This window comes from Carex rostrata, chromosome 21, assembly GCF_964058835.1.
Source record: "Carex rostrata chromosome 21, lpCarRost1.2, whole genome shotgun sequence".
Lineage (NCBI taxonomy): Eukaryota > Viridiplantae > Streptophyta > Magnoliopsida > Poales > Cyperaceae > Carex > Carex rostrata.
Genome location: NC_135938.1, coordinates 7,419,804 through 7,491,892, shown reverse-complemented (window position 1 = coordinate 7,491,892; position 72,089 = coordinate 7,419,804). Strand labels below are relative to the sequence as shown.

The 72,089-nt window shown below is 34.2% G+C and overlaps 3 protein-coding genes, 1 long non-coding RNA gene and 1 other non-coding gene across 5 annotated transcripts; 4 read left to right on the top strand and 1 right to left on the bottom strand.

The window, feature by feature from the left end:
- Positions 1 to 34,253: 34,253 nt before the first annotated feature.
- LOC144573395 (BTB/POZ domain and ankyrin repeat-containing protein NPR5-like) lies at positions 34,254 to 36,772 on the top strand. The gene is made up of 2 exons (XM_078323176.1): positions 34,254 to 34,980; positions 35,684 to 36,772. Exons 1-2 carry the CDS (start codon positions 34,492 to 34,494, stop codon positions 36,686 to 36,688), a joined length of 1,494 nt encoding a protein of 497 aa, XP_078179302.1. The 5' UTR covers positions 34,254 to 34,491; the 3' UTR covers positions 36,689 to 36,772.
- A 12,747-nt stretch (positions 36,773 to 49,519) lies between these two features.
- On the top strand, positions 49,520 to 50,700 carry LOC144573278 (uncharacterized). The gene is made up of 3 exons (XR_013517922.1): positions 49,520 to 49,673; positions 49,789 to 49,879; positions 50,366 to 50,700. It is a non-coding gene; the product is annotated as an uncharacterized LOC144573278 (long non-coding RNA).
- A 2,266-nt stretch (positions 50,701 to 52,966) lies between these two features.
- Positions 52,967 to 56,968, top strand: LOC144572979 (U-box domain-containing protein 44-like). The gene is made up of 3 exons (XM_078322623.1): positions 52,967 to 53,946; positions 54,238 to 54,538; positions 55,285 to 56,968. Exons 1-3 carry the CDS (start codon positions 53,290 to 53,292, stop codon positions 56,739 to 56,741), a joined length of 2,415 nt encoding a protein of 804 aa, XP_078178749.1. The 5' UTR covers positions 52,967 to 53,289; the 3' UTR covers positions 56,742 to 56,968.
- An 8,410-nt stretch (positions 56,969 to 65,378) lies between these two features.
- LOC144573691 (small nucleolar RNA R71) lies at positions 65,379 to 65,485 on the bottom strand. The gene has a single exon (XR_013518063.1). It is a non-coding gene; the product is annotated as a small nucleolar RNA R71 (small nucleolar RNA).
- Positions 65,486 to 68,411: 2,926 nt separating this feature from the next.
- On the top strand, positions 68,412 to 71,829 carry P5CR (pyrroline-5- carboxylate (P5C) reductase). Its single transcript, XM_078322624.1, has 7 exons — positions 68,412 to 68,684; positions 69,063 to 69,111; positions 69,298 to 69,389; positions 69,763 to 69,835; positions 70,694 to 70,814; positions 70,912 to 71,017; positions 71,451 to 71,829. Exons 1-7 carry the CDS (start codon positions 68,493 to 68,495, stop codon positions 71,637 to 71,639), a joined length of 822 nt encoding a protein of 273 aa, XP_078178750.1. The 5' UTR covers positions 68,412 to 68,492; the 3' UTR covers positions 71,640 to 71,829.
- Positions 71,830 to 72,089: the final 260 nt, after the last annotated feature.

Below are 72,089 nucleotides of genomic sequence, written 5' to 3'. Positions count from 1 at the left end.
TTGTCTCATTTAGGTTGTGCCACATGTTAGTCGTGTTTTAGCATTTAAGAAAATTTCGGCAGCATTTCTTCTTATTAGTTCTCTGAATATTCAGGGAACTAAGGGAAAATGCTGCCAAAATTTTCTTAATTGGTAAAACACGACTAACATGTGGCCACTACTGAGACAAAGTATTCAAAGAGTGGGATAGAATGATAACTCGGCCCAATGTAAGCCCTATTGTGAACAGAATTGAGTATCCCAACCTTGTTCTTCATTAATTGTGTTTTATTATAATTGCAGATGGACTGCAGTTGGAAGTACGAAACATCATGTCTATCTGATGAATATATGATAGGTGTCGAGGAATTTATCAAAGTTGCTATGGAAGATATGGCGAATAAGGGGAGTGCACTGATGTCGTGTCCTTGTCGTGATTGTAACAATGGTCCAAAATTTTCCAACTCGAACCAAGTGAGGAACCATTTAATCCGTCGTGGATTCAAGCAAGGATATAAGTGTTGGATATGACATGGTGAGAGTTTGTCAACCGACATAGGTACTGGTTCTGAGCATCAGGAATACCATACCTGTGGAAATGAGGGAATGATCTACGGGGATTGGAAACCGACATAGGTACTCGTACTGAGCATCAGGAATACCATACTGAAGAAAATAATGATATGGTGATAGATAAATGTGATAATTTTGATCAAATGTTACGTGATTTAGAAGAGGATTTTGATAATGATAAGCATTATTGTTTATTTGAGAATTTGTACGAAGATTCTAATAAAGAATTGTATCCTGGTTGTTCTAAATTTTCAAAATTGAAAGGTGTATTAAAATTGTATAACCTTTAAGCATCTAACAGTTGGAGTGATAGAAGTTTTACTGAATTACTACAAACTTGAAAAAATTTGCTTCCAGATGGAAACGAGATACCACATAATGTTTATGAAGCGAAGAAAATATTGTGCCAAGTGGATTTGGAAGTTCAAAGAATACATGCGTGTCCAAATGATTGTATATTATATCGAAATCAGTATAAAGAATTTCACGAGTGTCCAAAATATGGTGCATCACGTTACAAACCAAAGCAATTAACCAGCAATAAAAGTGATGATTACAAACCGAATAAAGGACCTCCGGCAAAACATTGTGGTACCTCCCTGTGAAACTGAGATTCAAACGTTTGTTCTCAAATGCTAAAGATGCAAAATTAGTGCGTTGGCATGCCCATAACCGGAAAAAAGACAGAAAATTACGGTACCTGTTGATTCTCCTCAGTGGAGAAATATTGATAGAGAGTTTCCTGAAGTCGGACATAACCCTAGAAATCTTAAGCTTGGGCTGAGTGCAGATGGAATAAATCCGCACAATAGCATGAGCAATAAGCATAGCAGTTGGCCGGTTGTATTGTACATTTATAATCTTCCGCCTTGGTTATGTATGAAACACAAATACATCATGATGACCTTGCTCATATCAGGACCCAAACAGCCCGGGAACGATATAGATGTGTATCTAGCGTCATTGATCGAGGATTTAAAAGAATTATGGCAACCCAGAGTGCAGATATTTGATGCAGATAACAAGGATAAATTCACTTTACAGGCCATGATTTTCCGGCTTATGTAAATTTGTCGAGTTATAGTGTCAAAGGAGAGAAAGCGTGCCCTATTTGCCTGGACGATACAGTCGATGTGTGGCTACCTAATTCCTCTAAAAATGCGTACATAGGTCATCGTAGATTTCTTCCTGCCAACCACGCACACCGAAAGATAAAGAAAGAATTCAATGGAAAGACAGAGAATACCAGAGTAAATTAGCCGTTGACCGGTAAAGCTGTTTATTCGCGAGTGAAGGATATCAAAGTTCAATTTGGGAAATTAAAAAAAAAAGGTGTTGAGAAAGAAAGGGGCACCAAAAATTAGTTGGAAGAAGAGGTCAATATTTTGGGATTTACCATACTGGGTGCACTTAGATGTTTGACACTGTCTCGATGTGATGCATGTGGTTAAAAATATGTGTGAATGCCTTCATGGTGTCAAAGTTCCATCTGGATATTCTTCAAATATTAAAAATCTAGCTTCACTGGAAGATTTAAAATTGACAGGAATGAAGACCATCACTAAGCTTTATTTTTTCTTTAACGCCATTTGTTGCAAAGTAAATGATCCTGATACATTTGATGCTCTGCAGAAAGATGTTGTTGTCACTCTTTGTCATTTTGAAATGTATTTTCCGCTGTCTTTTTTTGATATTACGGTTCATTTAATCATTCACCTAATTAGAGAAATTAAGATGTGTGGACCTATTTTCTTGCGGTACATGTATCTGTTTGAGAGATTCATGGGATTGTTAAAGGGATATGTCAGGAATCAATATCGTCCTGAGGGCAGCATTGTAAGAGCTTATGCTGCCGAAGAGGTTATTGAGTTTTGTACTAATTATCTGGATGATGTTAAAGCTATCGGCATTCCTAAATCTTAGCACGAGGGTAGACTTCACGGGGTAGGCACAATCGGTGCAAAATTATTTATGCCCGACAGTAAAACGATGTCACTAGCACATTTCCATGTTTTGCAACACCTCACTGACGTGCATCCTTTCTGGGACGAGCATATGACTCTCTTGCGGCAACAGAATCCTAAAAAATCCGACAAGTGGTTGATCGGTGAACACAATAAAAAGTTTGAAGGTTGGTTTACACGTAGAGTCATGCAAACTCTAGAGTTAGAAAACATTAAATAAATTGTCAAATTGTTGGCTCTTGGTCCAGTCCATGTCGTGAGGACCTTTCAAGGATATGACATCAACGGATATACATTTTACACAAGAAATCAAGATTCAAAGAGTACCGTGCAAAATAGTGGGGTGACGTTGGTAGCTGTTTCGAGTGATTTTTCAGATCCTAAAGGTGCCGGACCATCGCATGCATCTGTTGTACCCTAAAAAATTACCAATTAAATAAATGGAAATTGGTAACTATTTTAAAATGCTTGAACAATGCTAAATGTGCATAAAATATTCCCAAGATGAAAGGAAATGGCATATTAGAATTCATGACAAAATTCTATATGCAAAACCATGAATTTTGACATTTTATACAAGTTCTAACTCAAAATGGTTGAAGAGTTATGAATTTTCAAAGAAATTGCTGACATGGCATGCCCTGATTGGTGCCACATGGCACAGGGTACCCCTAGCAATAAGCATGGCTTCTCTGGGTGCAAACTGGGAGTTCCCAAGCCTAAACCCGACCCCTGGGACCCATTGTCAGCCTCACATGGCTATTTTCGCTAAAATTCAAATATGGGTGAACTCAGTGCATGGAAAATAAACCCCATGCACCAAGCTGACAGTGCAATTGTGCATCATACACCCAGCCCAGCTACATTGAACAAAGGGAGCACTGAGTTTAAACTCAGCGCTTTTGACCCCTTCACTTTGCATGCTCTCGGAGCATCATGTGCAATGACACTGCATCCTTGTGTGGCCCACGATGTACCAAGCTCAGGCGTGTTTGAATGAAAAGAATCGCTGGGTTTAAGCCACTGACAGGCGGGCCCTTGATCCCCGACATCTTCTTCTCCCTCCAGCCGTCGCCTAAGCTCGATTTTGAGCTTTAAATTTGATGGAATTAAAGAGAAATTGAAGGAAAGCTTATAGAAGATGGGAAGAACTACCTTTCCTCTCCTCTCTGCCTAAATCTCGAAGACTACCTCTCTCTCTCAATCTCTAATTCTAACCGAGAAGAGAAGAAGAAGAGATTTGTGAACTTGAGCTTGTAATACAATTGAGCTCTGGGGCTTCACAGGAGTGCTAGATACATTCAGGCGATGTTACTTGCACTCTCAATTTGAAGTTTAATGGACTTAATAAGAAGAATTGCACAAAGAACACCGGCTCAGTTCCTGCCATGGCTGAGAGCATCAAATTGATTGTGCAAAGGGTAAATTGAACCTTAGAACATTATAAGGGAGTTAAAACGATATTATCTGTCAATGCAGCATGCCTTGAAGCGCAATAATCAAGAAGGGCACATGTTAATGTTAGTTTGTAATAATCTAGAAGTCAATAATACGATAAATTATCATAAAACTTTGTTCATGAATTGAATGTTTATTTATATATCATTTTGTTGCCTTGAGTATTATTGCATTTATGGATCATTTCGAGTTCATGACTGAAATTGTGAAACTCCATAATATAGATAATATATACTCTTAAAAGGTCACTGACCAAGGTAATTAGCAGGAACACTAATTACCGCTATAAGGTTAGTATGTGGATTAAAAGATGGTTAAGTTTTACAAACCACCTGACACGAGATGTCATTTTAATCACATAGATACATGTTCTAGGAAGATGGTATTTGACAGACCCCGAATGAGACATTAAATAGAATTGTGTTCGTGTCATTTATGTTTTCATTCAGTGTCACGTTCTAAAGTATGAGGTGTTTATCGTTCCCACTGAGAAATATGTATGTGTGATTGCTATCTACCGCTGTCCGTAAAAAGCAGTCATAACGGTAGCATTCCCATATGTATAGCTTAGCTGAGGAAGTGATAGTCTACCAAAAGTACTATTGTCCCTCGTATCTCTATACGAGCTATAGCATCACTGGGCCCCTTGGTAGAGTTAGATTATCTGCATGCGGTATAATTACAAGAGTAATTATATTTGATAATCTGCTCAAGATCAAGAAAAGATTAAGTTTGCAAGGATGACACACATCTACCTTGAAACTAATCTGATAGCTATGAGACAAAAGAATTGACACAAGTAAATAGTTTACTGGATCGTGATATTGTACAGTACAGCATCATCTGTGTAATTGGATGGTCATGATGTGTTGCCAGATACCACTCATGATTATAGAAGTTAAAACAATTTTAACTCTGTTTACCAACATAACACAGATCCTATTGGGTCACACCATATAGGAGCTACTCGGAGAATCTTACTGATTAATTATAAATTGATTATAATTAATATTAAGATGGTTATAATTAATTATACGTGATATAATTAAATTATAAATGTCATTTAGAATGACAAGCAGAAACAACGGTTAATTTATAAACGTACACGTTACGTTGTATAAAAGTTACCGAACAACAACCGAAAAGAAATATAATTGTATATGACAATTATATATATTTGATTTGGATTTTAATTTGTTAATTATGGATTTGAATTATGGGTTTAAAAGCCCAAAATAATCAAAGCCTTAATTGAAATTAAAAGCCCAAAGTCAAAGCCCAAAATCAAAGCCTTTTACTATTCATGCCTTAATGGGCCAAGGGCAAAATGGTCATTTCACACCTATGCCACCTTGCATGACACCTTAGGGTGTAGAAGCATGGAGAAGAGTGTGGAAGGGTGTGGAAGGGGTATTTTGGTCATTTCACATATTAAAGCATGAGGTGTCAAAATATTTTGGTAAATAGATTTGTTTTGAGGGGTATTTCGGTCTTTTGCGAACCTCCTCAAAACACTATAAATAGAGGGGTGAGGGTAGAGAGAAAACTTACTAACTCACATGTTAATCTGATTACTTCGTTAATCGGTTTTTTCTCTCTTCCCTGATTTCGGTTATTACGAGATTCGGAAAAATATATTTTTGTAAACTCTGCGGTATTTCTTGTTTTTCTTTTTAAGTGAAACGGAATAACTTGAAGTCTTAAATATATTTAATCTGTCCCTTTTTTGGTGAATAGTATTTCTGCAGAATTCCGCGATTTACGGTATTTCTGGCAGAAGAAATAAACCGCTCTCCGGTTAGTCCTGGTGGATAACCGATAGAGATATCACACGTGTGATACTCCGAGTCGATTCCATCCCTGGTGTAGCTCTTCTCGCTCGGTCTGCATTCCAACTGTGATTTGGAAACAAGGTATAAATTGTTATATTAATATATTTAATTGGTAAATAGATTTAAAGCTTTAGAAAATCAATTATGGAGTAGATCTGTAAATAGGATTAAATGGATCTTCTTGCTTCATTTAATCCGTAGCTTAAGGTAGATGTAAAAATTTTTGTTTTACTCTTTCCGCACCTTAAGCTAAATCAATGGGTTTGAACCATCGAAAACCCAACAGTTAAGCCCTGTGTGAGCTCGGGTCCAATGTAACTCGGCTTGTTAGCTGCTAACAGCTCACCCTGGTCCCCGGGACACGTGCCCAGAGCACCTGAGGTCAGTCGAAAATAGGGGAATCTTCCCCTGCACAATGGAAACATGCAATTCATCACACTCCTTTGAGATGGCAGTAAATCAAGGGCTACAATGCTACCCACTAATCTAAAGACTGATCCAAGAGCCAGGATTGATCCAGCAGCTTTAAATGACATGTCAAATGATGATTGGGTGATCCCCTGCCTTGATGGCACTACAAATGACATGAAATAGCTTCAAGCATTTGATCAAGCATGTCTGGTCAAGATGAGACCACCTCAGCCAAAGCAAAACCCTAGCCAGGCTCATAGCCTATAAAAAGGCACCCATAGATGAAGCTCAACAGACACAGATAGAGAAAAGCATATGCAGAAAGCAAATAGATAGAATATACACTTGAGATCTTTGTTAGGTTAAATACAAAGCTCAAATTAGCTCAAAGCTCCCTCTTCTCTTATTCTCTACTAAAAACTAGGTAATCAAAGGAACCTAGATGCAATGTAAGGCCCTGGAGGCCAGTTCATGTAATCTTATTTGGTGAATATAGTTCTTTTCATCTAATTTTGTTCTTTGATCTCTTTTCTTGCATTTTCTTGTTTTCTTTGATTCTGATCTAGTTCTATACTTTCAAAACATTCAAATATATATAAAAGTGTATATAAAATCTTAAAAAAAAAACAACAGAAACTTTGCTATTTGTTTTCTTCCTTTTCTTCTTTTCTTTCTTCTTTTCTTTATTTCTTTCTTTCTTTCCTTTCTCCCTGATCCTTGATCTTCTTGAATAATGGAAACAAGGAGAGTATAAGGAGTCAAGCCAGCTAGCTTCTCTTTATACTTGATTTATAAGAAGTTATTTAAAGAGATTAAGTGATCTATGTATAATAGAAGTAACAAGGTCAAGCCAGCTGGCTTCCTTGCTATTTTCTTTTCAAATGGACCTGAGATGTACATTGAAAAGCTTCAACCCTAAGGCAAAGTTCCATGTGAGCCATAGACACCAAATCATGTAAAGCTAAGGGGTTAAAAATTGATTCAATGTATATCCAGTGAAGGAAAGAGCTCAAAGATGTGAATAGACATAAGTGCATACTGAATCAGGTCATTCATACTCTCAAAGCTATGATCTCATAATGATCTTGTCCATATCTTGATAAAGGAAAGCTAAAACAAAGGATTTTTGAAAGCCAGGGACTTCCTTGTCAATTTCTAAACCATAATATGTTAGAATGTTGATTTGATCAGTTTTAAGTACTTTGATTCCCTCTTTTTGATTTCTGGTACTATCATAGTGGCATTAAGCCCTTGAAAACCTGTTATGGACCCAAACCAGAATCCATGCCATGAGCAAAATACCTTGTACCAGTCTCTGGTACCATACCAAGCATGAGCTCAGTGGTTAATCACATAAATAATCCAACTGGTACAATGCAAGGTGCTAAAAACAGTGAAAGTTTGCATCATTTGGACTTTCCTACAGAAAGTTATGGATCTCCAAAGTTCAGCCTTTAAAAATGAAAATCCTGTAATTAAATTGACAAAATTACCATGAATACCCCTGTACCTTGATTAAGTCATTTGAATGAGTTACACAGCTCTGAATAATCTCAAATTTGGAATAAAAATCCTTGATATATGCATCTTTGAATCTGTGAAATAAAAATTACACATCTTGTACAAAATTCAAGAGAAATTAATTTAAAAATATTGAAAATACATGCCTTTCATGCCAATTTGACCCAGAACCTGATCTAAGACAAATCAAAGTTCCTCAACTCCTCTAAATCCATTGAAGTGACATGAATAACTTCTTTGAATGACTAATTTAGCTTGGAACCCTCTGAATTGAGCTCTGGTACCAACTTGGCCCTGAAACCGAAACCATAAAACTCAAATCCTGCTCAAAACTTCCCTAAATGTAAAATTGATATTTTCAATGTCTCTTATAGTTTTATACAACTCCAAATAACCAAACAATTGAATGAAATCTCAAAGATATCGACTAAAATCAATCTAGAACTCAATCGGTACCGACAGGTACTGTAGATGCCTATTCAGCCGCTTCCGATGGCCGCCGACGGCTGACAATAGTACCAATAAACTCCTGACATCAAGGCGATCACAACCATACCCTTGGCCGGCGTCGCCGTGGCCTAGATCTGCCGGACTCAGTTCATCGGGGATGAACCCTAAGCCGATAACCCTTGAGCACGATTCTCAAAGCCAAAAACACGGATCTCAAAGCAATCTGCTTAATCCAATGAACCAAATTCAAAAATCAAATCCAACGGCTCTCTGACAGTATGAGACCCATCTGCCAATTCGAATAAACTCTCTTGCACTAATCTCAAAGCCCAAATGAGTGGTATCTGTACTCTGTGCACTAATTAATAGCCCAATGCACATCTCAAAGGCCCAGAAGCCCAAATCTCAAAGCCCACTTAATTAAATCATCTCTGCACCAATCCTGAAGCCCAATGATTTCAATCCAATGGCTTGTGCACATCTCAAAGGCCCAAAAGCCCAAATCTCAAAGCTCTGCACCAATCTTAAAGTCCACATGTGACCAGAAGATCCCTTTTTACACATAAACCCCTCTGTTTATTTAAAATATGCAGAGAAGTCCCTGTAAATTTACAAAAAGGCCCCTGTCAGCATAAAACCTTCTCAAACAAGCCCTTAAAGGCCCATTTTACAATACAGACCTTGTCAAAAGCCCAAATCACAGCCTCAAGTCCTCCAGAAATCATAAGCAAGTCCCTGGAAACATAAAATCTTTACAAATAAGTCCTTTCAAGTCCTTTTTGACGATAACTTTTTCATACTAAGTCCAAATCAACTCAAATCAGTCCCAAATGAACCCAAATTCAATCCTCTATAATTCCAAATAATATTTAAACATATCCATGTCACAGCCATAATCTGAAATGCCCAAAATGCCCCTCTCATGACATACTTTTATACATAAAAAAATATAAAAATGATATCTAAATGCTCCTTTCAAATTAAAAACATATACATGACCTTCCTCATGCATGCTCTCATATTTTGAAAGTGAAATCCATATTTTCATGCATACATCAAGGTAATTGACCGAAAAGAAATCCAAAGTTAAATGAGAACCAACCGCATGACCAAATAATCATATGTGAGCCCCTTTTTAGTCCTATTATTCGGTTCAACCCAAATAGGCACAAATCTCGGAATGCATGAGGTGTTCAGTCTGACCCGAAAGGTCTTTCTGATGTAATTAACGTCGGGAGTTTAAACGTCCCCACAATCGAAAATAATAAAACCTCCGACAACTAATCATGAATGTAGGTTGTCATAAGGGGTGAACCAGAAGGAATGCAGAAAGAAATTCCCAGTGGATGCCTTCCCCTGAATTCGGTGACCTGCTCACGAACCAGAGCACTGAACCCAGCTGGGAGCATGTCCACTCACCCACATATAAAACCCGCACCGTTAGCTAACTTGATGCCGTGCAACTTTCTGCGCCCTACAGCATCGATGTCATATTACGGGTATATTGAAGAAATTTGGAAGCTAGATTACAGAAGATTTAAGATCCCGTTATTTATGTGTAAATGGGTCGATAACCGTTGGGGAGTTTGTTGTACCCTAGAAAGTTGCCAATTTAAATAAATGGAAATTGGCACCAATTTAAATGCTTGAACAATGCTAAATGTGCATAAAATCTTCCCAAGATGAAGGGAAATGACATATTAAAGTTCATGGTAATATTATACATTGAAAACCATGAATTTTGATATTTTATACAGATTCTAACCCCAAATGGTTAAAGAGTTATGAATTTTCAAAGGAAATGCTGACATGGCAGCTCCTGATTGGTGCCACATGGCACAGGGTACCCCTAGCATTAAACCTGGCTTCTCTGGGTGCAATATGGGGTATACCAAGCCTAAACCTAACCCCTGGGACCCATTGTCAGCCTCACATGGCTATTTTCGCTGAAACTCGGATATGGGTGAACTCAGTGCATGAAGAATGAACTCCATACACCAAGCTGACAGCGGAATGGTGCACCATGCGCCCAGACCAGCCAAAATGAGCAAGGGAGCGCTGAGTTTAAACTCAGCGCCTTTGAACCCTTCATTTTGAGTGCGCTAAGAGCACCATACACCATAACACTGCCCCCTTGTGCGGCCTACAATGCGTCGAGCTTATACAGAGGGAAAAGGAAATGAAAGAGAGAGAAGGCACAGGCCAGTGAGGCCGACATGCGGGCCCCTTTCTCTGACATCTTCTCCTTCCCTCCTCTCGCGGCCTGAGCCGATTTTTGAGCTCTAAATTCGCCTAAATTAAGAAGGGATTGAAGCAAAGCTTATATAAGATTGAAAGAGCTACCTTCCCTCTTCTCTCTGCCCAAACCTCAAGGATTGTCTCTCTCTCACAAGCTTCAATTTGAACCGAGAAGAGAAGAAGGGTGAAGTTGTGAACTTGAGCCAGAGATGCAATCAAGCTTTGAAACTCAACAGGGATGCCAACTAAGCATAGACGACACTACCTGTGTGCTCAATTTGAGGTTCAATGGACTTAGAAAGGTGAATTGAACAAAGAATGCCAGCTCAGTTTCTGCCATGGCTGAGAGCATCAAATTGGTTATGCAGATGATAAATTGGACCTTAGTACATGATAAGGGAGGCAACACGATGCTCTCTGTCACTCTTACATACTATAAAGCTCAATAATCGAGAAAGGACCATGTTAAGCATTGAAATGGCTCGGGTCCAACACAACATAGCTGATGCAGCTGTTAACACCTTTCCTGGTCCCCTGGACACATGGCAAATAGGCCTAAGGTCATGACAAAATAGGAGAATATACTTCTGGAGGCTGAGAGCACGCATTCCCTCATACCTCATCCATATGGCAGTAAATCAAGGGCTATTGATGCCCAGAGCTGTTGTTAATGCAATCTAAGGGCTCAAATGCATCCAACACACTCAAATGACATGGCAAAGTATAATTGGGTGATCCCCTGCCTTGATGGCATTCAAATAAACATAAATCAATCAGAGGCATTTGATCAAGCACCTCTGGCCAAGATGAGACCACCTCAGCCCTACCAAATCCTGAGCTGAGCTCTTAGCCTATAAAAGGGCACCCCCAAATGAAGTTCAAGACCCCACAGCTAGAGAGAAAACACACACATTGAGCTCTGAGCATACAACTACACATTACACACACATTTACACACATACAAGTGGTGCACACACACACCATAAGCTTCCTCTGTGAGTACAAGTCTAATTCATAGGTAATTAGGGCTTGGATGCAATATAAAGTCCCTAGGGACCTTGTTTGTACATTATTTTCATTAATAAAGCTTTATTTCTAGCCATTTGATCTTCTTTTCTTATAGCACTTACTTCTTTTTTGTTCTGATGCAATGATCTTCTTTAAAAACACTTAAATAATGTATTTAAACATTAAAAACATAAAATGTATTGTTTTGACACAAACCTTTCATAAAAAGTTACATTTTTGTACACTTTTCTCTATTTTCTTTCATTTTCTTCTTCTCTGCCTCCCTTGATTCTTTTTGTAAATTAATTAGAGGTAAAGATGAGTGTAGTGAGCCACAGGCATCCTTGCTCATCTGACCCTTTGATCTCTTTACAAAAATAATCAAAATAAGGGAATAAAGTGACTTTGAATAAAAGATAAATACACAAGGGTTGTTTAAAGTGAGCCACAGACATCCTTTGCAACTCTCAACCTAATGATCACTTGAGAAGGCCTAATTGCAAATAAAACTAGAGAAATAGTGAGGTTATGCTACCAAAAATGGCTAATTTCATTATTTCCAAGGGTTTATTTGCAAATAGTGAGAAACTGAGGTTCAAAGTGTAAAAAGACAGCAATTGTATTGCCATATGCCATTTACATCTATGAATCCATGAAGTTTTGGTGATAATGCCTCTTGAAATCAAGTGAGAAGGTATAAAAACATGGTTTTAAAACAATCAGGGACTTCCCTGCAAAATTACAAGTTCTGACATGTTAAAAGTACATTAAAATGATGATTTTATAAACTTTGAACCCTTTGATCTCTATTTTTCACTTTTCTGGTATGAAAACAGTGGGCTAAATGCCCTTGAAAACTTGTATTGGACCAAACCAGACCTTGAATGAACTTGTACCAGTCCCTGGTACCATGGCAAACCTAGCTTCAGCACTTAATTGTATTAGAAGTACAACTGGTACAGCATAAGCATCCAAAAAAACAGTAAAATGACCCCTGCTGATAAATCTGACAGCTCAGATCAGTACAAAAGTCAAAATGAAAATTGGACTTCACAGCTAGATAGAACACATAAAAACACACAAAATTGATATAAACTTCATCTCATTTGGACATTCCTATGAAAAGTTATGAGGTTTCAAAGTTCATCTTTTTAAAATGGAAATTCTGTATTTAAAATGGTAAAATTACCATGAATACCACTGAACTTGATCAAGCCATTTGACTGAGTAAGTGAGCTCAGAAAAATCCCAAATTTGGAACAAAAATCCCTAACATGTATATCTTTGAATCTGTGAAATAAAAACCACACGTCCGGTACAAGATTCAAGAGAAAATGATTTAGAAATATCAAAATATATATGTTCTTTATGCCAACTTGATCCAGATTCTGATCTAATGCAAACCAAAGCTCCCAAATTCTTCCAATACAATCTAAATGACATAAAAGGCATCTCTGAATGTCCAATTTGACTTGAAATCCATTGTACCTGCTATTGGTACCAATTCGGTACTGGAACCGAAGTGACAAAACCTAAATCATACCCAAAACCTATTTAAATGGGAAATTGATGCCTCTAGAGCCTTCTATAGTCTCATACGATCTTAAACAACCAATTGATTGAAAGGAATCGCAAAGAAATCGATAGAAATCGATCTGGGACTCAATCAGTACCGATTGGTACTGTAGATGCCTATTCCGCCGCCTCCGATGGTCGTCGACGGCCGACAATGGTACCAATAGACTCCTGACAGCCTCACGATCACAACCATGTCTTTGGCCGGCACCGCCGTGGCCTAGATCGACCGGAAGGAGTTCATCGGGGAAGAACCCTAGCTGAGAAACCATTCTGCACGAATCTTGAAGCAATCTCTGTGATTAACGGCCCATGTTCAAATTGATAAATCAAACGGCTCTTGACAGCATGGGACCCCTCTGTCAGTGGCTCAAGTGAATTAAAATGACATGGCACTAATCTCAAAGCCCAAATGGATCAATCTAAAGCCCTGTACATTAATTGATAGCCTAGTGCACATCTCAAAGGCCCAAAGCCCGAATCTTGAAGGCCCAACACCAATCTCAAAGCCCAGAAATGATTAAACAAACTTCTTTTACATATAAACCCCTCTGTTTATTTAAAATATGCAGAGAAGCCCCTATAAATTTACAAAGAGGCCCCTGTCAGAATAAAAACTTCTCAAACAAGTCCTTGAAGGCCCAAATTTCATTCCAGATCCTGTTAAAAGCCCAAATCACAGCCTCAGGTCCCTGGAAATTTACAAACAAGTCCCTGGAAGTATAAAATCCTCACAAATAAGTCCTTTTTTACCATAACTTTTTCATACTAACTCCAAATCAACTCAAATCAGTCCCAAATGAACCCAAATTCAATTTTCTATAATCTTAAATGATATTTGAACATATTCATGTCCCACAAATAATCTGAAATGACCAAAATGCCCCTCTCTCGACATATCTTTATAAATAAAAATATAAAAATGACATCCAAATGCTCTTTTCATATTAAAAACACATAAATGATATTTCTCAATAACTTTCTCACATTTTAAACATATGAAATCCATGTCTTCATGCATACATCATGACAATCAATCAAAACATGCCTATAAATTAAATGAGAACCAACCACATGACCAAAACGAACTATACATGAGCCCTTTTAGCCCCGTTATTCAATTCAACCTAAATAGGCACAAATCCTGGAATGCATGAGGTCTTCAGATAGACCTGAAAGATCTTTCTGATGTAATTAACGGCGGGGGTTTGCGCCCATCGGGAGTAAAACGTCCCCACAATCGAAAATAATAAAACCTCCGACAACCGATCATGAACGTAAGTTCGTCACAAGGGGTGAACCAGGAGGAATGCAGGAAGCAAATTCCGAGTGAATCCCTTCCCCTGAGTTCGGTGACCTGTTCACATTCAAAGAAACAGAGCACTGAACCCAGCTGAGAATATTTCCACTCACCCACACTTAAGACATCCCGCACCGTTAGCTAACCTGACGCCGTGCAACTTTCTGCGCCCTACAGAGTTAAAGTCGACGACGATGGTTTTATTTTGGTGGATTTCAGTAAGGCTGGATACAAGGATGATCCATTTATACTTGCAAGACAAGCCACGCAAGTGTTCTACGTAACTGATCCGGCCGATGGTTCAAGACATGTTGTCCTCTCTGGTAAAATACATATCATCGGTATTGATAATGTGGACGACGAAGAAGCGTACGATTATTTTGATGAGATACCACCGTTTTCCATTGGCATGGTATCTTTACCAATCGGTGAGGATAATGAAACAAGTCACATGCGCAACGATCATAATGAAGGAGAATGGATTGAAAAAGTTCCCACTGGCAACAATCCCTAAATTTTTATTGGTATGTCAAAATATAAAAATAAATTTAATATTCTTCAATATTGTTGACTTAAGGAATTTATTTCTTTTCTCCAGGATGCATTGAAACACTTGACAATGGGAAGCATGCAAGTTATTCTTCAATATTCATGACTTTTGTAATTCATGTTAATAGGTTTTCTTGTAACTTCTTTTTTTTTCATGTTATATGTAATTTAATTAATAGCTTATTTTAAAAAAAAATAATGTTATTTTTTTTGGTTGTTTTAAACAAATTTTTGAGTAACTTATTTTGTCATGTTATATGTAATTTATTAGCTTATTTTTCAATTTTTAATGTTTAACTTATTTTATTTCAAATTATAAGTAGTTTTCAAGTTTTAATTTTCTTGTAACTTATTTTTTTTGGCTGTTTTAAACAAAATTTTCAGAAATATATTATTAAATAAGATAATATAATACTATAATAATTTATTAAGATAATTTATTACTACAATAATTTATAACCGATCCTTTATTAAGATAATTTATAAACTAATTTATAATATAATTTGGAAGATAATTTATAAGATAGTTTATTAAAATAATTTATAACATTTTGTCTAAGTATAATTTTTAAGAAATATACTATTAGGATCAGTTATTTACTAATAACCGATCCTAATACCCTTTTTTAAATTAATAAATCAAGATCGGTTATTTACTAATAACTGATCTGGATAATTATCTGGATCGGTTATTTACTAATAATCAATCCTGATAGTAATCTAGATCGGTTATTAGTAAACAACCGATCCTAATTTTTTATATTTTTATAAATTTTATAAATAAATCTTATAAATTTTTGTTAGTTTGAAAAATAAAAAAATAAACTTATTAAAATAATTTATAATTTATACCATGATTTATGAAATAATTTTTATAAAATGTTTAAGATAATTTATAATTTATTCAATAATTTATAAGATAATTTATAAAATTTATAAAATTTATTTATAATTTTTTTTAATTTATAAGAAATATAAAGGATTAGGATCGGTTATTTACTAATAATTGATCCATATAACTATCAAGATCGGTTATTAGTAAATAACCGATCTTGATTTATTAATTTAAAAAAAATTAAAAAGGGTATTAGGATTGGTTATTTACTAATAACCGATCCTGATAGTTATCGAGATCGATTATTAGTAAATAACCGATCCTAATACCCTTGGTGCAGGGTTTCGCGCCTATGTACTTAGCAAAATTTTTTGAAGTTTTAACTCATCTCTTTCTCTCCCAGACCCTCTATCTCCTCCGTATAATCTCTCTCCATGAACTCTCTTTCTCTCCCTCTCCTCCTCCGTGAACTCTGTCGGGATTCGCTCCCTTTCCTCCGTAGAGAAGAAAAGTCGTGCCGCCGCCGTGCCTATGCCCTAGCCGGGATTCTCTCCCTAGCCGCTTGCCTGTGCTTTGCCCCCCTGTCGGCTCTCCCTCCCTCCGCTCTCCCTCTACTGCCTGTGTCGTATCTGGTAAGTCCCCTTCTTTGAATTTCAAAAATTAAAACCGTAGTTGCTTAATGTTTGTGATGAAACCCTAGTTGCAGAAGTTAGTACTTTTAATTCAAATTTCACAAAATTGAGATCACTTGTATGTCTTTTTTTTGCAGGTATTGTCACAAATTCATCAAGGAGGAATTTCCCAATGAGCAGGTTGGTTTCATAGACCCCGCAAGAACATGTGCCGACCTGTTGATGAAAGACCGAGTAGGTGTTCTTGAATACATAAGGATAACAATCAAAGAAAATCGGGACAAGAGATTGATATTCATACCTTATTATCAGATGTTAGTGTTATATATATATATATATAGAGAGAGAGAGAGAGAGAGAGAGAGATTGGCTATGGTGCATTGCAATGCATGGAGGGGTTTGTGCATTGGACCATAAATCTAAAATTCAAAATCCAAATGACTGATCCAAACCGTCCATCTTGTTGTCCATATTAATATGTGCTTGGAGACCAAATTTTACATTTTTCTGAATTTTTTTACTATTTATTAAGTATTTTACAAAATTGTTGATCCAACGGTGGCATAACAAAGCAGTAAAATCAGCAGCCACCGTTGGATCAACAATTTTGTAAAATACTTAATAAATAGTAAACAAATTCAGAAAAATATAAAATTTGGTCTCCAAGCACATATTAATATGGAGAACAAGATGAACGGTTTGGATCGGCCATTTGGATTTTGAATTTTAGATTTATGGTCCAATGCACAAACCCCTCCATGCATTGCAATGCACCATAGCCCATCTCTCTCTCTCTCTCTCTCTCTATATATATATATATTCTAATTTTATTAAAAAAAATTCAATTCATAGAAATTATATAATATGACATGCTACAAACCTAACATGCAGAGATCATTGGGTATTGGTCGTGCTTATGCCAAGAGAAAGTGCATTGTACTTGTTCGATTCTGATAAGAAGCATAAAATAATGCTAATGGTCACTGCTGTGGTCGAGGAGTAAGTGTCTTCCTAAATTTTACGTTTGTTTAGAATGCTAATGATTTTTTTATTATTTTATCATTTTAAATATCCCTCGTAAGTATTGATTGTTCACTGTGTTCATATTTCAACAGTGCCTTCTGCATGGAAATGGGTACTTCTTTAAAGGTTCATAACAATTGCAAGGTAATAGTTTCTATTGAGATATGATTATAGGGACCTAGATGCAAAAAATTGTGAATATTTAGACATATAAGCCATTTGTATGCTGATTAATATACATTTAAATTTTTTCAAACTTGTTATATAGTGCCCACAACAATCAGCCAACTGGGAATGTGCATATTATGTCATGCTGTTCAAGCAAGACATAATAAAGGAATTCCTCAAGGATTTTCCGAAATTAAAGGTATATATGCATTTATATATTTTCCAAAAGTAAGCATTATTGCTTCAAATATAATAAAATACACAATTAATTCTGCATGCTCTTCTATCTTTTAAAAAATGTAGGATATTCCCACTAGATATTATGTACGTAGCTTGAGCGACTTTCGCCTAATGTGGGTTCAAGTTTTCTTAAATCAACTAAAGGTGAGAAGAAGTACAACTATTTAGGATGTGTAAACTTTGCATGAACATGATTTCTTTGTAATTATTTATGATGAAGATGATTTTTTTGTAATAATTTAGGATGTGTTTGATATTTAATTTAGAATGTGTATGTCATATTTAATTTAGGAGTGTATGTGTATGATATTTAATTTAGGATGTTGTATGTGATAATTTAGGATGTATATGTGATATTTGTATGCAAAAAATAATAATTTATCATGTTGGCCAGCAAAATATATATGGAAGCTGGCCAAATAAATAAAAATATATTTTTTAGATTCAATAAAACATCAGGATCGGTTACTTTGAAAAACTGATCTAGATACCAATTTGGTTTTTTTAAAAAAAAACCTCCAAATAACAATTAGGATCGGTTGTATAGAACAACCGATCCTAATTGTTATTTCCTAATGGGTATTTAAAAAAACAAAAAATAACTATTAGGATCGGTTGTGTAGAATAACCGATCCAAATTATCTCATATTAAGATCGGTTGTTTAATATTATAACCGATCCAGATTAATGCATATTAGGATCGGTTAAAGAACCGATCCAGATTAGTGTAGTATTAGTATTGCCTTGATCAGGATCGGTTAAAATCCGATACTAATGTGCGTAAATAACCGATCCTAATTCCAGTTTTTCCACTAGTGACAATATAATTTTTCATTGGTTGTCCATATAATTTTGCATATTTGTTTTTTTTAATTGGCCAATTAATTTATTCTATGATATTATTACAGTGCAAAAAGCAGTCAACTTTAAAAAAATCATACAAAAGAAATTTTCAGGACATGCAATTAAAAAAGATATTATGTTGCTAAAAAATTGGTTCTTAATTAAGTCAACATTAATGAAAAAAAGTTTCACAGTTTATTATTCAACGTGAGAGAACAAAAATAATAGAATAAGTGCTTTTAGCAATATACTCTTGTGAAGTAGTTACAACATAAAAAAAAAAATCATATATATTTTTGCTGATCCTCCAATTGAGAAAAAAAAGTACCATATATATATAGCTTGTAATTTATTGCTTTTATCACCCCCAAAATAAATAAATAAAAATGGGATGAAGAAGATATGATTAAATAAACAACATCGATCGTAGTCTGCCAAAAAAAAAAAACGTGATTTGTCAATCTCCAAGCCTTTTTTAATAGTAAAATGAAAATTAAGCTTCCCAAATTTAAATATTGATAAGTAACCTCTAATCTAATTCCAAACAACCAGTGTCAATTTTTTTTAATGATAGTGGCAATAATGTTATCCTAATATAAATATCTCTTATATTAATTTAATTTATTGCTTTAAATGAAAAAAAAAAAAATCTGCCTTCGCTGACACGTGTAACAAGCTATATAAAAGTTTGTCAGTACAATCTTATTGAAATTTAAGAATTGAACATAATTTAGTGCAACTTTTGTTGGCATGCAGCACTGAGGACTAGACAGATCAAAATCTTCCAATAAAATGGGCTGGTAACCCCACAACATGGGAAGTGTGAAGCCCAATCAAAATAGTACGACACGACTCCACGAGATAATAAAAAGACTAAACTAAACCAACAAAAACAAAAACAAAAACACAAACAACACACTTCTTTCCCAATGAACTCCTCCCCGCCATTTCATTTACATTTCCTCTACGATCATGTTCCCATGACTATAAGATCAAATTCGGTCCCATGTTCATTCAAAATTATTTATAGTTTTGTTGAAATTTACACGAACATGATTTGCATCAACTTTAAATTAGTACACACGAATTTAATTTAAAATGGATCAAACGATTCTGAGTATATATCAGACCGAATTTGATATAATATCCATCAAACCAGCAACGGATCTTCCCTGTCTATACAAATTTAATTAAAGTTTTATTTTTCTTAAAAAAATTATATACCTCAACCTTCTTATAAACTATTACATTTATGCTTATAGTCTAGTGATTAAAATTTTAATTTATTATTATGAAAATTTGAATTCAAACCCAACAGTATATTATGTATTTTAAATTTCAACTCCTTACCTAAATTTTTTAGTTTTGCCTCTTCATTGAGCACCCATCCTACACAAATATTGGCATACCCAAGGGGCATCAGGGGTAAGAACTTGTCTATCTCTGGATTCGAGTTTTTTTAGATTCATTAGTATTTTATACTTGTGCCTCCTCGATTTAATTTACGGCCAAGTAGAAGAAAATTACACGAAAAATAAAGTCAGTCCAGACTGATTTGCGTAAAAGAATTAAAGAAAAAAGACGCGGTTTGATTTGCTACTCCACTCAGAAGAATCATTGATTCGCCAGAAGAAAAAAGAGATCTGCTAATAAGGATCTAAATATATATCATGTCGTAACTAGTCATGCTAGCTGTGACTTATATCACATGACGTGTCGTGACAAAATTTGGATGGATGGTCATGGCACGTGAATGATCACAACACATTAGTCACATAATGACCAAGGCATGCCGTGACCACACATAACGTATCCAAATGTGACCGGTCATGTTTGATCTTGTTTAACTATTTTTTTCATAATTTAGGTTAGTTTATTCAAGATTCACTATTCGATCAAGATCTAACGGTCCTAATTACACGTAACCATGTATCGTGCCGTGACCAAATCTTTTGCGTGACGTGCTGTGTCGTGTCAAATTTTCAAAAGATAACAACGTCGCGTGAACGGTCACTGCACGGGACACACGAGTCACAACACGTGACTGGCACACGTGCAATGTCATGCTGTGATGGAACCGTGTTGTGTTGTGACTGAAACGAGTCATGTCGTGACATATCTAATCACGTTGTGAGTTTTTAGATCATTATCTCCTTTTCTGCTCTAATTCGTTAGGAGAAAAAAAATTATACTTTTGTTACCTACCTCCGACACAAATTCTGGATCCACACCTGTCCCTACATACATAATGCACTGGCATATATATATATATATATAGAGTCCGGCTAAATTGCTGCTGGTAGCAGTTCTGCCCAAGTGCTGCCGGGGCTATATTTAGTCGTGTGATGTCCAAACAACAAATCCAAGCCGTTAGATGTTTAATCTATATTATAATCTACTTGGAGACCAAATTTTACATTTTTTGGAATTTTTTTACTATTTATTAAGCTGGTTTGAAAACCGCTCTTTTCAATGTTGCAGAAATTTACTGAAAACAACGATTTTCAAACCAGCTTAATAAATAGTAAAAAAATTTCAAAAAATCTAAAATTTGGTCTCCAAGTAGATTATAATATAGATTAAACATCTAACGGCTTGGATTTGTTGTTTGGACATCACACAGCTAAATATAGTCCCGGCAGCACTTGGGCAGAACTGCTGCAAGCAGCAATTTAGCCGGACTATATATATATATATATATATATATATATATATAGAGAGAGAGAGAGAGAGAGAGTTGGGCTACGGTGAGTTGCGAAGTAAAACACGTTTTTACTTCACGTAATATCTTCATTTTCAAAGTTCAAATAGCCGATCCAAACCGTTAGATGTTTAATCTATATTAAAATATGCTTGGAAACTAAATTTTACATTTTTTGAAATTTTTGTACTATTTATTAAGCCACTTTGAAAATCTGAAAATCTGGGTGAACAGTAAAAACCGTAAAAAATTTCTGGACCACTAGATCGGCGATTTTCAAAGTGGCTTAATAAATAGTAAAAAAATTTCAAAAAATATAAAATTTGGTCTCCAAGAACATTTAAATATGGAGATCATGTTGAGCGGTTCAGATCAATGTTTTGAACTTTAAAATCGCAAAATATTTGCGTGATATAAAATAGTCGCTTTACTTCGCAACTCGCCGTAGTCTTACTCTCTCTCTCTATATATATATATATTCACACTTGACACTTTTATATATTTCTGTGAAAAATATTAATGTCTCAACCTCGATCTCATCATGATATATATAAACATAGTTTTCAGTTAGAAGTGTCAAGGTCATACAGTAATTGAACAGGATTCGTCCATTGACAGTATAAAGCGAGAGAAGGAAGGTGCTGAGCAGCTAGCAGTGCAACCAACACAATTCATGATATATCGGTAAACTAAAAGCTGACGCGATGGTATATATATCTCAGCAGTAGCAAGTAGCAACTCATAGCTGGTAGTATTAGTATTTAGTGGCATGGTGCGATGGTACGAACAACAAAAAAGAGGTCTAGTCACGAACCTATCTATACACACACTAACACGCACGTACGGTACGGCGTACAAAAGTCATTGTTCCTGCAAAACCAAGAGCTAGAACCATAAAGCAAAAGGTTAGTAAGCATGCATACATGATATGATACATATATATTATGCACCAGTAATTATAATACTAAAAAGAATTACCGAAGAGAGAGAGAGAGAGAGAGAGAGAGAGAGGAGAAGTTAGAACCAACCAAGCGAATAAGTGACATGGCAAAAGGAATGGCGTATCACGTATGTACTGAATCTTGCTTGGGTGAGAGATACGGAGAGGGTCAGAGAGAGATAGAGAGAGAGAGAGGTGAGATGGGATGGGATATGGGATGAGATGGGATGTGTGAGGCAGTCAGGCTGCTGCAGCTCAGATCAGATCTCTCTGTATTTTTTTCTTTTTCTTTTTTTTCTTCTCTTCCTTTTGAGAGAGAGAGAGAGAATTGATGAATGTATGACAAGTCAAATGTCAAATCTAACGCCGCAAATCATAAGACGGTCACTGATGCGTCAATCACTGGAACTCATTTCATTCATTCAGCCTTCTTCCTTTTCATTTCGTTTCTTTTCTTTTCTTATAACAAACTCTCTATTACCAAACAGCCAATGGAATGTAACGGAATGATCCTAGTCTCTCATCTCTAGCTTGTCATTCTCAAATTATTAATTTTATAATAGAAGAAAGGAAAACCAATTCATCCTTCCATTTTAATGTCTTAATTTTGAATATTTTCATTGCTTTTTTTTCAGAAAAAATATAGAAAAAATAATCACATTGAAAGTGACATAATTTATGAACTTTGAACACACACTATGGCACGTTCGTTGTCATTGTAACTGTGACTATATATGTGGGCTGGTAGTTTTGAAGATTTATGTATTTGAGCCAAGAAAATTCTTATGGAGTTATATTAAATTAATAAAATTCAAGCGGCTTCAGAAATAATCAGAAGTAAAATATTGCCATAATTATATATTTTCTTTCCGGTCTAATATTCAATTTTTTGAGAAGTTGCTAATAATTCTCGTAAAACTAAATTTATATATATACATGTTGAACGTTTCATTACTGAACTTATATAGAATAATTTTGCATAGTTAATGTATTTATCATCAAAATTGAATCCCCACAACAAAATCAACATGAGAGAAACCCGCAACACACAGAACACAAGAGCGACCACCACACGAGATCCGCCCTTGAATTCCACCGGCTGAACCGATCGGATTGGCTGGCCAGTCTGCTTAGACCGAGATATTATCATCTCCATTAATTTTAGCAATTGAGAGCGAGAAGCGTCCAAAATCTAACATGGAGCTTCTCCAATGTCCCCGAAGTACTACTGTTTCAGAGAGAGCAGATGAAAATTAGGCGGGTCCCAACTGGTCAGGCGTGCATGGCTCCAGTCGAGGCACGATTCCCCATAACTGGAGAAAAAGTGGTGCACATTTAATGCTTCTCGGCCCCCGGCACGAAGCACGATACCGAGCTCTCCTCTCCTCCAAGACCGCAACAAGCCCCAGTCTTTTCCCCTTTCTCTCTCTCTTCATCTCTCTAGACCAGTAGACAGTAAGATCGATAGATAACAGAGGAGAGAGAGAGAGAGAATGAACAGTACAAACTTTGCTGAATTACTACTAGTTGCACACATCACAGTTACACTGCTTCCCTTCTCAGTCTTAACTCCGACTCTCTGATACAAGAAACAAACAGCCAACACAAAAACCAGGCACCAGCGTACAGTTTTAGCCTCCCTCTCTGTAGCTTTTTACCAGTACAGTTTGGTAAAAGCTTTACGCTGCCTCATTTACTCTTCCAACACACAAACCCACACACACACACACACACTTGCTTGTCGTCCCCTCCTGGCGCAGGACCACGTCAACACTTATTATTTTATTATATACGGTGCAATTTGTTATCTGTTAATTGGGGTAATTAATCAAGTAAAAAAACAAGGAACATGAGGGATGGATGTAAAGCGGAGGAAAATGGGAGTTCTGACATGGGCCCCTCAGGTGTTCCCCTTTCACGGGTCCCACGCCCCCGTGTTTTGGAAATTTCAAAGCTCTGTATTTATGCTATCTGGATTGTTGTTAAATAACGGGTGTTGGGTTCAGTATCCAATAGTAAATTTTGAACTCCACAACAGTACTGTTTTCAGCTTGTTTTGGTTGTTTGAATTATTCTCTAATAAGTTTTTTTAATAAATGACTAACATAATCTTAATTACACATGGCACCGCATCTTATCGGGTATATGCGTGTGCATGTTCAATTCATCTCTAGTGTCGCCACAATAATAACAGCCTTCATCTGTCTCATTTTGAAAAATAAGATGCTCACTGTTAATAATCTTAGAAAAAGAGATTGGTTTATTCTTAATAGATGCTACCCGTGTAAGCAAACAACTATTTGTTTTGTAATATGGAAGTAGATACGAGAGGGTATTAAGAGAAGAAATAAAATTGTTGAATTCAATATAGATAGGGAAAGCACTTGAGATCACAAGAATTGGTTCACATCATAAGTTTCATTTTTCTTTTTTTTTTCTTTTGTAATACTGACACCGCAAGTGTCGTTATCAATGAAATTTAGAAATCTAACCTCCATTACTCTCTTATTAGAATTAGCGTAGCACCGCAAATCTCTCTTATGACCGGAGTTTACACCTCCGATTTGAAATCATGGTCCATGGATTTGATTAGAAAGCGACAAAGTAATCTTAATCCTGAGATGGATTCGGGTCAAGCTAATAGGAAGATTAGCGGGTCCCATGATATAAGAGCAATTAAATGGATCCGTCGCCATCAGATTTGGGCCCGGTATGAATGCTTCAATGCGCCCCCTCAAGTGCACCTATCTCTTCAGTGATAAACTACACTTTAGTTTCCAGTAAGTATATACAAGCACAATTGTTCGGAATGGACAAATCCAGTTAAAATAACCGGAGAGGAAAGAAGAACCGGCAATCGTACTGTTGGCGTAGTAGAATATATCTCTGGCTGTTAGGTCTGTGGGGTCCAGTTTGATGTGGACCGTTCGATCAAAAGGACCCAAGGTTTACATCACTTGATGGGGAAATCAAAGGAGTTCTCCCAAAAGCAGCTGTTGTTTTCCTCTCCAGTGAAAAAGAGAGGAGATTTTAATATCTTTCTGATGCCGCAATTCCATGCTTTTCATTGATTGTAACATTTAATACAAACAATGAATGGTCCAAAATTCCAGCTTAAGTATTGGTTAGAACTGCCGAGATAATTATTTATATTAAGTAAAAAAATCAAGTTATCTAACTGTTTTATTTTTACATTAAATATTTAATATGAATTTCGTACCTGCAACGTCCTATATAAATGATCGATATTGTTTTTAGTCTTTTCCTATATAAATGATATTATTTTTGTTATAAGACTAAAGACTAATTCTAAACTGTTGAGATAATTAATTTTTGAAAGAATATCAGATCATATTTTTCTTAAAATACAATGGCACAAACGGGTTATAGTTCTAAATTCTTTTTTCCTTTATTTTAGTCAAGCTTATTTTAGTCAAGCTTTAAAAAATTTGCCGACAAACATTTAGTGGATTTTGGGATCTAGACTCTAGTAGTGCGACAAGAGGAAAAAATAAATAAATAATTCAGATTGGGTTCTGAAAAATTAAGTATAATATTATTTTATTTTATAAGAAGATTGAAAAATATAAACGTATACAAAAATAATAAAATTTCATGGATAGAATTACAATTTTTCATTTTATAGGGACGTTAGTGATGAAAATAACAAAAGTTAACGGAAATCTAATGATATAGTAAATTCAGTGCCAATTCGTTGCTGACAAAGAGGATTTAACTATATGATAAATAATCGATATACCGGATTTTTCATGACATATATATTATGGAAACAAATATTTTCTTTGAAATCTTATTGCTGTTTTGGATTATACAAGTACTATTTAGTTTTTGACACCTTCAAGCGGAGAAGTAATATGCAGTCAAAATATAGTTAATGTATTATTAATTACAATGTCAGAATTTATAATGTTACTTAGAATTGATATTTTGTTATGTTATGATATGATATTATTTGTATGGAGATGTATAATTTATGATTATGATTTTGTATTGATTTTATATAAATTGCATTTATCAAATAAAATATAAATTATTAAATTATCACGTTGCCGCTAAATGTTAAGCGCATTTTAAAAGCATGTAAGCACATATTGGAAAGTAATATTCCAAAAATGTAATCATGTAATATTTTGTTTCATTTTGCGGGATTATCTGTTTATATGCATATTAATGTAAGTCAATGGGACTAGTAACACCTCGATCAAAAACCAAAGAAATTATAAGAAGTCGTTACATAACAATTCGCTCAAGAACAATTCAAAAGAGCTCTTAATTAACTCACTTGATTTTGGATCATAGTCATGAGAAAGTTCAACTTTATCTCAGCTCGTTGCAAGAAGAAAAGATGTAGCTATTTTTAAACTTTTTCATTATCTCTCGTTGTGCTTGTTATGAGAGAATGAAACTCGTTACAAGAAGCAGACAAAATTCTTTCTTAGCTCATAACCTATATATATATATGCACAACTCACACTATCAAATCAACAATTTTTTTTTATTTTTTATCTATTTATGGCTCATATATAGCACGGTCGAATGTACAGTTAATTAAGAAACATGCTCAACTCGTTGTGTCATGAGCCGATTTGAACCATGCATTACCTAACTTAATTGACTGAACTGCACTCGTTTATAATTGCAACACTAGTCATATTTGTCTAATTCACAAGTACAAATGTCTCTCTCCATTTATAGAATGGAAGAACAAATGTCTCTGCATGCCTAACAAGTTATGTAACGCGCGAGAATAAATTAACGGTGTTCCTTCTACAAACAAATTATATATATAATTCACAACTTAATATTTAGCTACTAGCTAGCTAGGCACCACTTGTTTGATTAAATGTTAGTTCTTTTTTTCGTTGAATTTAAAAAAAAAATATTAAATTCATCTTAAAAATAATATTATATTAAATGCACACTTATAACTAATTTAGTTACGATATAATTGTGAACAATTGTCATGTGATTATGCTCATTCAAAATAAATTTTGACAGCTATCTTGATCCTTCAAATTTATTTCCCAAATTCTTTAATGTACGCGCAATTGTTCAATGCATATTTAAATATCACATGCACCAAGATATAAATACTTGATCTCTTTCAAAAAATATCTTGACAAAAAAAATTGAGATTGTGTGTAGAATGAGGAATTAGGAAGTACGTCTAACACTTCTTGTCAAAGTTAGTTCCATTTTATGAAGAATTGACTTAATATCTAATTAATAAAGGACATTTTTTCTTTACATAAACACGCCAATAATTGTTTAATTTGTTATATGTCACTTCAATGATTGAAGACAAAAGAATTGGTCGCTCTTAATTTATGTTTATATATGTTTCATCCTCTGCTCCCGACACTAAATTTCCTTTCAATTTAATATATTTTGTTTCTTACCTCAAATTTTCGTTTAATTTTTCAGTGCAAATGTTTCAACTTGCAAATAACTATGATATATATTATAAATACATACAACCTTCAAGGGTTTGAATATTTTCATTTTTCTATCTTCAGTTCTTCACTATTTGATTATTTTTAAATTTTAATAATTGATTGTTTAAAACTCCATATAAGTATAAAGCCGTTACGCATAATTAATTTACATCACCTTTTTATACACATTTGTAATAAATAAATAATATATGAATGTTGACAATTGTTATATACGTCGAATTTTCAAATTCCTAATTCCTATCAAAATAAAATTGAAAAATCATAATTTTGTTATCTTTATATAAAGAAAGTAATATGTATAACATTGAAAATTATATATTTTTTCATTTAAATGATAGAATATGTGTTATTAAGAATTTAAAATAAAATATTGATACATTAAAAAAATTAACCCGTTCGTATATATTTAAATGTCGCACCTGGCCCCATGAAAAACAGGACTCTGAGATGAAAACAGAGGAAATGAATCTGCAAGAGCAAAGAGTTTATGAATCTAATTAAACATTAAAAGCAAGAACAGATAATAAAAGCAAAAATTTGAATTTTAAACTTCAATGTATTGCACTAGTTTGAAGGAGGAATAAACAATGTTATAATTAAGTTTGTGTATAATCATATATAACGGACAGTCTTTGGAAATTAAGCAAATAATTAAATATGTTTTTGATGGCTTACTTAGATGATTTGTGAGTTTATATAATTCTAAAATTTATTGAAATGGATTCAAACGGCGAATATGTTGAAATTGATTTCTTTCATGAGTAATTTATTTACATTTTGTATTTATAAATTTCAACAATATTTTATACAAGTCGAGCAATAGAAAAAAATAAAGGTTCATATGTTATGTATTTTATTGCACCCAATTTTCAGCATTTTCATACCACTTAACTTTACACAAAATAAATTAAAGATTAACAAATTATTTAGTATATAAACACATCACTCATTAAGATGATTGATTTCAATATTTTGGATATATATGAAGTTAATCAAAAATATTTTAGAATTAAATTCACTTAATAAGCTTAAGTATACGTAATAACTCAATATATAATAATAGTACCGCATGCACTCCGGTACCAGTAAGGTAATTAATAGTTCCAGTAGACTACTAATAAGTTTGCTAAAAGATCAACTGCCACTAATTTAGTCATTTTAGAAAATAGCCAAAGAATAATACATAATTAAGCATATATATATATATATATATATATATATATAGCAACAAAAAAATTGAACTAATCACCATAACTACCACCAAATTAGTAATTTGAAATAGGCTCTATGCCATTTGGCTTGGCTCCAATATTTTGTTAAATTGATTATGGCTCCTCCTAAACTCCTCACAATTTAATAATGAACCTCCTCTAGAATATCAATATATTTCTTTCTATCCAAATAATTTAATGAAATGCACCTCTAATTAACTAATTCTACAATCCCTTTGATTATATCTTAGAGCCATGCAACTATATGTCGAAATGTCATATATATATAAATCCTCAATTGTATTAGAAATAAAAGAAAAATATATACAAGCTAACCAACTTCAAAGGCAAACGGACATAGAACAATGCACAATATTTTGGACAATGGTTGTAATGGTTGACCGTTTCTTTAATGAAACGGGCATAAAGCCTTTTATCAAAAAAAAAAAAAAAAAATAGAACAATGCACAAAAAGGTGATCAATGGTTTTATTATCCTGAATTAACTCAAAGATTGTGACATTCTCAATAATTTTTAAATATATCGATCCAGAGAAGATTCGGTGAATTCCGTATCTTTTGTAGATAAATTAATGTGGAGCGTAGAATTATATCTACATCATGACGACAGTTAATTAATTATTGAAGAGATTTTTGTAAATTTATACCCAAATTCTGAGTCAATCTCTCAATTCTATTAAGATAGCTGGTCAATTGCTATTGCTGCATCATTAAGGAAATATAAATTAATCAAGGAGAAAAAGGAAAGGGTGCTATATGAACGAGAAAAATGTGAATTTAATTTGGAATATCAATATCCAAAATGGTTCATATCATTGACTAATAATTATATATATATATATATATATATAGGAGGGATCGGATGACACCGTTTTTTGGTGACATCGGATAACATCGTGCATTTTTAAAGTTTTCAAAGTCCAAACAGTCGATCCAAATGGTTCAACTTGATGGATATTTTAAAATGTGCTTGTAGATCAAATTTTACATTTTTTGGAATTTTTTTACTATTTATTAAGTATTTAACAAAATCGCTATATTCAGACCGTTGAATTTTTGTACCCATCTTAATAAATAGTAAAAAAATTCAGAAAAACATAAAATTTGATCTACAAGCACATTTTAAAATATCCATCAAGTTGAACCATTTTGGATATTGATATTCCAATATACACATTTTAGGTAGCTAAGAGGCCTCCCGTGCTACGGCTCAATATTCGACTTTTCGAAATTCTAACGGTCGATCCGAACCGTTCACCTTGTTCTCCATATTAATATGTGTTTGGAGACCAAATTTTATATTTTTTGGAATTTTTTTACTATTATTTTAGATTTATTGAATATCGCTGTTTTTTATGGTCCAGATTTGTCTGAAAAACAGTGATTTTCAATAAATCTAAAAAAATAGTAAAAACTTTCCAAAAAATGTAAAATTTGGTCTCCAAGCACATATTAATATGGAGAACAAGGTGAACGGTTCGGATCGACCGTTAGGATTTCAAAAAGTCGAATATTGAGCCGTAGCACAGGAGGCCTCTTAGCTACCCATAGCACCGTAGCCAAGTCCTATATATATATATATATATATAGCCTGATAATTGTACTCCAAACAAATTAAATCTCCGAGCGTGTCCCCCCAAGTAGTTTAACAGAAAAAACTTTCAATGTTATATAACTTCAATTTCCAGCGCTAATATCGAAACATTTAAAGCTCTGTTTATAACATTTTACAATGCTACTCGTAAACATTTAAACCTCTGTCTGCAAGCATTAAAATTCTAAATCTGTATAGTTTTAACTCCTAACTACTTTTGTTTTCAAGCCAAAAACGGAAAGATTCCTTTCACCCATTTTTTTTTTAATTTTTTCTCTGATCATTCTCATCCATTTTCTCGATGATCCGTGATGAATTTTGCGAATCTAAAAATATGAATGTTTTTTATCCGATTTTCTCTTTCAAATGAGATCCATGAATAATAATTTTCGAGTTATATTTGTGTCGTAATTTTTTTTACCACTTTAAATCTTTGTGACTTTCAGATTTTTTTTTAATTTTGATTCAAAATAATTTAAACCTCTGTTTACAAGCATATAAATCTCATTAATTAATAACATTTTAAATCTCTAGAATAAAATATATAAACCTCATGTACAAAGAATTAAAACCTCAACAAAAATATTTCAAAGCATATAAATCACAACAATAACACTACATTTACAAAACATATAAACCTCATGTACAAAGCCTTGAAAATTTTAATGGTTGTAGACTGAGATTTAAAAACTGAAAAATTTAAAGTGTTCATGAGTTTTACTTTAAAAAAAAAACAAATGACTTTAAAATTACTCAAAAATATTTCTCCATGGATCTTATTTGAAAGATAAAATCGAATATAAAATTTCGTATTTTTATATTCGTAAAATTCATCACGGATCATTGTAAATTATAATGATCAGAGAAAAAATAAAAAAGAGTGGGTGAAAATAATCTTTCCTTTTTTGGTTTGAAGACAAAAGTAGTTTGGAGTTAAAACTATGCAAATTTAGAATTTTAATGCTTTCAGATAGATGTTTACATGCTTAAGAGTAGCATTGTAAAATGTTATAATTAAACATAATTTTAAATGTTTTGATATTAGCGCTGAAAATGCAAGTTAGACAACATTGAAATTTTTTTTTGTTAAATTACTTGGGGGGACGCGCTCGAATATGATGGCTCGGGGAATCGGGGTACCAGAACATTTAATTTCTCTCTCTCTATATATATATATATATATAATCATATTTTTCACGCGGATCGCGTATAACACATCTTGATTAAGAGAGAGAGTTATATCACTTTCCAAAATTAATAATGATATGACCATCTGTACTTTTTAATGTTTCTCCTTGGTGCAGAGCAGCAAATCTTAATTAATAAATGCCGACACATTTAACTTAGATATTTATAGAAAATAATATGTTGGTTAACATTATATGAGTGGCATGTTCTAATTAATTGAGTCGGTTCATTAACCTCTGATTGTTCATAGGATCTAATGCAATCCTCCAAATTATATATACCCAATAATATATCTTAATTAACTTTTTAAGTGATAGTATTTGGAGAGTTCAAATGCCTTCATTTTTTGTTCCTCTATTTTTAAGAACTTTAATTAATAACACAAAATTTAGAACTTAACAGTCAAAATAAAACTATCAGATATGATCTATATCATTTTATCTATACACGTGTAAATAACTATGACATGTCAATTTTTTTTTGGTTGTCATCAAGAGCTTGTAAAAATGTACTGTTGTGGACAATTTCTCGACGTTGAATTTTCAACTTTTTAATTCACATAAAAACAAAATCAAAACAAGATAACTTTTTGTGAGCACAGAGAGAAAATAACATAGATCATATCTAACTGTTTTATTTTGATGTTTAGATTTAAATTTTGAGTTATTAACGTTTTAAAAATAGAAACATGGTAGAGGCACAAAATATGAAGACATTTGAACCCTCTTCTTTATAAGAACTTCCATAAAAATGTATATGTGAGTTTTAGACACGTCAACTTAATTTATTTAAAAAAAATTTGTGTGCCAGTTTTTTTTATGCCTCAACGAGCTAATTAAGAAAAGACTTTTTTTTTTCCATATATTCTAGCAAATTAATGCTGGATTTGAACTTGTAATCTTCCACACAGATATTAATTGTCTTAATTTAACTAATTGTCTGAAACATCTAATTAAACAAGCCATGTATATTAAATTAGTGAGATTATTTCGACACGTCCTTATCTGTAACAACAAATATTTCTAATGTTAAAATATTTAAGATCTACTGACCGAAATGTTTATATCATACGTATATATAGTAGGTATAAATATTTTTGTAACAGAGACTATATGCAAAATAAAATTTTGTGGAATTAAGTTCAAATTATGTTGTATACACTCTATTATAAATGTGTTTTTACAATATAGTATATATACATAAAAATATAAGCAATTTTGTCATATAGGATAGACATTCTTTAAAGAAAATACAAAAATTTCTATAGTGCAGATTTATATATATAGGAGTACTTGTTATCATTTCTTATTAGTGTAATTATGTAGTGACTAATTAAGTGTTAGAAAAATATATAAACACCAAAAGTTCCATATTTCATCTGCTTCAATATATCTTCCAGATCGAATAATCACTTACCAGTTATTAACCGGTTAATAATTTTTTTATTTTGTGCCTGTTGGATTTGCCCCTTAAAAATCATACCATAACTTGACTTTGGTTCCAAGAGGAATATATGCCATATATGGTACTTAGCAAGACTACATGGAATTAATTCTATAGCCCCATACTTCAGCTACAATTATTGGCAAAGATGCTGTTACGCAATATTCCAATAAATATATTAAGAACTAAGTAACTAGCTATCATTACTAGCACTTAGTATTAATCATGTTCAATCATCCTTGAGTGAGTTAGTTATGATGAAATCATAGTTGAGAAACATGATAAGGAATCAATTCAACAACTGTTAGATAAAAGTTTTGCGTATCTGGAGACTTCTTTTATCTCCAGCTTTCCATATGGAATATAAAAATATGAAAAATACAAAAGTCACCCGCAATTTCTAAAAATTACATCGCTAACTAATTAATGATAGACTTAATTGATGGTTTCAAGAATCTCAGTTTAATTAATCACATCAATTGGAAAATTATCTACAGAGCTAACTAATTAATGATAATCAATGTGCATCTATTCATCACTCAAATCAAATTAATTATAATTTAAGTATGTTTTTTTTTCTCCATTTCACCCTGAAAAAATGGACACAACAAATACCATAAAATGGAGATAAGCATAATGCTGGAATTACTAGAGTTATAGTTTGTAGGTTACAGTATGTAGCATTCAGTAAATAATTCACAAAAAGTGAGGTAAAGCATCCTATATAATATAATAGCGGTCTACTTGAATTAGTTGAATAGACCCCAGAGCACTACTTTATGCCATTATTTACATAGATCATAACTGATTACCAAAAACTGTGATCTATTAATTGCAGTGATTTTGTACTAATCTTGGAAGGTGGAGAGCTATTATCACCAAATCATTTTTGGAAGGGTGTCACACTTCCAACTTTGACTTGCTATCTCATTTTTTATCTGCACCCCTAAAAAGCCAAACAAAACCCCCCTCCGGCCCTCCCAAAAAAAATTCCCTTTTAAACCCCTAAAACTTCCATTTTCTCAAATAGAAACCATTTAAATAAATACCCAGCCGTATCCCCACAGGCCACAGCCACCCAAATTGCCCTCCTCTCTCATTCATTTCCTCCCTCTTCTTCCCTTTCTTTTTCAAACAAAAAATCTCACCCCACCTACAGGAGGGAATAACACTGAACCCCTCCCCTCTCTCTCCTAAGGTGCAACAACATAAAAAACAAGCCATGTCAAGAATTAATCCATTCTTGAATTACCACAAAATATAGGAAGAAATTAAACCAAAGCTTGGTAGAACAATTCAACAATTGAAAGATCAATCGATGGATGACTCACTGAAGAGCCTATCACTCGACTACCTAAACCTGTTGATTAACGGGCAAGCGTTCAGCGATGTCACGTTTAGTGTTGAAGGACGGCTGGTGCACGCGCATCGCTGCATCCTCGCCGCACGCAGCCTCTTCTTCCGTAAGTTCTTCTGTGGCTCCGACCCACCTTCTCCCGGAAGCGGCCTTATACTTCATGACCCCCGCTCCCCATCGGGATCCTCTGCGTCCTCACCACGTAGCACAGGGGCAGCTCCTGGGGCTGTAATTCCTGTCAATTCTGTCAGCTATGAGGTGTTTTTGCTGCTTCTACAGTTCCTCTACAGTGGCCAGGTGTCCCTTGTGCCGCAAAAGCATGAGCCTCGGCCGAATTGCGGTGAACGCGGGTGTTGGCACACACACTGCACGGCCGCGGTTGATCTTGCGCTCGATACACTTGCAGCTGCGCGGTCTTTCGGTGTCGAGCAGCTTGTGCTTCTTACTCAGGTGATCCGATGAGAGAAAGAGGGAGAAATTTATTGGTTTTATTTAGGGTTTTTGTAGGGACAATTTTGAAGAGAGCATCTTCTTCTTCTTGTTTTTTTTTTTGTCTGGATTTATTTTTTTGTTTTTCTGGAAGGGAGAGAGATGTACTGTTGGTCTTGTTATCTGTTTGTTATCTTCTTCCAAAGCTTCTTAAACAGAAACTTGCTACAGTGCATTTAGTAATTTGTTAGTGCATTATATAATTGATTCAAAAAATTTGCACCTTCCCCACCACATCACATCTTTCTTTCTTGCTTTCTCCTTTCTTTCTTCCAGTTCCAGAGCGTGTGTTTTGTAATTTCAAAACTAGGGTTCCTCCCCCTTTTCCAACGAAAGGAAAGATCCATGTCTATTTCACGCAGCATTCCCAATTCCTTGAACAAGGCGCCTGTACACAGATCAAAATTCGTTGGTTGGAAACTCCAGTCTCCTCTCTTATCAGTGTCTCTTATCTGTCAGTCTATCTATCCATATATATATTTGTTTATTTATTTATTAGACCTTCTATATTTTATGCCATGAGTAACCACAAAATTCCCTTCCCCCAACTACATCTTTCTTTATTCTTCGTCAGATAATTACAGACACTGTTCATTTAATTCATGTAATAACTTAATCGACAAATTAATTTCTGACATTTGCTGCCGTTTTTTAATCTACACAGAAACAGCTGGCGAGCATGGTAGAGAAAGCTTCAATAGAAGATGTCATGAAGGTCTTACTGGCATCTAGAAAGCAAGATCTACACCAGCTATGGACTACATGCTCACACCTAGTTGCAAAATCCGGCTTGCCGCCTGAAGTTCTTGCGAAACATCTACCATTAGATGTTGTCGCAAAAATTGAGGAGCTCCGGTTAAAATCCTCCCTCTCTCGCCACCGCCCGTCTCCTTTCCTCCAGCACACGCACCATCAGCACCACCCGCATCACCTTGACACCGCAGGGCCCTCCGCAGCGGATCTCGAGGAGCAGAACAAGATCCGTCGCATGCGCCGCGCTCTCGATTCGTCTGATGTCGAGCTTGTGAAGCTAATGGTCATGGGAGAAGGCCTCAACCTAGATGAAGCCTTGGCACTCCATTACGCAGTAGAAAACTGTAGCCGAGAAGTAGTCAAGGCGTTGCTTGAACTTGGTGCAGCAGATGTTAACTATGCAGCGGGTCCAGCCGGTAAGACCCCTTTGCACATTGCAGCAGAGATGGTTTGCCCTGACATGGTTGCTGTGCTCCTAGACCACCATGCCGACCCGAATGTGCGGACCATTGATGGTGTTACGCCATTAGATGTCCTCCGGGGACTCACATCAGATTTTCTTTTCAAAGGTGCTGTGCCTGGTCTGGCCCACATTGAGCCCAACAAGCTTCGACTTTGTCTCGAGCTGGTTCAGTCAGCTGCCATGGTGTTATCACGTGAGGAGGCGAATAATAACAGTGGAGGTGGGCCGCCTGGTAACCCTAATGCAGCAATGTACTCGAGTATGAATCCGGAGCCGAGCGGATTTCATGTGACCAATTCAAACAATAATATGGTGAATCTAAGCTTAGATTCTAGGATGGTGTACCTCAATCTTGGAATGGATGGGCAATTCGGGAAGATAAATGAAGGAGATGAAGACAGTAGCAGTAGTAGGCCGACGCCTTTGTATCCGCCGGCTCACGGCTTCCCTTGACTGCTATAATACATCTGCAGCCTGTATCTTGTAAGCTAGAAATTTTAAAAAAGGAAAACTTCCTTATTTTGTTTCATCTCTTCATATAATATTCCATTTATAATTTTATATCACGTTGGATCTTTTCTCTGTTTATCTACTTAGTACCTTGGTATAGTGGCTTAATGAGAGAGGGTTTGCGCTAGTGATAATTTATTGGGAGCTTTTGTTCAGGTTTGTCATGGAATTAGGAGGAAAATTGAGATCAAGTGGGACATGTGAGGGGGTGCATGTAGACAAGGGATAGATATATATTTATTTGCATAATTTTTGTTTTATCTTATACCTCTTTCTATTTTATTTTATTTTTACAAAAAGTATCAATTAATTATGGGGTATAATTAATATTGGCTTATTGGTGCAAAAGCATGTGGGATATTTGAAGGGGAGACAGGGAGAATCTAAGTTGGGGTTTGAATGATAGAAGCGATGCAGGTCAATCTTTTCAAATCTCTCTCCAGTTCTCTCTTTTGTTTGTCTTAATGTCATCTTGCTCACACCTTAATTAGAAAGAAAAAAAGATTTACTTTACTTTTTCTGTGTCCTCCCCTTTTGTTTGTTTTAATGGCACCAAGTTCTCAACTTGCAAGAGAATATTGTGTTTATCCTCTTTTGTGAGTGTTGTCACTTGGTTTTATATATATATCTCTAAAATGCTACCCTAATTGTTTTGTTTGATGAGTACCAAGTTTGTTCAGAAGCTTCAGTTGATTAATTATTGGTAGTTTGCATCATTGTTTTATTTTGTTTATTTAATTAGCTGAATTGTGCTGAGTGAGTGTAACTAATTTTGTGATAGCCCTCTTTCCTCCAATTTTACCTACTTTCAATTAATTAACCTCCTCTTTGTTTTATCAATTTGTGTTGGTTGTTCATTGTTTTTTTTGTTTTTGTTTTTTTTTTTAAGTTTGAAGCCTCTTCTTTCTTTCCCTATATTGCATATGAGTCAAATTACCTCGTAGATACCAACTAATAGTTAATAGTTACAAATTGGGAACAAGTACCATATGGCCTTTATGCTATTTTTCTTTCACTTTCCCTAATTAGCAAGTGACTTCTCTAATATTCTTTCTTTTTATTTTTGGTGTGCATCATGCTATATATGCTACCTTTCTTTGTCTTCTCCTCATCACTGATCTCTAGTCTCTCTCTGAGACTGACATAGACTATTAGCTTTCTACTAACAATGGTAGTTGTGTAGAGGTACCCCCAAAAGGGGTGTATACTTTAGCAATTGGGTGCCTTTTCTTTGGGCTTCACTGTAGAGGGTTTTGTTTGGTGTAAATAATGGCATTTCTCCAACCTCTTCTGTAGTGCATGAGTGTTTCTTTTGTGTACTCTCTCTTTTCCTTTCTTTTATCCTTTTACAAAGTCTTTGCATGGAGCATTACCACATAAAATATTAATTTAATAACCTTCCTCTGTATATATGTTTCTCTTTTTCTTTAATGGATTGTCTCCCTCTCTCTCTCTCTCTCTCTGCACTTTTTTTCTTTTTGAGAAAAAAATCCACATGGAAACACTATTTTTTTGCATAGACCTCCTATATAATATTATAGTCCATGCCTTTATTTATTGGCTATAGACAAATAAGTCTCTTGTCTTGCATGAATGCAACAATGAGTGTGACTAGACGAGCCTCCCTCTTGCTATCTTTTTTTAATTCACTATGGATTCCTGTCTATGACCTACTTTTGTTTCCACTCTCTTCTCAATATATAATTTATCTTTTATTATTATATTTTCATGTTAAAACTATACCTATATAGAAGGGGATCAACATTCAACACAGATGCACATTCATTCTCTTATTAGTTGGAACGTAGAACCTTTCTGGACACTGTTTATATATCTCCTTGTCTCCAATAGTTGCATATATCTAGTTTTACTTTTGTTCTTTATATTATATGTATTACCAGCATTGAACATGACAACATATATGGAAACATCTTCTGATCTCTAGCTGCAGTTTTTTGTTTTTCAACTCCATTTAGCTGTTTATAAATAGGATAAAGAGTCAAGCTAGGGAAGTGAACAACTGATTGCTACAGTGTTGTGTGTGCGCCAATTAGATTTCTGTCTATGAATTTATGATGCCAAGTTTATGTTTGGAAAATAAATGAAATTCTTGTTTGGAATTTAGTAATAGTTGTTGTTGTCCGGCTTTTTGGAGAAAACGTAATCTGTAATCACCAGATCAGATCATGCGAATAAAGAAGAAACCCATTTATATCTAATTACGGCAGTCCCAGTATATGATTTGGTTTTCACTATTGGTACATGATTAGAATAGAACTGTTTAGCTAGAAAGTTAGCAGTTCATATATGCTTGTTACTATGTTTATATTCACATTGCTAGCTAGATATTTCTTATAGGAAATTTGCAAACACTAAACAGTATCAAGTGTTACTACTCTCATTTGTTCTCTACTTCTAGAAGAGGATCTTAATTAAGCAACTATTAATATCAAGTGCAATATGATTTATTTGTACAAAGAATTAACTTTCTATATCTGAATGGAATATTGTCCCTATATTTTGTTATGTCAATTTTATGGTATTGCACCTTTAAACAAATTAATGCAGCTCTAGCAAAAAAAATAGATTTAAGTGTACTTGAAATTAATAGATTATTTCTTTGTTACACAACCTTGATCTGCTGGCATATATACACTTGTGAAACCATTAATTTTTTTTCTTTTCTATTTTCTGAGTAGACCTTCTACTAGTCAAAATGTGGGAATCTTAATTAGATATGAAAGTATATATCAATTTACTATATATAGTATATTCAAGTGCCGTAGCAACTGGAGGTAATACATGAATGGCGCCCTTGCATTTTCAGCTGTTCAAATGCTTGAATTGAGTGAATTCAATATATCAAGAGACTGATCAAAGGGAGCAATATCGGTCTTTTGGAGGATGAAAAATTAGCAAAAAAAAAGGGAATTGATATAATTGTATGATTGATACATGAAACAATGCTAAAACCTTGCAGTATACTATTTAAAGAGAATGTACATTTTAGTCTGCTTTGGAAGAAGACATTTTAAAGCACAAGTAACAGTTAAAACCTTGAACATAAAAAATAATTAATTATAATAGGTAGCTTGGTGAACTACATTCACAGAACTAGTGGTTTTGTTATATAATTAAACCTCTTGGCTTTGTTATATAAACCTGAGAACGAGAAACTAATGCTTGAACAGTTTGGCAGAAGAACTATTTTGTTGCAAGAAGCAACATAGGTATAGCGCAGTGTCAGTATGAGACAAAATTCAATTGGGAAAATAATATATTCAAGTCATTATATTGTACAAAATGTGGATGATAAAAGGGAAAAAAAATGAATAATTAAGTTTTTCATTAATCTCTTTGACCTATTATTTTTCCTAGGATTATGTTAATCTTCAATACGCCAAATTAAACATTTTATTTGGAATTCATACTGCTTGCTCCAAAGAATATATCATGATTGATCAGTTAATTTGCTCAGGACTACTGATAATTTTCGCCAAAGAAAATGAATAACAAAATACATTTCTTAGAAATTTCCGTGAGATCATTTAGGTTTCTCAAGGATATATATGGTATTTTAGTATCCCAACCAAGCACCAAAATTAGTTACAAATATATTCGATGAAAATAACACTGGTCAACATTTTAGTGCAAACAATGATATGGAATTTTGTAACTTCTTCTCTGGTATACTTTGCATTGGGTTCTTTATGTATTATTGATATTGGTTTATTTGATCTGTTAATTAAGTACTGGCATTATATATACTGTATTTAATTAAGCTGTCTAGCTACCAGAACTGTGTAAGTGGTTGAGGAAGATATCTGTCAGTTAGCATTATAGTGACAAATGAATTATTCGGATTTGATTTGGCGGGGTCAAAAATTTGTGATTCGAAAAAATTCGGATATTATTTGGGAATGATTCGGTTCCACTAGAAAGCAAAAAAATTAAAAAACCAAAAAAAAAAATTGATGAATTATTCGCCATTTAGTTTGAAAACAATATAAAAACATTTTATTTGCGAATTATTCGCAAATAAAATGTGAATTATATCACTATGTTTAACATTAGCTGTGTTCTCTCTGTCAAACTTGTACACAAAAGTGCCAATTAAACAATATCACAAATTTCATTAAATATTTGTGTTTTAAATGACATTGCTAAGCAAGTTCCACAAACATATATATCCAGAAGAATCAAGACGAAATTAAGGAATTAAAACAACTTTCTATAATGTGTGGTAGCTTAAACCATGCATCTATCCTTCACACTTTAGTGACATCATTTTGCTTATTAATTGAAATGACCAATTACATATAGCGTTAACAGTTCAAGTGTACTATATATGGCGCTTAAGAACATGGCAGATCATGAGTTTGTTACCCATTAAATGAGTGCATCAACCTATATTTCAGAGGTACCGACAATAACCGACTGTTACTTTAAAGGATTGTTTATTTGTGTTTCTTTTTTTATCAAGGAAGTCTGTTTGAAAATCTATTTGATTTGCATTATATTTTCCCCTACCTAATTCTAGTATATATATATACAGAGAGAGATGGGCTATGGTGCATTGCAATGCATGGAGGGGTTTGTGCATTGGACCATAAATTTAAAATTCAAAATTTAAATGACCGATCCAAACCGTTCATCTTGTTCTTCATATTAATATGTGCTTGGAGACCAAATTTTACATTTTTCTGAATTTTTTTACTATTTATTAAGTATTTTACAAAATTATTGATCCAACGGTGGCTTAACAAAACAGTAAAATCAGCAGCCACCTTCTGCTCAACAATTTTTTTTTTTTTCTTTTCTTCCAGAAAACCCAGAACTCAACTCTTTCTTTTCGTTTACCTTCTCAATTTCACTCCACCTTCTGCTCCATCTCAATCTCAGTTTCTTCCTTGTTGATTATTGCATAATTTTAAATAGTTCAAGCTTAAGTTGATTACTTTCTATATTGGAAAAATTATTCTTGCTCTCATATGATTGTTAACACTAAATGTATCGGAAAACAACTAAATGACATAGCCCTGATATTGTCCTGACATTGGGAAAGCAACTAAATGTTGTTATGAGCATTGGTACCAGTAGGTACCATTCTCCTATTTGTAATTGCATTAAAAAAGCAACTTCCAGAAAAAGAGAAAAAAATTGGGCTGCAATTATGGAAAACCAATTTAGTATCAAATGACCCAGATTGTGCAGAGATACTCGTCAAACACTTAATTTAAACATTAGAGAAATAAAATTTAACAAGACATCTAATTCACATCTACACAAATTTATTGATCATATTTCTCAATAAGAGAGAAGTCTAACCCCCAGCTACAAGTAGCTTGCAATAAACTTTCATATTATTTTTCAAATTTTTTTTTATGTTACCCTATAAGAATTATCAACGCTCAAGAAAAGAAATTACATTCTCAACAAAATTTCTATATGTTTACACACTCAAGAGTTGAGTACTAGATTTCATTGAAGAAAACGAAAAAAAAAACAAAGGCAAGTAGAAATAAAATGTGAAGGTGCTGGAAAGGAAAAAAGCAAGCGAGAGAGAAGGGTTGGTCCATGGAACTATTTCGTGTCTCCAAAAAAATGCACCTAAGTTATCACATAAGATGAGTTGGACTGCCACGTCAGATTCTCTTAACATTTGAATGAAAAAAGTGATGGAGTGATCTAATTGGAACAAATACAAAGTTCAATGGCTAGTAAGAAACAAATTAAAGTTGACTGACCAATTCATGATAAATAGCAAAGTTTAGTGACCTCGGCCGAAATTTACCCTATTGTTTGTTTAAAAGAGAGCCATATATGCATATTTATAACATGATGAGAGTTTAAATACCTCTATTTTTTTATCTTCATCATGTCTTTACTTTTTTAAATTTTCTAATCTAAAAATTTCAAAATTTATACATCACAATAAATAGAAACTGTTAGTTGCGTTCAATATTATTTTCTCACATATAAAATTATCACTTGTTGATTTTGATGTTATATTAATCAATAAGTTGAAAAATCAATATTTAGAATTTAGCCAAATCGGAGTATTGTTACAAGCTCTTAATACTAAACAAAATAAAATCAATTTTTTTTTTATATTTTGTGTATGTATAGATAAAATAATATACATCATATTGAAAGGTTTCATTTGAATAATAAAGTTTTAAAATTTAAATTATTATAATCTAAAAAAAATGTAATAAAAGTACGAAAGATGATGTTATTTGAACCCACCTCCTGTAACATATAACATCTCCAGATTACTGTTAACCACAGGCTTAGGTATGGAATGTGTAAGGCCTATAAATTTTTTTTTATTCACCTTCTTTGAATAGAGCCCATTGTATTATGGATTGTTGCTTATCTTCTTGAATAGTTGAACTTAGCCTGACCACTGTTCACTGATGTCACAGCTATTTCTCAAATGGGCTTACAAGGCATGTTAAAATTTCATTAGGACTAAAAAAGCCCAAAATATTTTGTGGGTTAATTTCAAAAGCCCTGAATTTCTCTGGAAAGCCGTTTTAAAAAGTGTTTCATTGAATAATTACACACTAAACTTTATTGTACAGAGCAGGCCAGATTCTGTATAAAATCTTAGGCCTTTAAAAATAAGTAACTTTAATAAAAATTGGAAGTCAAGTAATCTAGCTATTTAATATTAACAGTAAATTTTTCTTAAAACTTGAAATATACAACATCTATTTTTTGTCATTAGATCAAATTCTGACTTTTAAAAAAAGGGATAATTTTGTATATACCCTTCCAAAACTCTTTGGTTTCTTATTTACCTTTAAACTGTTCGATTTATCTTATTTAACCTCCAACTCTCACAAACCTTTTTTATTTGTCTTTTGAGTTGTTAGAATTAAAATAAGACAATGAACAACTTGTAATTCCAACTATACTCCTCTGTCTCTAATCATATTCCTTTTCAAATTTAATAATTCAGTCCCACACTCTCTACTCTAATGGCCCTCATTCAATTCTCTTTCAACTTCTTTCTCTTCCCTGCTTTTTAATTTTCGAACTGAATGCTTTTATTTTTTTCTCGTCCCTGCTTTCTAATATTTTTTTTTGAGAGATACGCTTTCTAATTTTTGAATTGAATGCTTATTCTTTGTCCCTTCCCTGCTTGTATTCTCAAAAGCGGGCTCAGTCTCCTTGATCGGGTAAAATTTGATTGAAATTTCAATTTCCGATAAAACTCAAACACCTTCTCATCTATTGTTTTCTCTAATTAAATAAAAATTATTTCGTGCATTTTCAAATCACTTTCATTTCTGGGAATGTTATTCTGTTTAGCAGTTAGTTAGTAAACCAAATAATATAAAAATTGAATATTTAATGAACCAGTAGTTTGACAAATTAATGGTTTGACTACTTCCAAAAGAAATATTTAAGAAAAATTTCCAGCACTCTCTGGTTTCTCATTCGATTAGTAGTCATTCATGCAAAGGAAAAGAAAGAAATTTAAATCTGAAACAAAGGAAACCAAAAGATTACCAGAAGTATCGAAAGCCAACAGGGAAAAAAAACAAAAAAGTAAAACCAGTAAAAGAAAATTAGTAAAAAAAAGGAAGCAGAAAAATCAATAGCTGCAATTAAACTTTTTGAGGGGTATTTTTGTCTTTTATTATTATATTCAGAGAATTTATTATGGTTAACTTCAAAAGTAATGTGTAATGGATAATAAGAAATAAAAGAAGTTAAAGAACATATTAAATATAATAAAGAGTTGAGGAAGAAATTGAAGAACTCTTCAAGGTATATGAAAAATAAACCCTTTAAAAAATATATATATTTTTTCTTCTAAAAAAGATGTTTTTGTACGCGTGTCAGGTTTGAACCCATCTCATTCATCTACAAGTTGAACACAGAAAATATCTGGTGTCAGTAATTCCTTTATTCTTTGACTTCATTTATTTTGTTGGTTCAATAGTGGTAATATTAATAGAACTCTTCTACCTGTCGTATAGTATAACCACTTCAATTTATAATATACACACACAATGGCTTAGTCATGATTTGAGTCAGGGGTGAGCAGAAATCAGATTTGGATATTTTTTTCTTAACGGGTTCGGATTTGAATCGCTTCGATAATTCTCTTTCTGCCTCCGCCTGCCTACCAAATTGTATCTTTGCCTATCGAATCGGTTGTAATTTTTAATAAATTACTAATTGATATCAAAACTACTAAAATAATTACTTGTAATTTCTAAAACAATTGGTATTAATTGAGCGAAGGGAAATCGCTACTCCGAATTGAACCAATATTTAAAAATACATTTCTTTCCTAATTAGATTAAACGACTCACAAACTATCTCTGAATTTTGAACTGACAATCGCTACTCCAAATTAAATCTAGAAGTAGATAAAGTCAAATTCAGCAGTAAGCAAGACATATTAAAAAGTCTAGTTAAAAGAAAAGAAAAAAATTTCAAGGTAAGCAGCTGGCTCCCCTAGAACATTGTGGCTCCCCTAGAACATTGTGGCTCCCCTAGAACATTGTGGCTCCGTCACTGTATACACACCTTTAATACGAGCAATAATTTTTCTGATATGATATGGGGGTTGCGGTTGGTCGGAAAGGATTGCTGAAATTGAAAACCAAAAGGATAAATCCAAGTCAAGATATAGAAAGCATATTCGAAGTTGAGGTCTGATGTGAGGTTGACATTCAACCAATTTATATTATTATAATTAGCATTACGAAAAAAAAAAGAGAGGAAAATGCCTAAAATTAAAATTCTCATAAATCAAATTATTTAGATGGATGTGGTTCTACCTGACTATTTTTGTATCACTTCATCAATTTCAATTCAAAATACGAACTAATATTTGATTTAGCGGTAATTTTTTTTTCAGAGTATAATTTCGAAATTTGGATAAAAAAAATCTCATATGGATATTAAGCAGTAAATTTAAACCATTCAACATAATCTCCATATAAAAATGTATTTAAAACTAAATTGTATATTTTTACTATTTTTTCATATAAGTAAAACATCATTACTTTTGAATGGTTTAGACTTTTTTTTGTAAAATCTTAGCAGCTGCTGCTAAGTGTGAATGGTTTAAAAATTTTAGATGAAGTAATTTTCTATATATTTAAAAAGATGATAAAACATAAAACATAAAATTTAATTTGTAAGTACAGTTTTATACAAAAATAACGTTGAATGATTCAGATTGAATCTGGTGGTACCGGCTACCGCTTAAAAAAAGAAAAATACTATTTTGCAAATTGGGTCTGCTGTTCCGCAAGAACTATTAAGCCGCCAGCGAAGCTCCGTCATTGCCCATTTGCCCCTATCTCTCTGTAGTCTCTAGTCTTCAATCTTTTTCATTACTCAGCATCCAATATTGACAACTCAACACTTCAACAGGGACAAGCCACAAGCGACACAACAAATCCGCATTTTTTTTATAACAAAACTTTTTGAGACATGTGGTTTAGGTTTCCTGTGAAAAGTAGTATGTTGACGGTCATGTAACATATCAATATCATGATTTGTCCTACTATTGGATTTATGTTCTAAATAACACGTTTTAATGGTATTACAATGTTTTTTGACCTTAAACACTAAACTATGAAATAAAATGTGTGTTATTTCAGTTACAACTACTAAAGCGTATAGCGTGTATCACAAATAACGCACACTATGCTACATAGGTTTTTATTTCAAAACTCAAAACTCAAATAAAAATTTCTTTTAATAACCATTTTGTTTTAAATCAAGATTTTTTTTTTCTAGATGGACAAATATAGATAGTTTATGATATGATGTTTAAGTTATTTTGAACAGAAAAAAAATATATTTAGTTTATGATATGATACTTAACTTATTTTGAATTAAAAACATAATTAATATATAATATTACTAGAGATATTTGATATTCGAATAGAAATTTGAATTCCTAACTGATTTGATATAAATATTATAATTTTTTAATTAATTTGATGTTAATTATTGCTCTATGAAAACTTTAAATAATATTGATAATTAGTAGAATTATAAACATGTAACTTCTCATAACTATCAATATAACACTTGTAAATATCATAAAGCTGGAATGAAGAGTTATAAATAAATGTCAACATTTTCATTAAGACCGGTGGGACTCAATTCATATTATTTGATAATTATCCGTTACTAGTGGGTAATACGTCAATTTTATAATTAAAGATAAAGTACGTGTAAAACAAACACTTAGCGATAACGAGTAAAGATAATTTCAAGTGATTATAAATTCAACATTTTTTGTCCAATTCATATCTCTTTTTTTTTTAATTACGAAAAGCACATGCTTGATTTAAATTACGATAAATAAAAAAAATGTTAAAAAAACTCACAAATTGATACTTTATTTAAAAAAATAAAAAAATATTGTATAATTGAATTGAGAGTTTGACTATATCTTCTCTAGACATTCTTATGAGAGTCGTATACGATTCTTTGCGTAGAAGTCCATGTATGGATAGGAAATTCTTTCCTTGTCAAATATTCTTTTCTAATCCGTGTAAAAAATGATATTCGTTTTTTCATTCAAAGTATGCATCAATGCATGCTTTCATGTCAATGTAAATGCACCATAGAACTAGACCTAATAGTATTATTCATTTTTCAAGCATCTAGAATTCTACCAAAATTCCATAGATATTCGGCGCTAACACGTTAACGAATTAACACTATGACACATTATGTTGCCAAAAATTAAAACTATAGCACAACCAAAATTCTATGTTAGTATTTATTAAATTTCGATAGGCCAAAAATATATATATATTGGGCAAGAGGAATATTTCACGGTTACAAGTCGCCAAAACTCCTTTTGGAATTAGTATTTCAAATTATAAATTACAACATCAATTTTTTCATGGATATTATATTCTTTATAAGCAATATATCAACGAAGAATTTTACAATTTCTTAATTTCTTTATAAGCAATCCACAACAAATTTCAAGAGCAAAATTTGCTTGAGCTGATCATAATTCTTTGCAGTATATCAACGAAGAACTTTGCCCTCCATCTCAAGCAAAATAGAGGTTTACATATTTTTCAAGAGCAAAATTAAGCAACTTTAGTTTAGTATCAAAAGGTAATATTTTATGTATAGAACATCATCAAAGATTTAAAATTCAGATGAATTTTTTTCTTGTAAATTTTTTTTTTTTAACTTAAGATGCTGTAAAGTTGTGTGAAGAACTCGAACTCTCGACTTTTGAATAACCAGTCTTCGGATTTTTTTTTCTAGCCAATTGCTCTACCATTTCATTTCTATTTCTTGTTTTTGTAAATTAAAAATCTCAATAAAAAATTTCTTCGTATATATTAAATAATTTTGAATCTCTTGATTCAAATCATTTCTCAAAAGGAAAAAAAAAAATCGAGCTAATTCTTGGTGTTTCTGAAATGAGGGGTCTGATTGGGATCTATATCTGTTACTTTTCTTAGTAGAAAAGCAGCCGGCTGCTATTCTTTACTCTCTATATCTCTCTTCAAAGAAGAGTAGAGAGAAAGAGAATCACGTGAAAGAGAGAGGAAGAGGAGAGAGATAGAGAGAATAGCTGAAGAAGAGCCGCGGACATGGATTCGTCTGATTGCCCATGAGATTAAATAACGGTTCGTTGAATGTTCGGTCTTAATTTCTAGCAGCCTGATTTTCAAACTTAAAATGATGACTAATGTATTAATTCCCTCCAATTAAATTCGTTTAAAAGTAACAATTTGAACGGAACCTTCTATAAGAATTGACACATCATAATAATGTCGATAGATCGTAGATCAATATACTCTGTTCCACTCTGTATTGGATAAAGTAAAAAAAAAATATTAAAAAAAAGAAGCAACAAGGGAACTTTTGAGTCAGATTGTTAATCGAATGAATCTCAAAAGTCTTAATCATGTTCCCTTTTTTATTTGGTAGTAACTTTTCTTCTGTCAAGGAAGCATCAGATTCTTCATACTTGGTGTAATAAAAAAAGGGGTGTTCGCATCAAATCCTTTTTAGAAATCAAAAGGAAGATATGCCAAGTGTGAGATATTAATTAGTTCAACAAACTTTCCTTAACATACACGGCATGATTGATACTGTGGCGGTTGATTTGTAAATCATTCATTAGTCCTTGACAAATTGCAATCATATATTGTGATGTCTGAACAGAACTAAAATTTTTTTTGAACAAAGATCAAGCATCACATCAAATATGAATATAAATTTTATATATAGAGAGTAAAATTAGAATGTTCCTAAGTTTATCAAAAAATTTTTTTGAAAAGCTTAATTTCAAAACATAATTATCAAATTGATTTTAAAAGAAATTATTAACTTTTGATAGATGTAACTAATTATAGTTACAGGAGCGAAATATATGACGAACATCATATCAAATTCGGCCCAAATGCTCAATTTGGATCATTTGATTTATGTCAAGATTAGTTAGAAAATTAAAAATATAAACTACTATGTAAATTTAAACTGAGTGTACGAATCTAAAAAAAAATGAAAGAAATCATCAATTATTGGTAGTTTGGTACAACTTTACCAACCAACCATGACTGCAGAAAATCCGGACTAATTGAGAAAAAGCCTCCACTAGAACTACTTTCTGTAAATTGAAAGTTCTATCCGAGTTCATACATAACACGGCGGCTCTACTAAACGCGTTTTATCCAATTAATGTGAAAATCTCCCCTCCATTTCATACCAGCACTGGATGCTTCTTTGCTCATGTAAACCGCCTTCATGTAGCTTTAGACTGGAGAGCATATTCGCCGTTCCAGATCTATAAAATCTAAGCTCTATTTGCCTAGTTTCTCTGTACTCTATTACTACAATTCTCAACCTTGAGTAATTTCTAGAGAGATGGAGAACCCCTCAGCAAACAAGAACATGCCGCCTCCAGGTTTCTATCTTTTTTTTTTTGTGCTTATATTTTGGGATTTAATTTGGGAACAATAGGTTACCAAATCTTTGCTTTGTTTTGTTGTTTTAATCATGATTTATTTTGGCGATTAAAGGGTACCCAACCGGCCAGACGATGCAACCGGGAGCCAAGTCGGTGCCCCCCCAGACGCAAGCAAGAGGAGAGAAAGGATTCATTGAAGGATGGTAATTTTCTTTCATATCCTCAAAATTAGAATAAACAAACAAAATAACATTTCACATGACCGGATTCTTAGGTTTCTGGCTAGTATTATAATACTATAGGGGACTTCTGGTAAAAAAAAAAGAATTATGATAGTTGTATCAATTTCTGTAAAATAGTTGAGGTACAGTGAGAAGATAAGATCTTTGAGACTTGCTTACAACAGTGGGAATTGTTTGAGTTATAACATCATAAACTCACCACCTATGAAAATAAGAAAGCAATATCTAGGAAAAGAAAATTATTGAAAAAAATCAGGGGCACTTGATCCTATTGCTGATACCAAACTTATATGACATGTATGAAATAAGATACCAGTAATATTGAAGATATTTGAGGAAAAGACAAAATATCTTCTCTTTTTTTACCCCGTATTTTCCCAAAATACTTTGTTATTCCTGTGTTATTTACCAGTATCCTGATTGCATTATTTATTCAATAATTTGTAGCCTTGCTGCACTGTGCTGCTGCTGGATCTGTGAGACTTGCTGCATTTGAGGCAAGAAGCTCAATGACTTCCAATTAGCATCTATTATCTTCTATTTTTTTTTTTTTTGGTAATTATGGTGTCATCCTGTTATTTTAAATTAAATATTTTCAGTTCACAATGGAAAGCTAGGTCTTTGCAGTTGTGAACTGAATTACTGTGCAATAAATTAGTTCATGTGTGTGAATTACATGTGTTTACTTTGATATTAGTTTTTATGAGAAACGCTTTATTTACTGTAATGTATAGTGTTGATTGACTGCTTTCTTTATATAAAATCTCCTTTTGCTGTGGCAACAACGCTTTTGAGTAGTCTTTTTAAGTTTCCCGACTGCCAGAACTAATTCTAATCTGATCCTTTTTTTTGTGCTCAATCAGTCTGATCCCAAATAATTTGCGCATATGATATTCAGCTAATATGATTTAAAGCACTAGGAAAACTAATGTAAAATAGTTTGATCTTGTCAGAAAAATTTATTACCTTATCACTGCTGTCCCAGCAGCTATCTAATTGATGGTACCGTGGTGTTCGGTTCCATTTGGCTTTTGCACTTGGTTCTCAATATACTGCAAGAATCTGTCACTATATAGTGAGGGTAAAAGTGTCTTTTGTTGTTGGTATCGTCACGAATATTCCCTTCAGTAATCATGATACTCTCGGGAGTAGCAATTTTTGTCGGCTTACCCTCAACAATAGTCACTTTTTACTCTTGCGGATGGTGCTTAGTTCATACAAATGCAAATCTTATCAAACTTCTCAGTTCAACCAGTTGTGGATTCAGTTCTTTCATGGCCTTACGGATTGATCCGTCTTTCCAAATTCTCTCCCAAAAAGAGGGAAATAAAATTTCAAATAGTTAACTACTTCGCGCCTTTATATTACTTGCACCTTATCACATCATTCAAACATTTTTCTGAGAACAACAACAGTAAATGTGTGAATATACTGTATTTGTCGATGATCATGATGCCTTTCATCAAAGTTGTCTTTTTCATTTGAAGTGTATATGACCGTTATACCCCCTTTCAAACAGGAAAAATGAATTTATTTGCACAAGTTGAGGAAGTGAAGCACGACCAATTCATGAATTACTTTTTGGAAAAATAGGCATAAGCCCTTCCATTAGAATAATATGCAAAATACAAAGGTTCAAAAACATAAAAGAGTTTGCAAGTAAAAAGAAAAGTCTAGTCCAAACAAACTCCAGAAACTAAGTGAGCCTATCCTTAGGCATTAACAGAGGGTCATTCACAGAAGAGAAGACCCCATTTATTACATAGAATGGTTCTAAAGGTAAAAATGCATAACAGCCAAGAACAGGGAGTGAATCATGCATTCATCAGAACGGGTACCAGTGGTACATGTGGCATAGGTGGCATAGAAACAAGCACAGGGAAAAGGGATTGTAGAGGCACCATATCCAAGTCTTCGGGCATCCACTCATCAGTAAATGGCCTCACAGTCCGTTTTTTGTATCATGTCCAATAATTCAGCAAAGATTATACAAGTAAAAGCATATTTCTAATTGTAGGTACAGGAGTATTATCAAAACAGATAGCATTTCGTGTTCGCCAAACACACCAACATATGGCACTAAGCACCATCAACATAGCTTCTTTTTGTTTAGGGTTTAAAGTGTGAGCTAAATGAAGAATTTGTTCTAAAGAAGTCCAATCTCCATAGAAGTTTTAGAATTTGTTCATCCAAAACCAAATTTGTGCAACATATGGATATTTCAAAAAAATGTGCAAGGTGGATTCGATTGCATAGTTACAAAAGAGTCATGTAGTATCTTCTTGCCATTTTTTTTTCTAGTAAGGATCTCTTTGGTAAGAATTTTATTTTGAAAGAGTAACCACATGTTGAGGAATGGTACTGGGGTTATACGGCTTGCAAAATTTTTGTTACATGTTATATTTCTTTGTGTTTTTAGTTTATTAAACAATACCTCATTCTCATGCAATCTTGATTTTGGATCTTACATTAACCTACTTAAGAATTTAAATTATAATATTGATTTTCTTTTTTTTGAAGGTTCTAATATTGATTTTATAAATGACATAGATGCCCTTCCAAACTTAATTTGATGTTACAGGAAATATATATACGCATTTTCTATAGCTTGAGCCTACTGGCTACTGCATCCTTTTCCGCAGTACAAATGTACAATAAAGAAATTTATGTCAAAATTCAGATTTAATTTTCTAAAGTCTGAACTTTAGCCCAATCTTACATCCTCTTTCTATTTTAGATATCTAAAGGTACATAAGCCTTTTTTTTCCCTGAAATTAAAGGCCATGTTCCTCTTGTCATACTGTCATCTACTCATTTGAGCCTGTTTCTGTTAAATGTACTGTTCATTACTAGGCCCATTATGTGTCTATTATGTGTCTCATTTAAAGACCAACACACCCCTATATTTTTTAAAGACTAATTCAACGAGAAAAATAATTACGGGTTTGAAATCAAGAAAAAAATTCAACGAATTTTTTTTCTTATTTATTACCAGACAAAAACCCCGCGTTGGTGTTTCTTTCAGCTCCCGTCTCTTCTTATAATGTAAATCCTCTGTGAATACACAGAGCGCTACATCTTATGCCGAGTCATTCGACGTTCATTTTGTCTTGGTACTCAACTTCCACACAAATCGACACCTAATATCTGCCACATAGAGTCTAGAAACCTCACTCCCTTTCTCTCTCGCTCAGCCGGTCGTTTCACTCCAGGTAGACTTGACTCGGTCTATCCCCGCCTTTCTCTTTCCCTCTCCTCTCCTCCAATCCCCTTCTTCTCTCAACTCGTCTCTACCTCTTGCAAGATACTATATTATACGATGCTCTCACTACTTTCCCTCCCCATGTCTCCTCTCGCTATACACTCCCAAAATGCACCCCAAAGCCTCCCTCACTCCCGTCCGCTCTCTCCCCACCCACTTGGCAGATCTCTCCGCTTTGATCAACAGCACCATTTTTCTCCCCACGACGCCGCCGCTCCTCGCGTCACTTCTCGAACAGCTCAATCCTGTCGTCGACTCGTTGTACCAGACCCGGTTCTCTGACTATGGCGCCGTCGTCTCTACGCTCAAGTTGCTCGAGGAAGAGCTCATTCATGCCAATTCCCTGGTCCGCGCTCCTGGTGGTCCCCACACTGGATTGCTTCAACTGTCGGTGCGAGAAATAGGTCACCGTCTCGGGCTGGTGCTTGATGCCTGGGTCGATGTGCCAGTTGAGGTTAAGGAAGGGGTCGAGATGCTGAAAGATGAGATGGAGGGGGTTAGATTTGAAAGTAACGCGAAGAAGAATGCGGAGGTTGTTGCTGACGTGGAGGATTTGGTGGTACGAGTCAAAACTGGGGATGAAGAAGTGATTGGGAATGCAGGGGTGGAAATAGGGCGTTTGATTGAGGAGGGTGTGTTAGTGCCTGAAGAGTGTGCCGGGTTGATTTCGGCATTGTTCAGTCGGATTTGTTTGGTTAAGAGTGATTGTAGGGTCAAGATTTTGTCTGTGCTGAGACGGCTTGCCGGTTATAGTAACGATAATAAGGTAGGATGAGATAGTTGTTTTCTTTTACTAATTCAATTAAATAAGTAAACACAAAAATATAGTAATATAAATGAATACACATGAAACCAATAGATAGTTAGACATGTAATACAGACTAAGGAAGCACATACAACATGTAGTATATTATACAGAACAACATCATGACATGGAGGCCAATGAGAAACAAGCATATTTGGTTGTTACCAGTGACCAAAACTTCATTGGTATTTTACCGGTACCAGACCCCAATTTTTTTTTATACATGTAACATTAATATTGGGCTTTATGTAGGAGAAAATCTCAAGCTTGAAGTCTCTTTCTTGCATTGTGCGGAGCTTATCAAGGGATGAAGAGGAGAGGAGAGAAGCAGTAGGCTTACTTGTTGATATCTCCGATTTGTCAGTAGTTCGGCAAAGGATTGGCAGAATTACAGGATGCATTGTCATGCTAGTCGCGTTGCAAAATGGAGATGATTCAATAGCTAAAAATGATGCGGAAAAGCTACTTGGCATTTTGTCGTATAGTACTCAGAATGTGCTTCTCATGGCCGAGGCTGGGTACTTTCTACCAATGGTTCACCATCTGTATGAAGGTACTTGCAAGTTTACTGTTGTTAAGTTTTTATCTTAAATGTTATCTTGATGAATTGTGAAAATTCTGCAAAACTATGGCATCCTCTCTTTTTTTTTTAACAGAGCCAATTTCCACTTGTTGTAAAATACACTCAATAATTTTTAAGTTAATTGCAGATACTTCTTAGCGTTGCCCATTTTGGAAGCCAATTTGGATTTTTGAAATTTACGTGGAATTTGCTGAAATAAAAGAAAATTGATGTGTATGTAAAAATAGTTGAGTGCTAATATTAAGGATCAAAATTGTCCCATGTACCTAGTTCATGGACTGAAAACAAACATTGGATCTGCTTGAGCTTGTTCTTGTGCAACGTGACCTTTATAAATAATGGATTCTTATTGTTAATAAGGGCTTATTTGCCAATATTTACAAAATATATCTTTACTGGCACACCAATCTTGGGTTTGGTGTTGCATGTACATCATATCTCAAACTGTGTCAGCTATTAGTTGCAAAACATGAGAAAACTTTCTGGTATTTGAAAGTAGAATCAAGTATGACAATATATTTGAAGTGCCTCATAAGGTGAAAGTATCTAGTAGTAAAGATAAACACCAGAATGATTGATCAAAGCTTAAGATTAAGATAAAATTTTCTTGGATAAATTCAAGACACTTGATTAGTTTGTGTTCATTTCAATATGTGATCACTTTTGGCTCAATATATTTTGGTTGATAAGTTTGTGTTTATTTGGCTCTTACTCAGGTTCTGACATGAACAAGATTCTTATGGCATCAGCTATTTCAAAGATGCTTCTAACAGAGCAAAGTAAAACCATCCTTGGCGAACTAGGTTCGATAGATCCCTTGGTCAAAATCTTCACTGGTGGGAATCTGGAGGCCAAATCATCTGCATTAGGAGCAATTCACAACCTCTCCAGTTCACCCAAGAACATCAAATTGCTACTAGATTCTGGAATTATAACCCCCCTGTTCCAACTCTTATTCTCTGTAACTTCGGTTTTAATGACACTACGTGATCCGGCCTCTTCTCTTCTCGCCACATTGGCTAAATCTGAGGGTATACTTCTTCACAAATCGGTCCCGCTAAAGACACTCTCTCTTCTTAACCTATCAAGTGCATCAACAAAATTAAATCTTTTGAATGCTCTAACTAGGATAACTAGCCACCAAAATTCCAAAAGAGCTAGGACTAAGTTAATAGAAAATGGGGTTAGACACCTACTCTTACCATTTCTGACAAGTCAAAACAAGGAGATCAGGGTTGCGGCATTGAATCTGTTGTTTAATCTGTCAAAAGATTGTACAGAAGAATTAAATGAACCATTTTTAGGAGAGACCCATATTGATATATTGGTAAAAGTTGTTACTTTGCAGTTGGCTGCTGAAAGTGAAAAAACAGCAGCAATTGGTATACTTGGCAACCTTCCGGTAAATGATGAGAATTTAACTGAGATTTTGATGAAAGCCAACTTGGTACCTGTCCTTGTCTACTTACTAGGCATAAGAATCTCAAACAAACTTTTAGTGGAAAGAATTGCTGGTTTACTTATCCGGTTCACTATCCCTTCAAATAAAAAAGTGCAAAATGCAGCAGTGGCAAATGGTGTAATTTCTTCTCTAGTAAAAATTCTCTCTGAAGGTTCAATTGTGGCCAAGGCTAAAGCTGCATTTTCTCTGTCTCAGCTTTCACAAAACACACCAGCCTTAAGCAAAACCAAATCTTCTAGAAGCTTTCACTTGTATCCTTCGTCAGAGACTCGTTGCGAGGTTCATGGTGGTTATTGCACAGTAAAAAGCACGTTTTGTCTGGTAAAAGCTGGTGTAGTATCTCCGCTAGTGAAGATACTAGAAGGAAATGAGCGTGAGGCAGATGAGAATATTCTAGAAGCTTTGGCTACTCTAATGCAGGATGAGATATGGGAGAGGGGTGTCATGGCTATAGAAAAAGCGTCAGGGATTGAGGCAATTACTAGAATTGTTGAAGTGGGGACTTTGAAGGCACAAGAGAAGGCGATTTGGATTCTTGAAAGGGTTTTTAGGATTGAGAGAAACAGAGAAAAGTATGGCAAGGTGGTGCAAGTATTCCTTATTGATCTAGCACAAAAAGGAGATCAAATTTTGAGGCCGATGATTGGGAAAATATTTTCTCACTTGCAACTTTTGCAACTGCAATCGAGCTATTTTGGAGATGATTCATGAATATCAGGAAATGTAGATTTATTTGTAAGATTTCCCTTGAAGAAGGGGTTTTGTTATTTCATTTTGCCATTGGTGAAATTCAATTACGAGAGTATAGTGTTAATAAAATTGAAAAGGGTTAGGTGATTCCGTACTTGTGTTCTTAGCTAGGAAATTTGGTTAGTCAAATAGAATTAGGTAAACTAATTAATACAATTTTCTATCATTCTTTGTGAAGTAGTTCAAAATAATTAATGTTATTTACATGTTTTGCAGAAAGAAAGTTATCCTTTTCCACATTCGCTTCCTAATATGTTAAATAATAACCTTTGCCACCTATGATCAAGACCTAACTCTAGTAGTCTGGTAATTTGCTGGTACAAAATCTGGCTTTACATTTGCTTCTACTGGGTTTCCGAATTAGAAAATCTTCAACAATTTTGTTTCCATCTCAAGCACAAAAATGGCAAATACCAGTATTAAATAACAGAAAATATTCTGTGTTTTTTCTTCCAGGAAGGAAAAGAAAATTTGTCAGTTCAAATCTTATTGCCCATTTGACGAAGTACTCCACCAATATGGTTGGAAACAATTGAGAAAGTGGTTCACTAAGTATCTTTTTTGGTAATAGTTGGAGGTCAAGCCATCAAACTATTTAATATCCACAAGAGATTCTTTTATTCGGATTTTGAATCTGCGACCTCCTGGTTCACTAACTATCTTATTGCCCAATCCAGAGTTAATAAGTGCATTAAAATTTTAGAAAGTTAAATATGATAGATTTTGGAACTTTTTTCATTTGAGGAATCATTGACTAATTTTAGAAGTTAACTAAACGTTATTTTTTTTAATCATTTTATTTCAGAATTATAATAGATATTTCCATTTTATTGAGATTTATTTTTTATGCTAATATATTTTTTTTTGTAGATAAAGTAACTTGTGTTTTATATTGTAATCATAATTATCCGTGTAAAAGCCAAAAAGATTGCATTCCTTAAAACTTCCCACAGCCGCTTACACAATCTTAATAGTCGTTACGAGCTCTTAATCAATTCCTCACTCCAAATGGAGATTCTAACATGATCATGTGGAAGTGGGAGAACAAAAAGATTTACGGTCAGATTGTTCTGTACAATTCTAACTGGTAGGAAAGAGGAGAGATGTGTTGCTGGCTTGCTGCTCACTGCTTACTACCGCAGAAATTGAGAACAGCACACTAAAAGGGTTTTCATGTGGTTACTAGCATTGATAACCTGCCAACGCGGGAGAACCTCATCAAAAGAACTGAATATCACACTACCTCAATTTCAAACTAGTATAATTATGACATGGGGGCCAAATCAATCCCCTAGAAAGCAAAGTGCAGGTGTAGTGTTTATTTTCCATTGTATTCTGGAGCTGAAGAAATGTAACCAAAGAAGAAGCAAAGCATGAACTTCGGATAACACTGTTTATTTTACATTTGTTTTTCATTTAAAGCTATCTGGTCAACCATTGAAAAATAAAAACAAAAATATATTTGTTTTTAGTTTGGAGCTGAATTATTGATATAACCTGTGACAACAAGCCATTGTAGAACACAGTCAGACATAATGAACTTTTTTCTCAACAACAGTTACCAACTCGATAAATTATTATCAGCTAATACCAAAACTAAACAAGTTCCTTCTAACTGAATGCTATGAATTGCTGAAGTGCATAATCATAAATAGTGTACAACTTCTATAACAATTGTTAGAACAATTGACTAATGCAGCTAGTGATGCTAAGTAGCACATGAAAGAAACTTTTGAATAAGTTAAAGGATACTTATCTCAATGGATCCCATATGCTGCAAATTTAGGTCAAATTTGCGGCTTGTTGACACATTTCACTTGACAACCAGACCCTTGAAATTTCCAAACTGATCTACAAAACTCAGTTTTTTGCACTGGTACCAGTTAGTACCAGTATCAGTATAGCACCCATAATTTAATATAGGTAAAAGAGCACTAGTACAGTGCATTTTAGTTAGTACCAGTGACAAAGAGGAGTGATGTGGGTGAAAACAGTAAATCAGGTTTAAACCTGATAAAAGAACAAAAGGGATTGTCCAGAAATTCTTAATTTCAGCCTTGGTACAAATATGTATCAACTATAGGTTAAGGAATAATAAGGCACAACAACAATTCAGAAATCATCAAATGCATCACACCAGTCCCAACACTGGTACAAACATGTGTACGCACTAACTCTCAAACAAAGGAATAAATAAGGCATAAGATTGCTAATCAGATGAAGGCCAGCACAACCAAATTAAACAAGACAAGTAATTATGAGTTGGCTGCCAATTATAATCGAGTTCAAACCCAATTTAGCAAGAAGAGGAATATCAATGATTTCTGTAATATTATTCCTTATCAAACTTGTTTTTCCTGTTCAATCCAATAATGTAGGTATAAATTCCTGTTCTATTATGGTCTCCCATCAAAAAGAAAACAAATTACAAGTAATTGAAGAAAGAAACGGATTCCAAAAGCCTTACTTTAAACAAAAATCTAATATCCACCTTTCTCTATTCCTCTTGTTCATTTCTGTATCATGTGTGATTGGGATACACTTTAATGTTTGCATCAAGCAAACAATATCTGTCATGAGAAACAAGAACTGCAAGTGCTACAAAAAATGCATAACATACCAGATTTTAGTATATTATATAAACAAAAAAAATGAAAGGAAGATGAGACTACCAGAATCCATACCAATGTGAGAAACAATTCCATTTTAGTATATTACTTCCATACACAACATTTGCTTCTTCCTTGCTATCTCTTAAACACTACGGCTTCAATCCATTATCCTTTGCTAAACCTAAAATCCAATAAACTATAAATCAGATAATATAATCACAAACAAAAGATTTCTCAGATTAATATAATCACAAACTGATAAATATAACGACAATCAATAAAGTTTCTACCTGTCTGAGTTGAGCGGGAACAGCATACGGCAGAGGTCTAGTATTACTCATGTTCTTCTTCTTCCTTTTCTTGCTCCAAAACTGATCGAAGCTGCTTAGTGCTAGGGTCTGATCAGAAGAGCAGTTCTGATTGGAAGAGGAGAGATCGAAGGGATTAAGCGACAGAAGGGTAATTTGGGAACGTCAACTCGCACCAAACTGGCACCAAATGAACTACCACCGAATCCCATCAATTTTCGCTCCACACCAGAATTTGAATCCTTTGTCACATTTTTAGTGAGAAATAATTGTTCCAACCACCTCGCTGTCGTTGGTTGAAACTCTATCTTCATTAAAAAAAAAAAAAAGTATTTCAAAATGCATCAAAATTTTCATCAATTTAATACACAATGCCATAGAAGCCTCAAATGCTCTATATTTCTGTCAAATCCACTGCTGAGTACACCAAAAGGTACGCTAAACCCACTAAAATTTGTATACAGATATGACAAATTCCATCATATACTACCCAACATTGCAAGTGATATTCCCAATACACTGAGATAAGAAAATCACAATGACAGATCAAATTATAACAGAAAAACAAAGAGTATACTTCTCTGTAAAATTACTTATCTGTAAAGTTTACAACAGAAAGCTGCAACAAAAGCTAGTCAAAAGGACACTAAAATTGCATAATTATTAATTTCAAATCTACAATGATCATTCATGACACATCATTGCCTTACATTGAGCAACCCTAAAGTTCTGAATACGAGGACTAATATAGATACAATGAGAGTATATATATATATATACTCAAGAGCTAAAAAAACAGCATCAGACCCTAAGAATAAAAGAAAGCAAAAGTAACGTCAGAAGAAGCAACCAGCCGCACCAAGTTCCCTTTACAATTATCTTAAAATGCATTGATGTCAAATATGATTTAAAGTAGGCATAAACCAAATAATGCGGCCTCTGTTATTGAAAGGGGTATCAATAGATATTGTTTCACCATTCTCTATGTCATACATATAGACCACATTCCCTATGAAGTAGATGCAATTCTCTTTGAACCCAGCAAAATCACTCGCTTTGAGACACAAACCACAACCATAATAAAGAGGAGTTTCAAGGAATAATATTCGGTCTCCAATGCTGCTAAGTTTGACCCAACAAGGTTTTCCTTTTCCATTGCCAAATTCGAGACGGTGAATATAAAGTTTACAATCAGTCCACTTATAGGATTGATCATAATAAACGGCCAAAATCTCTCCACAAGAGTCGACAAGGTAAGGACCTCCAAAACACACCTGGGACAAATTTACGGGTGGTGGTATGACATAGAGCTCTTTATGGGTACTAATATCCATAATTTTTGTAACACCAGTAGCACCCTCAACCCTAAAAAGCAAACCATTCAAATAGAAACAACGGTATTGAAACTCACGTCCAGGTCCAATGATGTCCCACCTGTTAGCACCGGGTCTACAGCGAACCGATATTTCAGACTCATAGTAAAGCAAATAGTCGCCAATTTGAAAACTAGGAGAATTAAACCAATGAAAATTAAATGGAAACATATATGGATCACAATCAGGTAGAAGAGGGAGAGGAACCTCTCTATTGTTAAGGGGATTCAGTAGAGAGAAGCTATCGGCATTACCAACTTGGCCTGTGAGCAAGTAACCACCGGCAGCAGGTCCAAGGAGGCGCTTGCCAGAGGAGCAGCGAATGGTGTATACTTTGTTGAAAGCGATTGAGTAGAATTCCAGATCGGGCCCCACCCTACTCCTGATGAAGATCCAAGGGAATTGTGGAGGCAGGTCGGAGACGGAGGAAGAGAGATTCCAAGACTTACAAACTGCTCGGCATCGGACGAAATCGCAGATCTCGGGAAGCTTTTCCAGAATGAGAGGGAAAAGTTCCGGCGGAAGGTCTGCCCAGTTCCTTTCCATTTCAATTGCCTCCTCCTCGTTCTTCGTCTTCTCCATTGTATTATGGGTTTATGGCACCTCGAGGTTGAAGCGAGGGTTTTTGACTTTTTGTTTTGCTTTCGCCAGGAGGGTTTCTGTTTTGTTAATTGCGAATAAACAATCAGCTTCTGCCACGATTTCTCTCAAAAAAAAAAAAAAAATCATGTTATAAATAAAATATTAATATGAATATTCACAACTCTTAACATTCATTCTCCACTACTTCACTATTATTAAAATTTATTTCCTCATTTATTCTTATAATTAATTTAGATGATTTTTCATTCACAATGTGTGGCCTATAAATAGAGCATTTGTAATTTTGTATTGTACACACATGAGAAATATATGAATAAAGATATTGTTATCTTTTATGTCATCTCTATCTTGTTTATTGTACTTTATACTTATTTATCTTTATTTTATAATACATTATCAGCACGAGAGCTCTACTAGTTAAAGGTTCGAGGTAACTTTGATATTTATTTATTTTTATATCATTTATTTAAATGAAACTTCTTATTAGTAATTGGTAAATAAAATAATATGATTTATTTATAGTTACTTGGAAATCAAATTTTGTTTTGACGTTTGGCCCGAAGACCAATTTGTTGTTTTATATTATTTTATGATTATATCGTGTAACATGTAGATTTCAAATGGCTCGAAGACTAGTATGTTAAATTTGAAATGAAGTTGAGAATTTAAATTAAAAATCAATATGTTCATTTATAATTCCATTAATTATAAATTCTTAATTTTATCGAATGACCTAAAGTCATTTGTTAATCATGAATTCTCAACTGAAGCCATATGTTAATCACAAGTTCTCAATTTATCAAATGGCATGAAGCCATCGATCCGTTGATCATAAATTTTATAATGTGAAATTTATATATGATTCATATTTTTTGTGCAATATTTATTTTTCAATAATTTAATTTTCTTGAAGAAGATTTCAAAAGATATTAAGAAAATCTTCCTGACGAAGATTTAAAGAAAAATTATATGATGCACAAATTTAACATGATATTCATATCTCAATAATTTAATTTTCTTGAAGAAGATTTCAAAAGATATTAAGGTCTTCTTGAAGAAGATTTTAAGAAATTTTATATGATATGCAAAAATTTAAGTAATCTTCCTGAAGAAAATTTATGTGGCTCACAAAAATTAATATGAGAAGATTTCAATATATCTTCTTGAAGAAGATTTCAATAATGTTTATATGATGTGAAATTTTTTGATGTAATCTTCCTGAAGAAGATTCAAGAAATATTCCGAGTTTATATATTATCTTTTGCATTACATTATGTTAATGAAATGACCCGAAACCATATGAATATAAATTATGTTAATAAAATTGGCCCGAAGCTATTTCATCAATTTTATCAATTGTTATAAGATTAAATTATTGAAGCCACATGTCTTGTTCTGGTTGAACAAAATAATAATTACACCAGAAGTGGGAAATAATATGATGGACAAACTATTAGATATGGACGTGGTAATGAATGATATCTCCATATTATGTCTAATTTACAGCCCTAATTCATACTTAAACCTGTGTTTTAAAGCCTATAAATGTGGACTTTTTACTTATATTTCGAAGAAATGTGGTACTGCTATGTTTTGTTTGGTATTTTGCAGGAAAAAGGGCGAAAAACTGGATCTGACAATTTTTCATACGGTCTGTATGACATACCCTACGGGCCGTACATGATCTGCCCAACCACACAGAAGGTTCCACAACAGAGGCACATAGTCTCCAAGACAAAACACAACCCTACGGGCCGTATGGGGTCCCCTACGGGCCGTAGGGTGCTAAATCGGAAAAATCCAGCAGGATCTGAAATCAGCTGAAATCAAGAAGGCCGAAAAGGAAGCCTCTGCACACGCAATCCAGGGCATTAAATGAGATATTTCCTCACCAAAAAAAGGGGGATTCACTACTGGAACTTGGACAACCTTTCTTGGAGCAAAAGACAAGAGGAGGAGAAGAGGAAGAGAAGTGAAAAATGCGAGTTTGCAACGGATCTTCGGATTTCTCCACTGTTTTGTCATGAACTCTTTTATTTTCTGTTATTTGTGTTATCTTATGAACATGAGTAGCTAATTTACTTTGTTTCTAGGGCTAAGATGTAGTTTCTAGTTTGGTTTTGTTTGCATGCTACTTGGATTTTGTGTTGAATGCTTTGTTTTTACCTTGTTGAGTAGTATTTTGATTGCTTTATTTGTGCTTGCTTGAATTGATTAGTCATCCCGTTAGATGAATGCGCACATCTAAGTGTTAGGAGCCAAGTCTATGACATTTAATCCAACCGAATAAAGTATATGAAGTAGGGTTAAACCAAGGAGTACCCGAAAGGTGAAACTTTCCTTGAGGCGAAAGTCCTTGGATACTTTTAGTAAACCAGCAAGTAACTTAGATAAATTAGGCCAAAATGCGAAAGTTGAGGTTTAACGCATCTAAGAGGGAAGTATTTGAGTCCGGTAATCGGGTACTAGGCCAAAATGTGAAAGTTGAGGTTAGGTATCTAGATCTGGTCGATAGAAACCCTAAACATTAGTATCAACACAGAAAACAGTAGCTGCAGCATTAACTCGGGGTCCCGTACGGGCCGTATGGGAATCCATACGGGCCGTATGCCTCGGGGCTGAACAGAAATGAAATCTGAACCCTGGAAACGCCTTTTTATTAATTGAAAACAACTTTAATTCTCTTTATTGTCTTTTAAACTCGTCATAAATCATTAGAATTGTCAGAACCAAACCAAACCAATTTTCTCTTACTTCTAGAATCTCAAGTAATTTTAGGATAAGTCCGGTCATTTTCTTCCGTCCCTGTGGATCGATACCTGATAATACTCATCGATAGGATAGTGCACTTGCTATCTGATTTGACAGAGTATAACAAAGGTTTAAAAGGTATAGCTTGCTATACTGAAACTTTGTAGCATATATTCTGTGCGAACAAGTTTTTGGCGCCGTTGCCGGGGAACGGCAACGAAAATTCTGGACTTTTTCTTATTTTTGCTTGATTCTAGATTTTAATTTTAATTTTTCTTTTTCTTTATTAGCAGGAACATACTGGAAGAGTCACGGCCCACGAACAATTACCATCTCAGAAGCAAGGGGCAATCTTCCAACACATACGTTCCAGCACCACCGCATCTGTCACCTCTTCGTACGGCCCGTAGGACATTCATACGGCCCGTACCAGCCAACAACAGAGGCCAGACAGACCTAGAACAAGGCGAAATGAATAACGGCGGAGTTAATCCACCCATCACTGATCCACCCGTTCAGGACCCTCCTATCCAGGATCCTCCTGTACAGGATCAATTCTCTGATGATGAAGGAGCAGACTATGCGCCCAGGACATTGCGAGAGTTCAATGTCCCGAGAGCTGAAGACGTTAGAGGAGCAATCCGATTGCCAAGGATTGCTGGCAACCAGCCCAACTTCAATCCGGGCGTTGTCAACATCGTCCAGCAAAACACATTCCATGGCATGGATCATGAGGATCCGCATGCCCATGTTCAGACTTTTCTTGAATGTTGTGCCACCATTAAAATCAATGGCGCAACAACTGATTACATTAGGCTTGCTTTATTTCCTTTCACTCTTAGGGATAAAGCCAAGAAATGGTTAGGGTCACTACCAAGGGATTCAATTACTACTTGGAGGGAACTGTCCAAACTGTTTTTGACCAGATTTTTCCCCCATAAAAGAACTGCCGAGATTAGGACCCAACTGACCAGTTTCAGACAAAGGTTTGATGAACCACTGAATGAGGCCTGGGAAAGGTTTAGGGAATTGCAATACTCTTGTCCACATCATGGTATTCCCGAATGGTTACTTGTTCAGTCTTTTTATTCTGGTTTAACTGATACCACTCGTACTTCTGTTGATGCAGTTGCAGGTGGAGCTCTCATGGATCGAGAGGCTACCGAGACAATGAATTTAATTGACAATATGGCAACCAACCAACAATGGTCCGGTCGAGGGAGCACTCGAGGAACTGGAGGAGGCCGAATTGAAGTCGATCAGATCACCGCTCTCACCGCCAAGATGGATGCCATGCAGAAGGCTTTTGACAAGATGAGTGTCAAAGCGCTTGGTAATCAGCAACCACAACCTTGTGTTATGTGTGGGGATGATAGACACGAGTATGAGAATTGTCCGCTTGCGCAAAGAGATGAAAAGCCCGAGCTAGTGAATTCTCTCAACAATGAGCCATCTTACTTCCCAAAACCTCCTTTCACCCGAACCTATTCCAAGGACCCGATTGAACAACAGAACTGGAGGTGGAAGCAAAACAACCCCCCACACTTCAATAACAACCCTTCTGGCAGCAACAATAACAACCGCAACTTCTACAACAATGCTGCATTCAATAACTCGAACAACCGTGCACCATACTCAGGACCATCTAAACCCTATGTTGCCCCTGCTATGGAGAACTTTATGCATGAGCAAGGGAAGATGAATCAAATGCTCTTCGAGCAGATGCAAGCGATCAACGCTCAATTGGCTAATTTAGCCGCCCAAAACAAACCTCAAATCTTCCAAATTTGTAGCGAGGGTAATGCTCTATACAAATCTTCCAAATTTGTACCTCCCAAATCGGGATGTAGAAAACATTGTAGCGAGGGGAACCGCGGCTGCCTCCTTCCTTCCTCTTCCTTTCCGTTCCTCTCCGTGTGGATTTTGTGGAGCACAGCCTTATGCATGAGAGAGATGGATACTATTGGTGGTGACAGCAGGACAGGTCTCAATACTAGTAGTACTGGTAGGAGTGGAAAGCAATTGCTAGAAGTTTAGAGTCCTATTTGCTTAATTTCAGTTTTTGAATATTTTTAGTTGCCTATGTTTTTCTAGCTTTAGTGAGGTATATTAGTATATGTAATACCTTTAGGTTGCTTTCTCTTTTGAAGCTATATTTTGGTACCATATGGGTGGTACCTGAACTTATCTCTTTTGTATTGGTCTCTATGTTGAATGGAAATCGGTGGGCGTATTATTCATTAGGTAAATAATGTGTTTAATAAATTAATTATTTATTATGTTTTTGGATTAAGATATAAAAGTATCAATTTATTTGTAGTAGTAGTAGTTTTTTTGCCTGCTAACATAGTGAGTAAGAGTGAGTCTATGGTACAATGCATATTACGATTTGTTACCGTGTTACTGCTCTATATTCGAATTTTCAAATCCTAACAGTCGATCCAAACCGTTCATCTTGTTCTCCATATTAATATGTGTTTGGAGACCAAATTTTACATTTTTTGAAAATTTTTTACTATTTTTTTTAGATTTATTGAAAATCACTGTTTTTGGATGGTCCAGAATTTTCAGATCAAGTGATTTTCTAAATATCTAAAAAAATAGTAAAAGTTTTCAAAAAATGTAAAATTTGGTCTCCAAACACATATTAATATGGAGAACAAGATGAACGATTTAGATCGACCGTTAGGATTTGAAAACTCGAATATAGAGCCGTAGCACGGTAACAACCCGTGATATGCATAGTACCATAGACTCACTCTACAATCCTAAATTTTTTCCTTAATACTAAGCCACAAATACTTGAGCTGAGTAACTAAAATAATGGCATTGAAGCCTATACAAGAAGTAGTGGATGAACAACAATATTAGACTTCATCTCTGTCTCCTCCTTGGTAAATCAGAAATAAAACTGCTATTATTTCAAAGGAATAACAAGAATGTGTTATTCCGATTCTAACAGTTTAAATTTTTTCATGTACGGATCTCAACAAAAATCAGCGGTTAGAATCAAAATAATAGGTTCCGTACGTTATTTCTTTTGGAATAACAGCATATTTCTTTCTTGGTAAATCATCATCTGACTATCTTAGTAACTCTGGGTTCCACAATCCACACCCTCAGAAGTAGCAAATTACCATTGTTAAAATATAAGTAAATTATTTTTTTGTAGAAATTTGGTGCAGCATTTTATTTATAAAATTATAACTGTTTTATACTTTTATTTTACCTTGAACGTAATTATTACACAAAAACGTCCATTTCATTTATTTATAAAATTATTTTGGTACCTTTGACTCAATTTGGTGCATTCATTGGCTCATTGCCAGGAACGAGTCAAAAAGGTCTTCCAAGTTCCAACCGAACTTGCCTAACAGAGAGAGACTTTTCAATTCAACCCATTACCATTTATCAAGAGTTGTTCTCCTATCTAATTATGCTGCCTCAAAAAATCTTTGTCCGTCCAATTTCGATCGGACAGTTAAGGTTAACCTTAATTATATATCTGTTATTTTATTTTTTTCTCTTCATGACACGTCTGATTAATATAAACCGTACGATCTTAGATGGACGATTCGGATAAGAGATTCAAACTACTGGAGAGTAGCCGAACCCCATTATATATTTTTTTTGTCTTTTTGAGAAAACCATTTATATCTTTCTTTTAAATCCAGTGGGCTAACGGGGCCCACTAAAATTCACAACCGCGTCGGATACATTTCAAAAACAAAAGGTCCCAATAGCACTTGAACTCGATATCCTAAAGTAACCTAAAGTTTGAGTTTACATCCGTACCGTATGATCAGAATCCGCACCAATATTAAAGGGTCCAGAGGATACCAACTTGGAAAGGGTTGGCCCTGATTCTGATCGTACGGTTGTGATCCAAAATAAATTTTGAGTTACTATAGGGGATCTGGACGCCAAAAATGATGTGTTCATCCGCGTCGGATAAAGAGGCATCAAACTCTTCTCTTCGAATAAATTATCACTCCAGCGCTCTCTCGTTTCTTTCTTTCTTACCTCCTTGAACTCTTCTCTCTTCGAATCGCTATATATTTTTCCATGGCGGCGCCTCCGAATGATGTGTTCAAACTGGGTTTCGTCGGCGCAGGGAACCTGGCGGAGAGCATCACACGTGGCGTCATCAAATCGGCCGTTCTACCGGCGACCAGCATCAGGACCACTCACCACCGAGCCGAGCGCCGCTCCCTCTTCGGCTCTTTCGGCTGCCGCATCCTCGAAACCAACGCTCAGGTTTTATTCTAGTATATAGGTGATAGTTTCAATTTTCTTTTAATAGTTTGTTTGAGATCGTTGGATCATTGAAGCGTCTTTTTTATTTTTCCAATTTTGTCGATAGTCTTCGTAGTGCTAATTTATTACCCGAAAATTCACAGATCGACTTATGATTAGTCATAATCGTACTGCATGGGAACAAATCTTGACTTAATTCGCTGTTTTCGTTCTTAGTTAAATTTGTGTAATTCGGCCGTTTCATGCAATCATGCTTAATTAATTTGTTTACATTTGAGCTTAATTTCATGTTTTTTATTATTTTACTTCCTGCCAACTTTCGTAGTGTGCTTGCACATGTTTCAATGTTGATATTTTCTCAAAATTGTCACTTGACAGGTGGTTGAGGACAGTGATGTAGTTATCATTTCAGTGAAACCTCAAATAGGTATGATTTTTCTTGTGCCATTTAATTATGCCAAAATATCCTTAGAGATTGTTTTTATAATTTAGAAAAGTAGTTCCATGAGAGGGAAAGAGCTGCCTGACTCCAGAATCTTGCTTTTTGTGGACTACTTTTAGATGATTTGTTTTGCTAATTTCTATTTTAACACATTGCTATAAACTACTGCAGTTAAGCAAGTTTTAACAGAGCTTAAACCTTTCTTTACAAAGGATAAACTTATAGTGTCAATAGCTGCCGGGATCAAAATGAAAGACATAAAGGTTTGTTAACAAATTACTGGGCTTTTATTTATTTCAAATTTTCAATATTTAGGATTCTATGTTTTTAATTTCAAAATACTAATTTGTAAGTAGTAAAATGTAAAAATGCTTGGATTATTGAAAATAGTTACCTGAGTACACTCTATAAACAGGCATTTCGTTTCATACTTTATTTTGTTCTATATAGTGCTGATTATATGGAAAAATGCAAAAGAAAAATGATCCTTAATCAAATTCATTTAAGAACAGAAAATGTGTTTTTACTAAACTTTACATTTAATGCCCTATATTTGCTTTCTGTTTTTTTAGGCTTGTTATAATTTTTTTTACTTTTATCCTATAATTTTGCTGAAATTTGTAAATTTTAATTCAGGAGTGTGCTGGTAAAAGTCGAATAATCAGAGTAATGCCCAACACTCCTTCAGCTGTGGGTCAAGCTGCATCAGGTAAGATTACAATTCTCAAATTATTTGTTGAATAGAATCATAAGATAGTTCTGCAATCCATGTTAACCCAGCCGAACAATCTCCTTAGATTGGATTATCCAGCCTCCTTGGTGCCAAGTTGTAATCCAAGGTCTAATGGAGGAGTCTCCTCAAGGGCAAAAAATGACTTTGCCTCCTTGAGACCTCTTATTTATCTGTTTGCTGTATGATCTTCTGCTGTCATTGTTTAGACTATAACCAAAGCACAAGTTTGGTATAGTTAGTTTAGGGAAATGATATCGGATAGTTAGTTTAAGGGGATTGAATATGGTAAAGTTTCAATTACAGTAGTTTGTAACTAAATTGTATTCATTTCTAGCCTACCCCAACTTGTTTGGGACTAAAGGCTTGGTTGTTGTTGTTGTTGTAACTAAATTGTATTCCTGTTTTTGTTGTTGCATGACCTCCTGGAATCATAAAAAACGACATGATACGACATAATTTGGATAAGAATTCAAATGAAAATTTGTAATTGATGCTATGTATTTAACAAGAACAATCATAAAAAAATTCATTGAACTTTTAGTTCCAGTTATTGTGGATCAAGTCTCATGTTAGTCTGTCTGATTTCTTAATCCTTACCTCCTAGTGGGCACCTATATGTTATTCTTCTTTGTATTTGAGGCATCATAATTGTACAACTAAGGGTTTATTGTGCAATTAACCCTTAATTGTACAGGCCAAGTTCGGCAATAGCATATCTTTTTTTCTTTTTGTGTACTGGCTGAAAGTTCCTTAAGTATGTTCTTCCTGTTTTCTAAAATAAGATTAAAGAAACTTAGTGATCATAAATATTAACAAGTGATTTATCAAATCCAGTGTTTTGTATGGGGGAAACAGCAACAAAGAAAGATGAAGAACGAGTTACCAAATTGTTTGGTGCAGTCGGCAAAGTGTGGACTGCGGAGGAGAAATATTTTGATGCTATTACTGGCTTGAGGTATCCTAGTCCCAATTCGAATTCTCTGTTTATCATCTCTTATATTTATTACTTTTGTTATTTGTATAACTCAATTTTTTTTCTTGTATGGTTTCAGTGGAAGTGGGCCTGCTTATATATATTTGGCAATTGAGGCTTTGGCCGATGGAGGGGTTGCTGCTGGTCTTACTCGTGACCTTGCTCTTGGCCTTGCTTCTCAAACTGTATGTGGTACTAGAAAGTGTTTAGGTTATAAGAACAAAATTGAAATTGTTATTTTGACAGATGAATTAAAATTTGAAAAGAGGGTGGGGATAGAGGGGGCATATTGCTAAAAGTTTATAATGAAGTAAACCTCTGCCAAGGTGGGAATTTATACCCTTGGTCCTATGTTCTAGAGCTATAGTACTCTTCGGAATAAATATATAATCCAATATATTATAAAACAGAAATCCCGGGAAAAAGTTAACCTGCTTATGTTTTCTTTGCTAAATGCTATCCAGTTCTTTTAAATTGGTAAATGACAGAAATGAGCGTAACAGCTTGTACATACTGGTACTTGACCTGACTGATACTATGGTTTCTTGATAGTGATGCTAAGATTTTTCTTGTATATAATGATGATATCTTTTTCTCAATTAACTTTCTTCATCATAGGTTCTTGGAGCTGCTGCAATGGTAAATCAAACAGGAAAGCATCCCGGTCAACTGAAGGATGCGGTCACTTCTCCTGCGGGAACTACAATTGCGGGAATTCGAGAACTAGAAAAAGGTGCATTTCGTGCTTCTCTAATAAATGCTGTTGTTGCCGCTACCGATCGATGCAAGGAGCTATCACAAAGTTAGGTCCTAGGGTATTCATAGATTGAGAAATAAATCCTTATTGCGAGGAGAATTTAGCTTTCTGATTTTTTATTTTGTTGAGAATTGTCATATTCGGTTCTAGATATTACTCAACTATTGTCATTCAAATTGAAAACGAAAATATGTATTGAGGGAAATTTTAGTCGTAATATAATATATTTTGCACAAACAATTAGGCTTGCATGTAATTGCTTCGTGAAGACCTTAATTTATTAATTGGAGATTTGAACCTTATGTTGCAATTAATGGAAATACGTACTTTGCTCTCTTCAAAGCAAAATTAATCCGAAATTTTTATTAATAACATATAAAATAAATGAATTAAACAAACTAACATGGTTTTCAACTAATTTTTAAAAGTAATATTTTTACTGAATAATCTAACGGAAATTCTGAACAAGGGGTACTAAAAAAGTTATATAATCGGGAAAT

Bases quoted from the DNA above. Each gene is read 5' to 3' on its own strand.
- LOC144573395 (XM_078323176.1), top strand. From the start codon at position 34,492: ATGGATGACTCACTGAAGAGCCTATCACTCGACTACCTAAACCTGTTG. The intron at 34,981-35,683 runs GTGATCCGATGA...TAATCTACACAG, and splicing joins AGCTTGTGCTTCTTACTCAG to AAACAGCTGGCGAGCATGGT.
- P5CR (XM_078322624.1), top strand. From the start codon at position 68,493: ATGGCGGCGCCTCCGAATGATGTGTTCAAACTGGGTTTCGTCGGCGCA. The intron at 68,685-69,062 runs GTTTTATTCTAG...GTCACTTGACAG, and splicing joins TCCTCGAAACCAACGCTCAG to GTGGTTGAGGACAGTGATGT. The intron at 69,836-70,693 runs GTAAGATTACAA...TATCAAATCCAG, and splicing joins TGTGGGTCAAGCTGCATCAG to TGTTTTGTATGGGGGAAACA.
- LOC144572979 (XM_078322623.1), top strand. From the start codon at position 53,290: ATGCACCCCAAAGCCTCCCTCACTCCCGTCCGCTCTCTCCCCACCCAC. The intron at 53,947-54,237 runs GTAGGATGAGAT...GGCTTTATGTAG, and splicing joins GTTATAGTAACGATAATAAG to GAGAAAATCTCAAGCTTGAA. The intron at 54,539-55,284 runs GTACTTGCAAGT...GCTCTTACTCAG, and splicing joins GGTTCACCATCTGTATGAAG to GTTCTGACATGAACAAGATT.